At 50.2% G+C, this 62,342-nt stretch overlaps 3 non-coding genes across 3 annotated transcripts; 2 read left to right on the top strand and 1 right to left on the bottom strand.

Annotated features, from left to right (window-relative positions):
• Positions 1–5,458: 5,458 nt before the first annotated feature.
• Trnag-gcc (transfer RNA glycine (anticodon GCC)) lies at positions 5,459–5,535 on the bottom strand. The gene has a single exon. It is a non-coding gene; the product is annotated as a tRNA-Gly (tRNA).
• A 15,116-nt stretch (positions 5,536–20,651) lies between these two features.
• On the top strand, positions 20,652–20,723 carry Trnat-cgu (transfer RNA threonine (anticodon CGU)). The gene has a single exon. It is a non-coding gene; the product is annotated as a tRNA-Thr (tRNA).
• A 4,648-nt stretch (positions 20,724–25,371) lies between these two features.
• Positions 25,372–25,443, top strand: Trnat-cgu (transfer RNA threonine (anticodon CGU)). Its single transcript has one exon. It is a non-coding gene; the product is annotated as a tRNA-Thr (tRNA).
• Positions 25,444–62,342: the final 36,899 nt, after the last annotated feature.

The following is a 62,342-nucleotide window of genomic DNA, read 5'->3' as shown; positions in this document are numbered from 1 at the left end:
CGATCTAGATATGAGCATGACTTTCACCCTGGAAGTGAGTGAACTGCGTAGGTTTATATTTCGCTACTAGGAGCGCCACGTTTTCCAAACTGCGTTCATTAACAATTTTTGTTTAGTAGAAGCGCACTTGCGTCACGCTCAGATATTTTCCAACCCTATCGCAAGGACAACATACGCAATTAAAGTCGCCTAACATAACAGCATGTCTCTCACTGTTGAGGTACCGGTCAAGGCGATCAAAAAAAGGGCAGCATCTCCACTCCGTGGATGATGGCGAGGGTGCGGAGTACGGGGACTCGAAGTGACATCCAAGTTGCGCCCCGACCGTCATTCGACGTGAGCCGTGAGTTGCACCTTGATTATTCCCTAAATGAAACTGCAACTCACGGCTCAAATCGAATTTCGCTTGATGAGGTGTGCGCAAGGATGGACGCCGACGGACATTGTGCGGTCCTGAGGTACTCCGAACCTAAAACGTTTTAGATGCGACTGCATCTCATTCACTCGCCTTGACCCTCCATACGGCGTTGTTGTTGTCCGTCCACACCCCTCCCCATTCTCCTCGCCGCGCGAGCTGCGCTCTCCGCCGCTCACCCCATCTCCTCTCCGATAGCGAACACTCTCTCGCGAGGGGCATTGGATTGGATTCGATTGGTTGGCTTGGCTCGGCTTGGCTTGGCTTGGATTGGATTGGATTAAAGTGGATTGTGTTGCGTCATAGCCGCGCCACGTTGCGTCATAGCCGCGGCAGGGGGTTCACGGCACGTTTTACGCGATGGGAGTATCAACCTAACGGAAACAACAACGGAACCCCCTATGCGTCGCATTTACACAGGGGTTCCCGCGAGGGGAGGTGGGAGAAATGTTTCGTTCACTTTGCTTGTTAGGCGCATAAACACAGATAACATGCCATTCAGTACCTGAAAAGTAAAAGTCACGTAGAAGCATGCGCCCAGTTTCACCGTAATCACTTCATCAACAAAAATGCCGATACTATTCCGCAGAAAAAGTACACATCCCACCGATGTACTTAAAGAATGGGAGACACAAACACTATAACGCTCCCGGAAAGGTTGCACCGTGCGATTCATTCGTTCCTCACTTTCTATTTTTGTCTCCTGAACAGCAATGATATCCTGGTTCTTTCCCATGAATAGGCGCGAAAGCTGGTACTGTTTTTTCTTCGAGGCCAGCTGTCATACGCTAATCGTGCTTAGGCGTAAGTTTGCTGTTAAATTTAGCGCCATCAGGAAGAAATGAATAACATGATGCTTACACTTTGTATCAACGGGTCAACGAGAGTCTCACAGTTTCTTGGGGCCAAGGGCGCCGTTTCAACCAGAGGCATCTTTGTAAACATGGACGACACGACCACTCGGTACTGTCCGCACGATCCACGTATCTACGGCGGTGATTTGTCACTAGCTTTCCGATCCTTCTGATTGTTAGGCTTTAGCTTCAAGGTTGCTCGGTGTAACACGGCTGTCTTTGGCGGCGGTAACCTTAGCGGCGGTTCACCCGTTGCAATTGCCTCCACTTCCTCTTCATTGCCGTCGCCGCTTTGTCGTGGCCGTTTTGCAAGCACAGCACCGGAGGAGTTGTCTTCAACAGCTTCTGACACCTCCATCTCCCCGGCAATGCCATCAGATACCTTGCTGACTTCCTCATTTGCAGCAGAAGATACAGCAGAGGGTAACCCTTCGTCATCCGGTGCGGTCGCGTCACTTTGTGCGATATCTTCTTTAGCCTCAGAGGGAGCAGTTGGCTCAGGTTCTAACGAGGGCCCAGCAGCTCCGCTCGCGGCCTCCTCTGCGTCAGCCTCATCCATGAGGTGTCCGGACTTGTCCGCGACCCCAGTAGGACCAGCAACTGGGGCGTACGTCTTGACGCATTCGTTGTCTGGATGTCCGAAGCGCCGACAATGTGAGCAACGCGGGACGCGGCAATCGCGCCTGTGGCAACGCAGGCAAAGCGGCGCCCTGCCCGGAACCACCACAAGCGTCAATTCCCCGCCCACACGTAGCTGGTGCGGTAAATCGTCCGGCATGACGCCAGCCTTTAGTAGAATAGTCGCATGCCACGTCAATGAGCCCTTTTCAACGCAACGTGGCCCCCGCCAACGCTCTCTAGAGACGTCGGTCATCCTTTAATACCGAGCAAACGCCGAACGCACTTCGTCATCCGGGACGCCGTGCAGAAACCAGTGCAGCTTCAGACGAAGGTCCTTATTATTCGGATCAATGACGAGGCACTTTCTCTCCTTCACCTTCACGTCTCCGACGGCCGGCATCTTCTTCACAGCGTCCGCGCTGCTGAAGGTGACGTGACGGCCCACACGTGATTCATTTGGTACGCCCCCCGAGCAATAACTTCTGGGAGCAGCGGCAAACGCGTGAGCGCGTCTCGAAAATCTTCTACACGGTAGGGCCTGGCACGCATATCACCGTGTAAAAAGGCTCTGTTAGTCACATATTTTCCTGATGGCAGTTGTGGAAGACTCACTTGATAATCTTGGGGCCCAATTCTCTAAAACGACGGGGCGTCGCTTTGAAACGACGGGGTAGCGCCATGCAAATGCATGTGTTCTGGGGTTGGGGCCGTCGCTTTAACAAAGCAGCGCAAGGAGCGTGGGCCGCAGAACAGCACTGTGGCAAGGGCGCGAAGCGACACCCACTGCCCCCCATAGTTTCACTTCCCGGTTTCACTTCACTTCACTTCATAGTTTCACTTCCCCATAGTTTCACTTCATAGTCCCGGCTGCGTACTTTGCCGGTCATTACAGTTGCGAGCCCGCAAGAGTCGCTTGACTGTCCTTTTACCCTAGCAGGACTACAGATCGCCATCATGCAAGGAAAACCCCGCTCGGCACCAGGACATGATGGGGTTACATGGAAAGAGCTCCGGAACCTACCCACCATTGGTCACGAAGCCCTTCTTTCGCTCATCAATCAATCCTGGACAACCGGTATCGTTTCGGACCTTCTGAAGACAACTATTCTACACCCAATTCCTAAGCCAGGTAAAGATTCCAGCAAGATTGAAAACCTCAGACCAATATCCCTTACACCAACAATCTGCAAGTTGACTGAACGTATGATTCACAACCGGCTGCAATTCCACCTTGAAAATACTTCTTGGTTTCATCCTGCCCAAACGGGATTTCGACCCAACCTCGGCACCCAAGATTATCTTTGGCTTCTCCGACGCGTGCTGAATCGCAAATCCCGCAAGCATTGTCCGGACTACTTGTTAGCCCTGGACATGCGCAAGGCATTTGATAATGTAAATCAAGAAGGTATTCTACGCGAACTAGCGCTTGCCTTCCCCAGCCAGAAAGCACAGAACTGGATTAGGAATTTCCTCGAACACAGGCCGATTCGCCTCAACCACAAAGGCTATCAAACCTGGTCACCCTCAACATTCTATTTGGATAGAGGAGTCCCCCAAGGATCTATTCTCGGACCTATCCTCTTCAACCTCGCCATGAATCGAATCGCAAGAACACTTGAACAAGACACATCCGCACGTTTCGCGATCTACGCGGACGACATTGTTGTCTGGACGGAAGCTGCCGATTATCCTGACCACATGATCATGCAAGCGGAGCTTCAATCGGCTGTACTCAGCCTAGAAAAATCCCTTTCTGACTTCAGTCTTCACCTATCTGCACAAAAGACTGAATTTCTCAGTGTGGATGGCCGTACCGCAACAAATCCAGCATTCCAGATACCATTGCAGATAGGTGACTCCACCATTCAGTCCAAAAATGGGACAATCCGTTTACTCGGAATACAAGTAGGTAGCTGCAATAGTCCAAACGCGTGGATACGGCAACTTCGTTCCACATGGCGCCCTACACTCCACCTCATTACTCGGATGTCCAACAAATACGGAGGAGTGACCCAACGGACCTGCCTCACACTCGGCAGAGCAATAGGCCTCGGTAGACTGACGTACGGGTTCCCTGCATATGAATTTAGCACTCGTCACGTCAAGGATATCCAGATACTGTACAGGTCTCTCGTTCGGGCTGTTACGGGCCTTCCTCGTCACACCCCAATAACTACCCTTGAACAAGCCCTGCCTTTACCTCCGCTTAATATATTGATCGAAGAAACGCAAGCACGGCACCGACATAGTCTTGAACTCACTCATCAGGGCTATAAGCTACAGAAATGGGACCAACTCGATAGCAAGTCGGATTTGGACACGCTTCCGTCTCTGCTTCCCCCCTGGGAAAGGCCAGCGGTTGGAATTATAAGAAAGCGGCCGATTCCACGCATTCGACATGAGGCCCGTGAACAGCTTATCAGCAAACTGAGCGCAGAACGCTTGCAAGATGAGTTGGACATCTTCACAGATGCTGCCGTAATGGGTAATGAGGCGGGAGTAGCATGGCGATGCCCAGACCTTCCGCTTCTCAATGGATCAAATCGTGTATTTAATCATTTCGGGCTAGTGGAAGAAGCGGAATTGCTTGGTATCTTCGGCGCCCTTCGAAGACTTCAGGAGCAGGAACCCCAACTCACTGCTCATAGTACCACTCGCTTTAGGATCATCACCGACTCCCACGTGGCCCTTCAAGAACTGAACAAGTCGTACAGTCGCAATGGCGTTGCTAATCAGATTCTTTCACTAATTAAAACGCTACAGAAGAAAAACTTGGAAATTAGATTGGCTTGGACACCTGGCCATTCCACCAGTGCTGTTGGGAATCAGGAGGCACACGACGCTGCCCGGGAGAGTCTTCAGTCTCTTTCACCTCCCACTGACCCACACTCGCACGAAGAGCAACCCTCCAATACCTGGCACCAACAGCGTCGCCAACTGCACACTGAGAGCCGTAGGCGACTACACGATGCGTCTCCGCCTGGCTTCTTATCCCTCATAAGCGGACTGTCAAGATCGGCTGAAATTTTCGCAAACAAAGCCCACGCGAACGTGGCCTACACACCGGACATTCTTAGGAAATGGCACTTTCCAAACGTCACTTGGTCGGCCTTCTGCCCGTTTTGTGACACGGACACCATTCCGAACTTGTGTCACCTAATCTGGAGGTGTCCTGCCTTCCCCAAAGGACGTGATACACTGATCCAGAAATTCACCCCGCCATCTTCAGAGCAAGATCACCTCGACCTACTTAGATCGGACCCTCCGCGCTTGAGTGTGTGGCGAACTACGCGATTGTGAGTGGCCTGTTCAAGGGAGTGTGATGCGGGTTTCTAATCTGTGTTCCCGGACACAGATGTGAAAGGAGCTAGGGCTATAGCCATGACTTGAACATTGATCTTTTAACTGTAAACTTTTTTTTTCTCCTGACCCAATCCCCAACCAGGGCCTACGGCCTCCTGCTCAATAAAGCCATTCATTCATTCACTTCCCCTTCCCCTCTGCAGTGATGTAGTTAAGGCACCCTATACTTGGGTATTACGAATATTTGAACAAAAAAAAAGCGCACTTCGTCGGCCGTGAATCGAACCCGGGCCACCCGCGTGGCAGGCGAGTATTCTACCACTGAACCACCGACCCCGACGATAGAGCGGCGAAAACCGGTGCCTCGCATTGCCCGTTCCACAACTTCCGTCTGTAACTAGGTCACCGGTCTTCTCAGCACCGTTGAAACGCTCTTACACGGAAGATGTTCAGTCGGCACGCTGCACAGGAAAGTTTTTAGAAACTCAGGTCTGCTAACGCGCTTTGAATGTGAAATCAGCGATCAGCAAATACTTCCTTACAGCTACATCATGTTTGGGTAGCCGGAAAGCAGTGACCTTTTACTAAAGAAACAAAAAAAATCAAGCAATCGCCATTACGCAGCTCTAGGTACGCTTACAATCCAGTAATGCTGCGGGCGTCTAGTTTGGCCGGTAGTGTTAATTTCTTGATTTAGAGGGCAGCGTCAGCTTGACTCACACAATTGCGTCTCAATTTCGGGATGCACCTTGCATGGCATCATTCTTAGTACTTGCCACTAAAGCAATGCTTTCCTGCTTCTGGCTTACCTGAGTACGCGGAATGATGAGAAAGGTCAAAATAACACCAATGAGGGCTTACTGCAGCCATTCCGTTGCCCATGACAAATTGCAAGATATCAGTAAGAATTTTACAACAGGGACATATCGGTACACTTCTTGAACAGAGGAATGAACACACCTCTTTCAAGAGAGGCGATACCGTGCCATCCAGAGCGGGAAGAGAATGCGCGTGTGCGAGCGCGTGCTTGCGCTTTCAAGTTTAGGAAGGCTCCTGGCTACATTCGGTGTTGACACGAATTATTCCGAAACCTTTGTCACTGCGAACGCTTAGATACTTCTTTCTGCTCTCTTGTAAATTTAAAATGCAAGTTGCCAACTAAAGTTCTGTTAATTAGGCGCTGCGGTAAGGACATGTTCTTCATATACGCCTCGAGCTTCGCGATCGCTGTGCCGCCTGCCGCCACTTCTCCGCGGCGTTGGCGGGATTTGCGCTGTGTGACTGATAGGGGCTCGTGCAGTGTTTTGGTTCTATTTCGCTTCTTTTCGCCTTTCCGCGCCCCAAAAACTTGTTATGGTGACGGCTATAGGCAAAGAGTACGTTTAGGTCACTTAAAAAGCAGCTGCGTCTTCGTAGAGTACGCGATCGCCTGCAAGAGCTACCCGGGGACGCGGTTCTGCGCGCTTCGTCGCCGCTCTTCCGGGCGTCGGCGACGGCAGCAACATATCACCCATGTCACCCATGTCACCTCCAAAACATCAGGCACAAATGAATTCTACTGACGCCTCGTTTAGACCTAGTGGCACAATGAGAGGTTGGCTTCATTTTGCAGCGTGGACAATGAAGCGGCTTCGTTTCGCATATATACGCCGCAGAAAAATATGTTTCGGGGATGTGATTACCCAACCCCGGACAATAACTTATGCCTTTTATAGGAATATAAATCATGCGAAAATGTAAAGTATATTCCAAGCCTGTGCGTCGTTAAATATGTGCCCTCACATGCCATATAGCAAGAACCAAGGAAATGAAATAACAGAAAAATAAATGCTGTGCCAATGCGGAATTTAGAAACATAATAGCTCTAACGGAAATGAAAAAAAAAAAAACAGTGCAGCTTCTGGCATGCTAAAGACGTTCGTCTAAACTTAAGCCCGGTAGGTCTCACTAGACCAACTATACGCGAAATGCACTGCTATTTCGCGAGAAATCGGTGGAAGGGGGGGGGGGGGGGGACGCCGTGTACAAATGCGGAGCGGAATCAAGCAGTGAACGTTTTAGTAATCCCACAAATAAATCTCGCGTTCACTTTTCTTTTGTTTTTCTACTTCAACGAAGAGCTGATCGTACGGCGCACGCATTTTTGGGAGTATACAGGGTAGGCTGTTCAACAAGTGATGAAATGTATCATTGGAAGAGTGTGGTATGTGATAAGGCCCTCTGATTTCAGTTTCTGGTTTATTCTGCAGGCTCCCTCTGCCATATGACGATATTTCGAAGAAGCATTTAGTCGCGGACGCGGATTATATTGTAAGCCCGTCTCCACGCTGCTCGCATAGGATATATGCAGCAGATGAAGGTCTGCGGGCGCGCACCTCACGAGAAGACGACTCTGTCGTGTGCTGATCCCCGAGTATAATTATGCATTGTCCATCGTACTTTTGTTGAATATTCCCGAAATTAACACAGACTGGCTTGTAAATGGTGGTGATCAATATCTGAGGTATAATATTGGTAAACGTAACTGGTGTGCTGTCAGGTATGAGTGCTCCGCTGATTATGTAAGCGCGAAAAACCGATTGAAATCGTAGTGTATAGCCGTAGCATGAACATCTGAGGAACCGATGGTTACGGAGACACGGCTAGTAAATTCAGGTCAGTGTAACCACAATCGGCTCCATCAAACGCCGGTTCCGCGACGCTGGCCTGTGGCACACACCTGGCGCTTATACAGACCGAAAATACCACACTAAGATCGCGTCGAAAACAGTTACACTCTCGTAAACACACCCCATTTGCGAACAGAGTGACTGCTCCACACAAACATGAATTTCAAACGCCCACAAACGGTAAATATCAGTCGTGAACGCGCCGCAAAAGCAGCGGCGGCACTGGGGAGCGGGGCGCGGACTCCCGCGCCTGCTTTCGAAACGGGCCGCTAGGGGGATTTCAGTGGCGCCCCTACAGGCCGCGCTCGGGGCGTATACTACAAAAGGCGAAAGCATGGAGAACAGTGCTTTCCACATACCTCTCGTCCACTTCGACTACATTGTTTGGGTCTTATCTGATCGCTTGCGCGTTGTTCGCCTAAAACCAGCCCCCCATCGATATACTGTGTGGTTTCATTACCACTGTAAGTTGGGAAAGCTGAAAAAAAAATTCTTCAGAACTGCATTCTATAGCCCTATCACAGGATACCTCTAGGATAACAATTTTTTTCACAAACACATGGCATCGGAGTGACAGCAATTCCCTACCCTCACCCCTAACCCCAACCCTATGTATGAGCAGTGGGTGGAGCTGCTGACCAGCTCCGACCTCTCACACTAGCGACGATTGGTGGAGAGGGCAGGATGGCCAGCATAGTCCAAGGCATCCCGGACTAAGGAAGCCTCCCACCGGGCGGGTGCCCTTACATCAGCACCTGGACTCAAATAAAGTTTATTCATCATCATCATCATCACAAACGAGCGACTGCCCAAGATCTATAACCTTGACGCCGAGTGTCTCGTAAATATTAAATCGCGTCATGGCTCGAGCACAGCCGTTGAAGAGAGGCAGCCGGTGCGTGCCATCCAATGTCTGAGGGGCCGGTCAATTTTTTAAGGGGGTCTGTAAACTTTTACTAAAGTCTAATTCCCCAGGAAACACTTGAAAAACAGTTATGATCAATAGAGCAACCAAATGACACCTTTGCATACGGCTACTGGAATTGTGTCTTTATGGATGTTATCGAAACGCATTGAAGCCCTCATCTTTAAAAATGGCGGCGGAAAGAGCTCCATCTACGCAAACAACAGTGTTGGAGTCTCCCAAGGAAGTGCATGGGAATTGACGCGGCAGTCAGCAGTGACTGATCGTTACTTATTCGTTGCTAACGGTCGCTAAAAAAAGCAGAAAGTAGTTCAAGGAGTATGCAACGGCGACCGAGCTACACCAATAGCCTACACCGTTTCAAGCAAAGTCATCCAAAACTGCACTTCTGTGTTCTCCCACGAGGAAAGTGGATACAAAGATATGGCCGAACAGTTAATGCAAAAACAGATTCGCAGATGTACAGATATGTATTGCCACCACAGCCTATTGAAAAAATAAGGCCTCGGCCAACCCACAATGAAGAACGAACAGTAACGGCTAGTCTGACATATTGTGTCCAAGGTTCAGTTCAAGTATTGTATTAGGCGTATATAATCTTTGGGGAGCTTTTGAAGGCGATGCAGTTCGGACTGGTCGGAGGAGGAACAAATGTTTCTTTGTCGAGAGTTGGTGGTGCTGTTTGGGCACCCGCTCGGTGGAGGCGTCCTTCGTCCGGGTGATCGCCACAAGGAGCAAGAAGGGTTAGTTTGTATCCGGCACGTAAAGCTTAGGTGGCGCTTTTTCATTACGAATACTAGTAAAGCCCGTTCTACATGGTGCGTTTTTGGCCTGCGAATTCGGTGGAACTAACTTTCGCGCTTGCGAATTTCGCAATGCCTGGAAATGTCGTCTACATGGCGTGGCGTGCAAACGTCGCAATTTTCGCATTTCAGAGGCACATTGTTTGCAGACAAAATTAAGATTGCCATGAGCAAAGTCTGTTGTGATTTTAAAAAAGTTTAATTTACCTTCTGGGCAAGTTCTTTAAGACGGTTTTCCAGTAAATATGAGTTTATTGGTGGTTTCATGTAGCAATCGTCAATTATTGATTAATATACGCACAAAGCAGAGAATGCAAACACAGCAAGCAACCCGGGGTTCACTTCGGACGGTTTCTTTTTCGGTTCTTCTGTACTTGGGTACTTCCGTACTCCATAGACCGGGCTTTTTTCCACCTTACCAATCAAACGTTCTTTGAAAACGGCACGCGGCATGGTGTTGTGAACGCACGTGTGTTTGTTTTCGTGCGCCCGCGCTAGGGTGGCTCCCGGGCTTCGTTTTGCGGCACGAGCGGCGCCGAATCTGCGAATTTGCAGGGAAAATCGCACCATGTAGAGACCAAGATGAGACCAAAAATGAGACCAAGCGCAATAAAACCAACGAAAGTGTGAACACCAAGTATGACGCTGGCTACCGCCCCTCATAACAAGAGGGCACGCTAAAATGAACCAGAGGGACAGTCGCAATAGCAGAAGGATTGTACCAAAAAACTTCAAAATCCTTCCACTTTGTGAATAAGGTTCACCAGAGGAGCGGGCCGCAGTGAAAGGAGTGCACGTAACAAAACAATTTTGTTTGTGATTTGCGATTGAGCATACTTCCTAGCCAATTAGCTGAATGAAAGTTTGAAGGTCTTGAGCTTAATCGCAGCAGACGAGCATGAAACTGCCCGTTTTCTTTCCGCGTCGTAGGCACCTTACTGTCTCGATAACACACCAACCGAAACCGCTCGACCACGGAGCACAGCAGACAGGTTGCATTGCACCGTGCTACGTCCACGTTTAAATCTCCCACCAGCACAATGGGCATGGCATTGGTGAGGACATGAAGGCCAGATGATCGTGCACGCCCCCCCCCCCCCCTCCACCTTCCCTTCACCCGTGCACGTATAAACCAGCAACCAGTGATGTGCGCATGCTTAGACGTAGTAGAAAAGTTTAAGAAGTTTAATGGAATAGTAGGATTACTGGTCACGATGGAAGAAAGGTATGTGGATGAGGGCAAGATAAAATAAACAAATGCTGGTAGTTTTTAGTTGATTGAATGAATGGGCCAGTTCTTGGAATCCGCAGTTAATGGGCCAGTTCATGGTAAGCGCAATAGAGTGACTTGTTCGTACGGGTTCGGCAGTTCGGTCGATGGAAGACCCACTCAAACAACCCGTGCTAAATGCCTTTTGATTGACTATATACTGCAATTTCATAAAAATGTTGTGCATCAATTTTGTTGTGATCTGGGTGTAGTTGGGGGATTTAAAGGGACACTAAAGGATGGGAACAAGTTGGCCTGTATCGATGTATTACGGGGCCGAGAATCTAAATACCCCGTTCTCACAACTAGCAGTTTAGTTAGGCAGAATATGCCTGAAACCTGAAAACAGCGGACGACGCTCCGCACGCATTTGTTTACTACGGTTTGTGGCGTCACAAAAGTGGTGAACGTCGAGAGCTCATTGGAGAAGCATCAATGGATGTCTTCCTGAAATAAACAGTTTCCAAGTGGTCGGGCACGTGAAATAAAAGTAAAGCTTTTCGTGAGCTTATCGCATCTAAAAAGAACACACTTCAGCTTTTATACACTGCGAGGCAGGCTGCTTCCCTTACTATTCAGTCATCCATCATGCCTTCAGTTCCGTTTTCGAAAAGCAGTGGTGCGCATTTAGCGAAGTCAATAACCTACGACGATGAGCGCCCGAGCATCTGCAAGCAATGTACTCGGCAGGGAGCAGCTAAAGTCTCTTCATTAAAACAAGATGCACTGCAGGTGGTTAGGCAAGCCGCCCGAGCTTCCAATCTCCCGTTCGCCGCGCGCGAAGAAATAGGAGTAGAAGGAGGATGTTGCTATCGGTAGGGCGCGCCCAGTTCAAATATAATCGCTCGTGAAATGAACTTATTGCGAATCGTTAGGTTACCGCTCCACCCGTTCGCCTCGAGTCGCCGTTGATAATCCGTAAAGCGTGCGTCGCTCTGCACTTGTTATGTTCAAGCCAAAGGGAGCGCCCGCAACGCCCGCGTCCTTCCGCACCCCTGCAAAAGGCATACCGCAAGGCTCCGTAATATCACCCTTGCTTTTTAACATCGCCCTACTTTAGCTCCACAGCAACCTGAATGCCATCTTCGGTATCCAGTATGCGCGTTATGCTGATGTCCTCACTATATGGACCACCAGCGGCTCCACTGGCACGCAAAAAGATGCCCTCCAGCAAGCGGCGATGACCGACACCACCGTCGCCTGCCTCCACCCCATAGGCTTAACGTACGGACCAATCAAGTCGGCCCTCCCCGTACTCCGAGCCCGCAACTCACCCCGGACCCACAAGTGACCATCCACGGCACTCCCATACTCCAAGTCATCACCCTTCGGGTAGTAGGCTCTTTTTTTCACTACGGCAGCTTCGGCGCCATTCTTCTCCCACAGCTCCACAAGACGATCACCCAGTTCACGCACCTTATTCGGCACATCCGCGGATCCACCTATACGGCCTCAAAAAATCCGACACCTGCAAACTCGTTCAAGCCCGGGCTCCTTATCAGTCGCCACACATACAGCTTCCCTTTCGTCAACTTCAAGATACAGGAAGCTGACAAGCTGGGCGCTCTGATCCACAAGACCTACAAGTAGCCTTACGCCTCCCTATGTATACACCTCGAAGATACGACTCCCCAAGCTTGGCCTCCACAACACCCTCATTGAAATCTTGGAAGCCCAACGTACTTCCCACCTCCACCGAGTCTCCCTCACAACGGCCGGTAGACGGGTACTTCAGCTCATCGGACGCACGGCCCAAGCCACCCCACACGCGCCCCTACGTATTCCCCTCTCCATACTTCAACGTATCTACGTCCCTCCCGTGCCCAAGCACATGCACCCCTTCTACAACTGGGCCGCCGCAACGCCCGCTTCCGATTCCACGACAAACGCTACAGCACGGATCACAACACCCGCTATACCGATATCGCCTAGCCCTCCACCCACCACATCACCACCATCGCAGTCCTCACCAACGAGAGCCGACTCCCACCGCGGCCTCTTACCGCCACATCCCCACGCTCACCGCCGAGTCCCTCGCCATCGCCCACGCTGCCCTGATCGGCTGCCACCAACCGACTCGCAGCAAGCCGACTTACCGACTCGCAGCAAGCCTGTCGCCTCTACTGAGCCGGACTCGCCCCGCCAGCAGCCATTCACCTCTTTCAACGCCTCCCTGAAGACAATAACCGCTCCATCGCCTCCATTCATCGTCTCCATCCAGGCCACTCCGGCCAGGCAAGGAATGAGGCGGCCCACGCCGCCGCCCCCGCACTGACTACCCAGGCACTTTCTTAGCCTCGCCTCGACCTAGCAACTACCCCACCCTCGATCCAGCAGCCCTGACACCTCTCGACCCCAGGTACAACTCCATGCCCTCCCACTACACCAACTTTCAATGGCGATACCCCCCCCCCCCGCTCTTCCCTCACCGCCCAACAAGCGTACATTCTCCGCCGACTACAGACCGAAACCTAATACAACCACATCATCCTATCTAACATTTCCCCTCCTCACTTCCCCCCCTGACTGCCCACATTGTCACATCCCTGTCAACACCTACCGCCTCGTCTTCTCCTGCCCCCAACATTCCCACCCCGTCTCATCCCCTAAGCAGTGGGAGTCCGAGAGAGAGGGAGAATAGACTTTATTAAGACAAAAATGCTGGCGCGGTTATTCGCCAGATGGAGTGGGGCCCTCTTCAGGGGTTCCATATGCTGTTCAGGCCTCCAGGCCCCTGGCGATCAGTAGAGCCTTGTGCTCCAGGGCAGGGCTTAGCATAAAAGTCTCCCATCGCTCAAGTAAGGTGGTTCTGGTGGGGGAGTGGAGGAGGGACGGTGTTGGAAAAGTCGCACTCCAATTACGTGGCGGAGTGTGCCGAGTCGTTTGCAGAAAGGGCAATCCTTGTCGTATCGCGCGGGGTAGATTTTGTTTTGAAGTAGAGGGTGTGGAAAGGGCCCGGCTTGAATTTGCCGATAGATGCATTGTTTTTCTCGAGTGAGGTAGTGGTGAGGTAAGGGGAAACGTGCCCTCCCCTTCTTGTAGTGTCTGAGTATTTCGCGATAACTAGTGGTGGATCGTTGTGCAGTCTCCTCGACCCGGAGGGCAGCTTCGCAGGCCTGTTGATGTGCAAACTCATTGCCCTCGACTTCGGAGTGCGTTGGGACCCATAGGAGCTCGGTTTTGGGATTTGGAGGGTCTGTCTTTTGGAGAATGCGAGCCACTGTGAGAGACACCCACCATTTTCTGTAGTTGCTGTGTGCTCTCTAGGAGTCGGTGATGATGGTCTTGGTGCCGGGTTGAGTAAGGGCTATCGCTATGGCCACTTCCTCAGCCTCTTCGGAGGAGGGTGTGACGAGGGAAGCGCAGCATATGAGCTTGTCAATTGTCCATGACGGCTATCGTTGCAGATGTAGAGCCGATGGGGAGTGAGGCTAGGGGTGTGTGTAGAGGCTGCCGTCGTTTTTGTCCAGGGGTTTGGCCAGGGATTTCACTCCGCCCTTTCGCCCACCTTTGTTGCGATTGGGGTTGATGTTTTGGGACATTGGTTTACTTTCAAAGATGGTGGCCCAGATAGTGGGTATGGGTCCTTTGTCTTTGTGGTAGGCTACCTGTCATGCGATTTTGGTTGGGACGGCTCGTCAAGCTGGGGTCTGGCTGAGTCAGATTCGTTGGTTGGAGAAATGGGCCTCTGTTCGTGGACGGTATTGCGGTGCGGAGCTGACCAGCTCCGGTGCCTCTTGTCCCGGCTGCACTGCAGGCACCCGGGACAAGAGGCCTCCTGGACTTAAGAGGCTAATCACACCCTTCTACCCCTTCCCTTTAATCTCAATCAACGTTTTACCATCCATCCATCCTCATGTTCCCCCGCAAAGGAGATGTAATAGCGAAAGTCTATGGGCCCCGTAGCAGAAGGGACCGTTGTAGGATATCGTTCTCGCAGTACGCTGAGAACCAGAGAACAGACGGGAAATTGTACGTGGATGCTATGAGGGTAATTTTTTAGAAACTTGTACGGTCTCTGAACACTGCCATCTGAATGAGCGGGCGTGCAGGTGTCATGTAAGTATATGGTGTACCACAAACACAAGAACGTGCAAATTGTTGCTTAGGTGTGAAGAAGGAACTGAATAAGAGCTGCAGAGAATTTTCGTTCATCCAATAAAGTGGCACTAAATTCTTGTTTTCCCTTTAGATCATTCATGAATGTGTACAGAGTAGTGAATAAACATTTCTTGTGCATACAACTACATCTAACACAAGGGCGAAATTGGCTGGTTCATTAAAGCAATCTAAGGAGTGAGATGGCCTTTGAGGTGATTGGATAAAATGCGGGCTCAGGAATTCAGTGTCTTCTTACTTTTCGTCCTACCCTCCTTCCACATTTATCCTATCATTGCTGATTTGGCCTAGCGCACGGGTTTCCTTTGAAAACCTTCCACATCAACAGCATTTTTTTTCGTAGTAGCACTTCGGTTGTGTTTTGCTTGAAGCTCGCTGGTGCTGGTGCTTTAGAGAAATCCTCTTCGGGCGTCCTTCCGATCATCACAACCTCAGCGTCTCTTCCATCTATCGCGGCCCATCCTGAGTTCGGCCAGGAGGGCCAGCAGCGCCAACCCGGCTCCGATGAGTGCCACGTAGATGAGGGCGGAGCGCACGTGACCCAAGCTCAGCGGTTGGAAGCCCTTCCGCCGCTGCGTGCAGCGCCCCCAGTCGGGAAGCATGCGCTCCGTCCACAGGCTCAGCAGCCCCGACTCGCGCATCCAGTCAAGCCTGCAAGGAAAGGAGAAAGTGGCTTTGATACAATGCTCCTATATACGCAAAGATCAAGCTTCTGCGACCTCACTAATTGATTGATTGATTGATTGATTGATTGATTGATTGATTGATTGATTGATTGATTGATTGATTGATTGATTGATTGATTGATTGATTGATTGATTGTAGGGGTTTAACGCGCCGACGCAACGCAGGCGATGAAGCACACCGTAGTGAAGGGCTACGGATAAATTTTGACCACCTGGGGATCTCTAACGTGCGCCGGAATCTCGAACACACGGGCCTTTCCGCTTTTCTCCTCCATCAGAAAAGCAGCCGCCGCGGCCGGGATTCGAACCTGCGTCCTTGGGCTCAGCAGAACAAAAATACAAGTTTGGGTCAGTAAAAGAGAGTCTGCTTTGTACCGATAACAATGCTACCAATCTTGTCTCAAACTTCGAAGATATAATCAAGATACCAAAAAAAAACATGAAACCGCTCGACGCGCTGGCTAGGCCTTGACTGAGCTTGAAGGTAGCTATGGTGTCTGCTCTCGTACCTCGAGTAAAAGAGTTTTCGCTACAAAAAAATGCCGGGTCATCACCACTAACGTTAAAACTGGGGAGGGGCGAAGCATGCAGTGTACAAGTGTATTCTTGGCGCCTTGGCGCTTTTGTCAACGTGGACGAAACCATTTGGGGATAGAGGTATATAGCTTTGCTGTAAAATTCGTGTCTTTGAAGCATGAAGCGTTCTAGCGCGAGGCGTTGGAAAACGAGTGTCCCGGTGTTTTTATAGTCGTTCTAGCGCGAGGCGTAAACGAGTGTCCCGGTATTTTAGTACCGTGACTACATGCGACGAAGGTTACGACGACGACATGAGACGCCAACATCCCGAGCCCCTAAGAGTCTTCACCCCTTAACTTAACTTTTTTGCCCCTTAACCCCTTAACAACGTAACTGCCGCCGTCATCATCGCAAACGAGTGGGCAACTAGCAGCCAGAACGATCATTTCCATTTGCCGCGTTTACATTGTTTCGGCAAAAGCGCTTCGCGGTGGGCTAGCGCAGCGGCGAGATAACGCGTCGAAGCCTGAAGCTATTACTTCGCTGCCACTTCCGAGCGCACCGTGCCGTTTACATGGCTTCGACGCGACAGAAAAGGGAGTTGCTGCGTTTCGGGTCACAGCCATGTAAACGCGGTCATTGTCGTCATTTGTTGACACAGAAGATTGGCCTATAAGCAAAAAGTAAAAACATTGCAGAGCTTTCACTAGTGCTGCAAGGCTGGAGAAACAGCAGAGCTGCAGGGGTCGATCTAGCTTCACCCCACACTGACAGCGGATCCCAAACAAGAGGGAGCGGAAAGTGCAAATCTATGCACGTTCGTGGTACGGCGAGCGGCAATCTAAGACTGTCACCCTCGACACTAACGGCCGCCCAGACGTGGTCGCCACCGACCGAGTCAAGCCCGCTTACGTCGCCTCCCACCGACCCACCCGGGGCTTTCCCGTCTCAACAACCCCGCACCGTAATCCCCAATCTCTACCGACAAAAACTTCATGTGGGCAGCACAACGGCCTCCGGCTCTACAGGGTGGGGAGCCCTGTAGCGACCGGCACGCCGCACGTCCGCCGCGCCGAAGACACGGAAGACGAAGGCGGAAGCTTTTCATGTGGCGCAAGCCCACGTACAAGCATGGATGACGCCGGGCTACTCACGAAGCGCACACTCACGTGCGCTCGGTGAGTGAGTGAAAGTCTTATTAACACAAGGAGGGTCCAGTGGCCGGAACGGGGAGAATGGAAAAGAGGATGGGAGAGGTGGTCACGAGGTGATGTTCATTTGAAGATCCTGGAGAAGAATAGTCAGTTCTTGGATGCACAGATAGGGGCGGTAGATACCGGCTAAACTACTTTTGCGAGGCCACCCTCGAGAGCAAAGCGCCCAAGAGCAACAAGGAAATCGGGGCCGCTGAGTGTCGGTGGGGGGGGGGGGGGTATCTCGGTTGGATTGTGCAGTTCATTCAGAAGGATGGGGCGGAAGGATTGGTAAGAGGAGCAGTGCCAAATAAGGTGGGTCAGATTTGCTATTGTAGCCGTGTTTCAATATGGGCAGTAGGGCGGAGTGAGAGAGAGTGATAAGTTCTTTATTAAAGAAGGAAATGCAAAGAGGTTTGCCAACATGCGTACGTCGACATGCTATAGCGTGTCGCCGTACGCATGTTGACGAATGCATGTCGACGTACGCAGGAAGGGTAACGGGGAAAAGATAGATGAGTAGAGGAAAGGAGGAGAAAAAAAAGAGGTAGGGTCATGTAGAGAGACATGCGATGTGGCGAAGACTATCCGCATAAGGGGGGTTACAAAGTCTCAGCGACGCCAATATCGTCGATGATCGCCCGTCGGGTTATGCAATCGCGTGTAATGTGGGGAGTCAATGCAGCGTTCGCGCGAAATCGGTATTAAAAACTTCGGCAGGACGAAGTGATGGGGTGTTATGCAGGAAACCTACAGGAGTGGGAGCGGCGAGACGGTTGTGCTTAGCCTGGCGAGCGTGATCCAGCTGTTGCCTGAGGGAGAGCGGGCGATCAGGGCTGCCAACCAGTGGAGGGGTTACTTGAAGACTCTCCTGCGCTGCGCCATGCGGAGCCTGGTTGCCGGAACCTTGAGCCATGTGTCCCGGTACCCACGCAACACGTACAGCGGTACCATTGCGAGCAAGCAGACTAATCATATGTTGAATCTGATGACCCAGAGGGTGATTGGAGAACGGTTTCCGGAGCTCACGTTGCGCCATTTGGGAATCAGTCAGAAACCGAATTCTGGTTGGTAATGAGGCAGACGTCTCGTAGGTCAAGTGGTTGAGAGCTGCGAGGATGGCATGTATCTCAGCGACCACTATAGAAGCAGTGGATGCTTGTCGAGCGCATGCGCCGTCTAAACTAGGTAAACCTGGACATCGCCAAGCCAATGTCATGCTGCTAGCAGGCACACTCGCGCCTGTGTAAATGTCTTCTTCGTCAAGGAGTTTAGCCACCAGAGTGCGAGAAACAGCATGATGACGAACTCTGGATCGGGATCTTGGGGCGCTTATGCATTGCCGATTGTCAACCACTAAGCGGCGTTCCCATGGAGGAGGGGGAGGCTGCGGTAGAGCTGGGGGAGCGCCATTTGCGAGTCCCAGGCTGTAAGAGCCTGGGAACGGCGATGTTCGTGCAGTTGTCGAGTTTCCTCGAGGGGCAGTTCGAGTGGGGGTACCGGGGCTGCTTGATTCAGGGCTTCCTTGCGGGTATGGCGCGGAAGCCCGGTAATGGTGCGAAGAACAGCCCGATAAAGAACGTGAAGGTCTCATGTGTACTTTGTAGAGCTTATAGAAAGGAGCCACTGCGCGAAGGTCATGACGGGCGCCTCTAACGCCAACGAACCAAGCTCAAGCTTAAAAAGCTCTGCTGATAAAAATAACATAACTGACGCCGTCTTCGACGCGTGAACAGTAAACCGCGTCGCATTGCTTTCGCTCCATTCCCTATACGCTAATAGTTAATGGCCTGTCAATTTTCATTTCACTCGGATTGAATTTTTTACAGCATGCAATGCGTCTACGTTCTCCCGCGGTGCCTCACCGCTGGCGTGTTTTGTTGAACATGGAGCAAACCTCGTCTACACCTTTTCGAAATCGGCGCCCTCCTGCTTCGAGGCTGACCGCAAACCTCACTGAGAGTGGCTGGAATAGTATCTAGCTTGGTTACCCAGGTACCTTCGCCGATACCTTGGTTACGGTCCGTCCCGTTACCATGACGGTAGTGTCCCGCCATGACAGGGAAAAGCAAGACTCAGGAAAGACAAGACAGATGGCATACACACGTCGTCTTTACGCTCCGTGTGTACGGCTGCGAAGCTGCTGAAACAAAAAGCGTGCGGCTTCCTCCGCAGGAAGCGAAATAGGAACTCCCGGTTACCCGAGATGCCAAAGCGGGGAAGCGCCGACTGCCTCAAGAAGCGAAGCCAGGCTAACGAACGCTGCTGGGTAGTCTGTCCGCACCCTCTTAGCCTCCTTCTGGAAAAAAGAGAGGGCTGCCAATTTTTCGTTAGCTTTTAGGTATCTTCAGCGAGCGATGTTTCGGACCTGACTTGGAAGATGTATTTGCACTGTCACCTCCTTGTTACCGCCATCGTCGTGAACATCGGTTTCGGGAGGTGGTGCGGCCGGAGAAACGCCTGATTAATCCGAAATAGATCCAGCTGAAGGACTCGTTCCTGAAACCAACGCTGCCTTTTCCTTCAGTTGCTTTTGCGGAATCTGAACCGGCGAGCAGTCCCGACGGAAGCAGCGCGTTGGATTAGTCCTCGTGATGTTAGTTCACAAAAGTGAAAACAACGAAACAGCGGCTTCTGCAAATTCCACGCCAATTCCACGCAATATTACCGTAAACTATCGTAAAAAGATCACGCGACCATATAGCCCAAAACCAAAGTCTCTGACGTCTGTCGTATTGTCGCATTACCCGTGATGAATTTCAAGCAGTACAGCCTTTATACGTGGACCTCACGATATATTTGCTGGAGAGTCAGCAAATATTTGTAAATATAATTTTGCTGGAGAGTCACCGGAGTCCTTGGTACCTTTCGTGCTTCGCCTATTCCGTATCACCAGCCCTGAATATCACGCAAGAAGCAACTAGTCACTGGAATAGTTCAGCGCATGTCCACAAAAAAACCGGTGCCGTTCTAAGTCGCGAATGCAGAACGGCGAATGCGCACATATCGGGTTTGTGACGCCAAGTGTGTTGTCAGTAGCGAACGCCAATGAAAAAAAGCTCCCGGTTGAGATGGCAAATGTACGAAACAAATTCCAGAAGCAAGGAATAGAGGCCTAAGTCGTAATCAGGGGGCCATTGCTGCCTTTATTAACATGTTCTGTCACCCATCAGTAAGGCATTAAAAAATAATACTTAACAAATTTTTTGCTGTCTTTCTTTTTTTTTTCAGAAATATCACAGACAAAACCAAAGCTTAGGCGACGCTTCACTGTCCCGCCGTCATAGCTCAGTGGCAGAGCACTGGTCTCGTAAACCAGGGGTCGTGAGTTCGATTCTCACTGGCGGCAACTTTTTTTTTTTTTTTCAGTTTTTTTCTTCGGCAGCTTTGCTGCAGCAGGAAACGGCATGTCAATATTTCAAGATGTGTACGCAGCTACGGCGTTTTATGCGCCCATTCCGTGTCGATATGTTTTCTTTACGTGTGTACCCACTGTACGCGGGTTTTGTCAGCTCCGATTTACGATATACCACATTCCAGTATGCACGTCCTAACTGCGTAGATTTGTAGAGGTGACAATTCTCTGGGTATTTTGGAGTTCACTCAGACAAATTCAACATGACTTTCAGGAACGCTCAAGGTTACACACGAGTTCGCTGGAAGTTTAGTTCTGTCTGCAATGCAAACTTTAACCCTTGTGTTCTATAATATGACGGTTTAGCGGAAGCACAGAGCCTCAGGTCGTCTGTAATCAGCCTCAGAAGAGGAGACAAAAGGCATTGTTCGCGGCCACGGTACGAGTACCGTCGGTGCCGCGCCTGCTGATGCGGCGTTGCTGCAGCTTGACTGACTTCGACAAGGAGTTCGACTGGGTCGCACAAGGTACTTGGTTTCGCATAAATCACGTAAATGTTGTGTCAGCGTTCTGAGAGGGAGCAGCTATGCCGTACAAGAATAGCACTACGCATTCGATCCCAAACAAGTCACTGGTAGCTTCATAAGAATGCGACGATCTGAGAGACAGCGCTAACCTCCCAGCTGCCTGTTTTATGCATATACGTAGGGGAGGGGGGGGGGGGGGAATTGCTGTATGTAGTTTAAACTTTGTGACTCAGAAATCCGACTTCTAGCCTGTGCAGATGACGTTACGAATTCGTTTTTTTGTGAGCGTTATACAGGTTCTTTAAACTACCGAACGTTTATGAACGGCCATCGGGAGTTTGGTTAACTGGGGAAAGAGTCTGAGAACGTGGCACGGGGGATGGCGATCGGCGTCTGACGTTTTTGCCAACATAAGCTGGGTCAGTGCCTCCTATAGAGACACGAATGAGTATGGCAGGGACCGCAAGCTTTACTGGCGCAGTCAAGCAGTAGAGTGGGGGACTCGGGGGAGACTGCCGATACGTGGGGCGGGGCCGATGTTTGGATGTTTGATTCATTGATCAACTCATTGATTGATTGATTGATTGATTGATTGATTGATTGATTGATTGATTGATTTTTATTTGCCCAGATTTCTCGCTTAGCCTTCTTTCAGGAGCGCTTGGTCCCTGGCAGCGGTCGTGGCCATCTGGACGCGTCGTCTGTATACCCGAGTCGGAGCTTAGTAGCTCCGTCTCCCACTGCATAGTTATGTAGAGTAGAGGCTGTCCTGTCTTGCAGTTCCGCCGTGTGTAAATTTCGTTTGTTGGTAAGAATTGTTATACAGGTACTGCGTTGCTCGCACATAAATCTCCCCGGGGCTACACCATGTGTTTTTTGTCTTTATACGGTCATCAAGATAAGAAAGGCGTAGCCGTAGAAACTTGTTCCGGGTGAGTTCATGATGGACTTGGTCTGGCCCACATTTTCGTGCGCCGGCTTATGAGCAGGCTTTGGTTTATACGCAAGACTAGAATGCCATCTTTACCTACAGTGCTCCAAGTTTGGCTCGGTCGTGCGCTTCCGGAGTTCGTTGTGTCAGGTGTCCACAAACTGTATGCAGGGTTATATGAAAGAGTCCTTTTAAATGCATAGCATTTTAGTAACTCACAATGTCACGCGGCGTTCGGCCTAGTCCGCAGCCAGGCCACTACACTATAAAAGAAACAACAGTTTCCGGCGCCCGGATTCGAACCCATGACGCCGCGGGCGGAACGGCAAGTGCCGGGCGCACTACCGATTGAGCCACGCAACCAACACGGATTTCGATGCACCGATAGCGCCTTATATCCTTCACTCATTTATGGTTTGTTTCGAAAGCGCCATAAGTTGTCACGCGCCTCCGCAAGATGGCGACACAGGTTCCGCGATCGAGACTATGATCGAGAGACCCGCCATAAGTTGTCACGCGCCTCCGCAAGATGGCGACACAGGTCCCGCGATCGAGACTATGATCGAGAGACCAGCAGCGCTGGTCGCGTCTCGTGCTGCCGGGACGCCCCGCTGTAGCCCACCGCAAATTTGATGACGTGCAGCGTGTAACAAGAAAACCAACAACCAATACGTAATCCATACGACTTGCCGGCGCACCCCCTCGGAAATGCTGTGCATTTGATCGTGCCCCTCGCGAGGGGGATGTATTTGCGTTCATCGAACAGCAGTGTCGCATGCTGCGGCTCAGTGTTCCTTTGTCGGGATTTGCTGCGGGTTTTATATAACGGCGCTGATATATGTTTGACTCCTGACAAAACCGTCTCATTGGTGAGCAGTAGATGGTGGGCGTCGGCAGAAATGGGGCGTCAGGGAACAACAGAGAACGACAGAGCGTGTGCGGAGACAGGTGACGTCAAGCCGAGCCGGCAGCGGTGGCACAGCGTTCGCGCAGCCGACAGTTGCTCAGGAAGCGGACGTTTTTTCCTTGTTCCTTTCTCTACAGAGCGCCTGCAGTAACGTGCCGCGCAGTTGTCTGCAGAGAGACTTCGGTCTTTGACACGGTGTTAGTGGCGCCAAGTTTAAAAATTAACCTTAGATCCTGCGGGACCCAGTACAAGATGTCATAAAGAACATTAATGGAATTACAGACGGGTTGGCTGCACCACACGCGGAATATCGTACAATAGATAGCATACAATATAGTCCAATACCCACAACGGGCATGTGCTACTATTTGTGTGTGCCACACTTTGCTAGGCAGCAGAGTACACAGACAGGATTCAGAGTACGGACACATTTTTGGGGGGAGCGATTCCTCCAGTGCTTGTTCTCAAAGGAATTCATTTGATTCATCCATTACACGCGTTCCCCGTCCTCAGTAAGGCTTATAATACAGTATCCAGTACACCTGTGTCCAGTACACAGAGGCTACTCTGTGGGTATGCGCTGACAGAAGCAACTGTTGGGTATTGACTGGCTTAGGCCTAACCTTCTGCTCTCAACTTTTTCTGCGTCAACCTTACCTGCATCTTTGCCTATACTGTATACCGACTACTTTTGTCATGCCCGCTAGCGTCGCGTGTTGGTTCCGGTGAGGAAACACTCGTGGGTTCCAGGGCTAACTTGTTTAATTTATTGGCAATGATGTTGCTTACATTTCAAGGCATACGATTTAAAAGTTGCCTACCCTAGTCCGGTTCGGTTGATTGACTCTCGCCTCTAGCGTATCCAACAAACCAAACACTTCAGTTTCACGGCAAAAAAGCACGTCTCCCATAGGGACATCTAACCGAGTGCGGAGGACCCACTAGGCCGCTGGTTTGCCACAACTACAAACAATCGTATGTTTGTAAACAAAAGTCATGTGACCCAACTCTCTTCTCTCAGGAGGGTACTCAATGACCTTTTCTTTGACACTGACACAAGTTTACCAAAACACACCGACGAACAAAAATGAGACAACATAACTCAACGCTCAACAATTGGGTGGTATACGTTGCACCTGTACAAAAGAGAACGCGGGATAATCGTTTCTCCTTGTTAGCGCCTTTTCCCGTTACAAGAACTGACGTCGGAGCATTACAAAGCCCGTTGACGTATTACACACACAGTGGCGGCACACCCTGACGCGGAGCTAATCCAACTTGTCCAGTGTATCTTTGCGCAGCACATCTCCAGACACACTAGCGTGTTTCCATGGTTCATACTTTGATCACTATAGAATGACCTCGCAGCTAGCGTAACTCTACCTACAAGAACGCACCCGTGCCTCACGAGAGCTAATGCGGTAAGTTCCCCAGCCAACTAGAAAGAGACATTCCGACGGTACACTAAAAGAGCGCTTCGCAACAGTACAATATACGTGTTTCTTTCGACGGGTACCGCTTGACGACGATGGACCTCGACGCATGTGCCCTGTGTTAGACATCGCCTCCTGTATTTTACAATGCCAAACGCATCGCCCGCTTCCCAATGGTACTGAGTGGTACACCTGCAGTGCCCATATATCGCAAAGTGGGGTACCGAGCTTAACCGGGATCACCCGACCGTAACTGAACTCGGGAGCGGCTTGTGCCTGGTTGCCACGGCAACGGATGTTTGAGATTGCCGAAGTAACGGCGCTCTTGCTAGCGTTACAAAACTCAGAACCGCGGCGGAGCACGTTTTGCCAACGTTGCCGCTTTCCACCACGCGTCGCCCTAAGAGGAACCGGTCACGTGACTAAAGCACTGGGAAGGCTAGCAATTGAGGGAAAGTGGCCGGGGTAAAAGAAAAGGGCTTGGTTGGCGGCTCGAGGCTCATGCGTTTGGCATTGAAAAAACACATGAGGCGATGGGTTAGACACCTTCATCACCTTCAAGTCGAGTGTTAAGACATGCCAAGCCATGACATACTCATTGCATGTCGGGTTGCGGGTACCGGTTGGCCACGTTAGACATAAAAGCGCGACCTTAGGCCTAACTTCGGGCCTAATCCGCGTTCGCAAAATCCCTTTGCAGCGCATCCACCTTAGGGTATGCGAGTTTGAAATAGACAACATGGGAGGCTTCATGAAATAAGCTTCACAAAACAAATTTCACGAATTTCCCGGGAAACCCGCAAAGACAGACTCAAGTTGAGGAATAATGCGAGTAAGGTATATCGCCGTCATAGCTCAGTGGCAGAGCACTGGTCTCGTAAACCAGGGGTCGTGAGTTCGATTCTCACTGGCCGCATTTTTTTTTTGCATGTCCAGCCTTCTAGCGCTATCTTTTATTGCAGCACCGAACCACACATAACGTAAAAAGCGACGTCAGTAACGTAAGCAGCGTGTTGGATTTCCCGCGTTTACATCATGGCGATACCTTACTTTTGCGTGTGCGCAGGATGGCAGGTGGATATTTATCATCTCAGCTGTAGGATATACCACGTTCGTGTAATCAAGTCCTGGATATATGGAATAGTTGTAATACCAAATCTGGCGATCTCTCAGTGAACTGCACCAGTAAAAATCAGAACGACTTTCATGAAAAGTGCACTTGATGGGAGCACGTTGAAAGCTCACTGTCTTCATAACCCATGAAGTCTATGGTAACGTGTTGAGGCAAAAACCTTAAATGGCCCATTGAGAAAAAAAAAAGAGCGCCGTCCGGCGTCCGTAATAGGAATGCGGCTCCTTTGGATGAGTACGATTGCATGAGGCGTTCTACATCACGAGGTGCTCCACAGCGCGAGTTGGAGAGAAAAACGGGTTGTCTGGCATCGGCGTCCTGAATAGAAAAATGGCCCCTTCATGAGGACTTTCGCAGCGCGAGTTTAACTCGGAAATAGCGAGGGGTGGTCGTCCGCGCCAGTATACCGCAGTAGAAGGGAGGGGAAGAAGAAGCGGCGAAATTCACAATTGTCGTCAACACTCCCATTACACGGCGGCATGAACGAGGAGCAGCGCAACGCGTAGACGACAGATCGAAGCCATTCGAACACGTTAAGGGTAGCAAAGCAAAGCGTCCGCCCGACGAAGATGCCACCAGATTCAAGCGCAGAGACCTTCTTCTTTATTAAACGGGCTCATGAACTGAAACCCTTCCCGTTCCATCGAGGTATAACGGGTAAATTAAATAAATTGAAAATGGATGTTTGGATTTAAAATTTTTAAAAATGTAAAAAGGTAATTAAACAAGATAATTACGTAGAAAATGACTCACTGCAGAGCAAAGATAAATACAAAAGATCTCCAAGTTATTATCGCGTTATTTGCCGCTGACTTTGTTTCTGCGTGTGTGTCATGAAATTGTGACAAAATATTTGAGGGGTTAGTATTGTAGAATATTAGCGTTAATTAGTATTGTCATTTCTTTTAAAATTTTTAATGTTTTTGTATGTTTTATTACCTCTGGTTTCCTTCTTACGAGATAATTTCTATGCATATCAAGAAGTTGTTCTCTGTGTTTGTTTGCTATTGGGCAGTCCTGTAGGTGCTGCCCGCATAAACTGGGGCTTACCGTCCCCCGCCACCAGTCACGTCCTGGATCCGACCGCTCCAGCGCGGTACGGATAGGCCAGCGCTACCTCGTGCAACTTACCCGATATCCAACGGGGAAGTTGTCCCGTTATCCCGAATACAACGCTATCTGGTGTGAGATAAAACGCAGCGAAAGCAGCAGTAGTAGCAACCCCCCCCCCCCCCCCTTCTAAAGTCTGGGAAAGAGCCATAGAAAGGTTCTCCTTAGAAATAGGATATAGGTGAGCACCTTTGGTCGTACGCGCGCCGAAAGCCCACTTGCAGTCGCTCGTTGGTGTAAAAGCCGAAGGAGAGCGTGTTGATGGGTTCGCGGGCCACGTAGAACTCGGCTTCGGGGAAGCGCAGGCAGCTCCGTCCCACCGCGTAGCGGAAGCTGGTGCGGTCCGAGATCATCACGGAGCTGCCGCGAGCCACCTCCGACAGGTGCCGGGCATTGTACAGCTCGTCCAGGGGCACCTGCCCCGAGTGGCTCTCCACCATGCGCCAGACCCGACGCCAAACCGGGTGCTCCGAGTTCTGGAACAGAATCATGTCAGTGATGTCTGTCTACCCTTTCAAAATACGCCCTGAGTGTCTCCTGCGGGAATACTAATTTAAGGGGCACTGCAGTGAATTTGTCAAGCTCCTGTCCTTGCTTGGACTGCGTAGAAGCTCAAATAAACACACTTTTAAATGCAGAGCATTTCGGTAACTCACGATGTCACCCGCGTTGACGTCCGTAGTCGTAGTCCGCACCCCCCCCCCCCCCTACACTATATATAAAAAATACTATCCGGCGCCTGGTTTCGATCCCTCGACCCTGCGGGCGGAACGCAATGTACATGGTGCTCTGCCCACTGCGCCACAAAGCCGACACAGAATGGGAGGCTACGAACGCGCCTTATATTCTTGACTCATTCAAACTACGTCAAGAAGCTGCTGATACAACGCATTCACTACCACCAACTCCCCAAACACTAAACGTTAACGCAATACACCCACCCTCTATGCGACGCATTTACTCGAGTCCCCCTCGCGGGGAGATGGGCCCAATTTTTGTCGTTTAACCGGTCAATGAGGCGGTATTTATTTTATAAAGCCCGAAAGAAGAAAAACTACCATGCCCGCTCTTCGGCGGCCGCATCAACTAAAGCAGTGACACGTCAATACCAGGTGCCACGTGATTGGACGAGTTCAGAATTAAAATTCAAACAGTTCCGGTTTCGGTTCTCTGAAACAACACGCTTGGAACCCGACGTTACCGTTGGTTTGACATTCTCGATATCTCAGTAATCGACATGCCGCGCTTCTGCCATGTCGGCTGTAAAATGCGTCAGATAAGCCTACCAGCCCGGCTTGGAATCGTAACAATCACTAGCTGAGGCGTACGCAGGAAATAAACGCCCTCCACGTCACCGGAGACGCTGAATGGCGATGCGATTTTCCCCACACCTTTGGAGCCTGTCTGGCTCGTGCTTGCATCGTAAGATGCGTTTTCGCACCAGGCCAACGGTCGGATGATTCAGGACTGTACCCGCTAGAAGTCGGTGCTTATATATGGCCACGACGCCAACGAGGACTCGCTAATGCGTCAGTGTAAGTTTGCACGCGTTCTGCGAACTCGCTCGTGGATCAATGAACATTACAGCGCAAAAATGGTGAATTCAGCATGAAAAAATATTGCCCCCAAACAAAGAAATCAACTAAAGAAAAACACCGCGCTATCGGGTATTTGAACTTGCTAATTGCGAACATACCCATAGTGCTCCAAACCACTCAGCCACAAGCCAGGTCTGCCAGGGGCGGAAATATAAAGTATATAATGTATAGCCTGTTTACATTTTTATTTAGTCTGAGCACTCCAAGCAGCTTAGATGACTATTTGTTGAATAGCGCTCATGCAGTAAGCGTCCCCCAAATTTCCACACATATCTCAGACCGCTGTGCTATAGTTCTCCCAGCGCAAAAAGTTCCTCCGTACCTTGGTTTTACATGACGATACACGCTTCGGTTGATTTTAATTCCTTGGTACCTATATTAACTTCGCTGACTCTTCTCCCTCCTTCTGGCCTTTGATTTTTCTACTCGCGTACCAGTCAACGAAGCGTCGGTTCCTCCCAGCAAAGTAACCGCACGAGGCGTTGGCTTAACTTTGGCTGAGCGTAAAGGTCACATTGACGCTACGAGGGGCGAGCTGTTTTCTTGGTTTGACAGCTGTGGTAATAGGCTTCGCTAGATGTTCGACAGGTAGTGTCTGAGCTCTCACACTGAACATGGCGATCAGGATGCTGTTGGCGAACATAAGCGGCCTCACGCTGGGCTTGTGTGACAGCTGTTCGAGGCTGTCGATGCGCGCACCCTCGGAGCGCACCGACAGGCAGGCCTTCATCTGTCCCGCCAGCGCGTAGGCCAGCACCAGGGCCGAGAGCCACCATACCACACGTAGCGCCCGCGTCGCCAGGTAGCGCTGCCCGCGCACGTCTTCGCCAGCAGAGCCACCTGCGAGAGACGCCGTCACAGAGGACACAAAGGACGATAGTGCTTGTTTGGGCTACAGGTAGACGCTGAAATATCGGTCTGTCTGTCTGTCTGTCTGTGATCGGATTTCAGAATCACCAGAAAAAAAGACAAATTCAACAGCCAAAAACCAAATTTCAGCAGAGCCATTGGCTGGAATCGAACCCACGTCTTATGCGTGGAAATCGGGGAAGTACCGTTCACACTAGAGATTCAGAGGAATGGCAGGTGCAGAGGAATGTCATCGTGCCGCAGTGGCTGGCGTGACGCTAAGACTGTAGTACTCCGATCCGTGTACGACTCGGAGTACTACAGTCTACCCCGGCGCGACTACAAAATGCATTTACCACGCCAGGTAATCTGCGAAAACCTTGTCATGCCAGCCGCACCGCACAGCGAGACGGGCGTCGCAGTTCACTAGGGCAACGAAATTCGAATTCTTTAAACTGATATATACGAAATGGAGTTTATTTCATAAACTGCGTGCAGCACGGCGGATGCTGCACTGTTCTCAATAATCAGGTCACTGATCCCGTCTGACTTACCGTGACGATCTACGGCGTCTGGCTGAAGAAAAGCGGCAGCAGGCATTAGGGCCTTGCGGTTCCACGTGGCCACCGGGGGATAAGAAATGCCCTGCCAAGGCTCTAGCTGTTTTTCTTCAGCTGGCCAATGCCGAATGTCACGGTGAGTAAGACGTGATCAGTAGAGAAAATGGTCTTGTCCTTTCATTGAGGTTCAAAACGGGCGAGTGCACTTGAGCTGCACTCCAATACACGGGTTACGCTTCACGGGAACATAAAAGGAGGCTTATAAAAGCGGGTGTGCCTGAGCCGCACTCCAATACATGGGCTACATTTCAGGGAAATAACGGGAGGATCATAAAGGTGAGTGCACTTGAGTTGCACCCCAATAACGTACGGGTCAAGTTTACGGGAACATAAGGGGAGGCTTTTAAAAGGCGCAGGCGCCTCGGGCGGGGGAGACTCTCCTCCTGCGCCTGTGCACTTGGTGCCTCACTCTACTACAAAGTGAGCGGGCTCGCAAATGTAAGCCGCTTACTTGCGTTTTTACGGGTGTAAGCCATGTGGTGCGGATGTAAACCGCGTGATTGTGTTGCTACTGCCAAAGGCAGTTCCAATTGCATTATGTAAACAAAGGTCATGTTCAGAGTATCCAATAAGTTTTGTGGCCCCAAATGGGAAGGTGGGCCAAATAAGTGTATGCGGTACAGTCAACAAACCAATGGTCGGTTTCTTTTGTATTTGTTTTTGCATTTGAATGTTTTGAAGTTGCGTATGTAGCAAGGAAGACCCGAGTAAATGAAACGTCTTGTGTAAAGGGAGCTGGTGCTTGGGGTGGGGGAGTAGTTCCCCCCCTCCCGGGACACAGGCTGTCCTCTCAGTGCACAATTTATGTACCAAGAAGTGTATGTCATTTGCATTCGTGTTCATGCAATGTTAGTTTTTCACTCATTTCGTATCTGCTTTGTTAACAGCAAGGAGAGATGTCGTCCTGCAATGTAACGGACGGACCGAGTATGTAAACGTGGAAAAGCGTAACCACGAGTGTTTTGTACTTCCTTTTGTTACAAGAGAAAATAAAAATTCCTTTCGCAACTTACAGCCACTAAATAAGCAAGGCGGGCTGTTCAATATGGTGCAGCATCCGCTGTAAGGCGTGCAGCTTGTGAAATTTACAATATTTATGGAACGAGGGCGTTACCCGGAAGCGGCAGAAGGTCTTCGTTGTGCTACGGCGTTTCCGTCGAAGCAAGCACATATTTTTATAATAAGGCCTAGTCGATCAGAGAGAGAGAAAAAAAAACTTTATTTGCTAAGAGCCATGGTCGGGCCCTCTAATCCGGGGCTGCTGGTGGTTGACGAGTAGCTCTCTCAGCCCGGTCCGCAAGCCATTTCTGGCAAGCTGGATGCGGGTTGAGCAGGGTGGCCTCCCATTGTGTTGTGGATCTGTTGTTCGGTGTGATGTTCTTCAAGTTGGGGTTTTGTGTGCAGTGCCACATGTGTGGAGTAAATCTCCCGTCTGGTCGCAGTGCGGGCACTGTAGTGTTGGGTAGATGTCCGGGTAGTATTTGTGTAGGGTTGCGGGAATTTGAAGTGTGTTCGTGTGAAGTTGTCGGAGTAACACCTCCTCCATTCTTGTGAGCGAGGGATGAGGGGCTGGAAATCTCCTCCTGCCGAGCCTCTGCTCAAGCAGTATCTCCCTGTAGGCGGTACGCAGTGAAGGGGGTGAAGGTGATCAGCTGGCTCCCTTGCCTGGGGGAAAACCAGCGGGGGTAAACGCCCGGAATAAGGAATCGCGCGCTAACGCGTGCGCGGCGACATTCCCCCCGGTCTGTCCCTGATGACCCGGGAACCATATGATCTGTGCCCCTTCAGTCGGCTGATTCGCAATTATGCGAAGGGCCTGGCGACATATCCTGCCTCTGAGGAAATTTCGGCAAGCCTCTTGGGAATCGGTTAGTATAATGGCGCGAGGATGGGCAGAGATGGCCAGGGCGATGGCGACCTCTTCCGCGCGGGTCGAATCCGTCGTTTTGATGGATGCCATTGCAATGGGGTTACCACTGGACGAGCAGGCTGCTGCTGTGGTCACCCCATTGGTGGGGCCGGCACCGTCCACGTAGATTGTAGCAGGGTGGGAGTCCCACGTTTTGGAGAGGTATTGGGCCCGGAGTGTTCTGCGGACTTGATCGTGTTCCGGGTGCATGTGTCTGGGGAGGGGATGGATGTGAATGCGTTCTCTTATTTCTCGAGGGATGTCGAATCGATCCTCCACCGTGGTCGGAGGGGTTATGTCCAGTCTATTTAGGATGGCTCTGCCTGTTTTTGTCCTCGTGAGGCGCCCCTGTTGCGTTATTCTCTGAGCAACTATGAGCTCATTTGTGGTGTTATGGACCCCCAGAGCCATCAGGCGCTCATTGGACGTACATACTGGGAGGCCCAAAGATAGTTTGACGCACTTACGAAGAGCCCGGTCTAGTCTGTCCTCTCTGGGTTTGAGGTTCAGAAAAGGAGCGACGTATGTGTATCTAGAGACCACAAAGGCTTGTACCAGCTTAGTGGTTTCAGTCTCCTTCATTCCGTGGTTTTTGGAGGTCACTCGCTTGATCATTCTGGCTACCTGGTTGGCCGCCGCTATCAGGCGACTCACCGCTGTGGTGTTGTGTGCCATGTTGTAAAAGTGCACGCCGAGGACACGGATCTCCTGCCTCGCGGGGATAGGCATGAAATCCACGTGCAGCTTGATGGGGTCTTGTTTCGGGTATTTGGGCTTCTTGGGCTGGACCACCAGTAGTTCCGACTTATCCGGTGCACACTCCAGGCCACGAGGCTGGGCAAAGGTCTGCACGATTTCTATCGCTCGTTGGAAGCTGTCCTCTATGTCGGCCCTAGTTCCTTAATTTGACGATATGGTGACGTCGTCCGCGTACAGTGCGTGACAAATGCCTGGCACCCGGTTCAGTCTGGGCGGCAGATCCTTCATCGCCAAGTTGAAGAGCAAAGGGGAGCGAACTGCACCCTGAGGTGTACCCCGCGATCCCAGCTCAATTAGATCTGACTCGAGTCCCCCTATACGCCTCGAGATTCGCGATCGCTGCGCCGCCTGCCGCCGCTTCTCCGCGGCGTTTGCGGGATTAGCGCTGCGTGGCTGATAGGTTGTCATGCAGTGTTTTGGTCCTCTTTCGCTTCTCTTTGCCTTTCCGCGCACTAAACAACTCGTTATGATGACGTCTGTAAGCTAACTGCACGTTTAGGGCACTTAAAAAAAACAGCTGCGTCTTGGTAGAGCGCTCTAACGCCAACAAGAGCTACCCGGGGAGGCGGTTCTGCGCGCTTCTTGGCCGCTCTTGCGGGCGTCGGCGACGGCAGCAGCATATCACCGAGGTCACCTTCGAACACGTCAGCACAAGTGAATTCTATTTATTGTCGCCTCGTTTAGACCTGATATTGGCACTGTAAGAGGTTGGTTCGTCTTGCAGCGCAGACAACAAATGCGGCTTTGCTTCGAATATGTACGTCGTAGGAAAATATGTTTCGGGGATGTGATAACCCAATAGCTGAAAAAACTTGTGCTTTTTATGGGAATATAAGCCACGCGAAAATGTTAAGTACACTCAAAGGCTATTCATTGTCCGATATGTGCCCACTCATGCCTTATAGTAAGAACCAAGGTATATATGTTAATGAAACCACGGGAAAATGAATGGTCTGCAAGTCAGGAACAAATAGAATAGTCGTACGGGAATGAAAAAAAAACCTAGTGCAGCTTCTGAAATGCTAAAGACGTTTGTTTGAGCAAGGTAGTATTCACCAGACCAACTGGATGCGAAATGCACCATTTCGCTAGACATGGGGGGGGGGGGGGTGAGGAGGAGGACGCTCAACTTTAGTTGTTTACAAATGCGGAGCGAAATCAACGAATGAACGTTTTAGTAATAACACACACAAGCTACGTGTTCACTTTTCGTTTGTTTTTCGTCTTCAACGAACGGCTGATCACTCGGCGGACGCATTTTTTGAAGAATACAGGGTAGGCAGTTCACAAGCGATACGAGGTGTCGTTGGAAGAGTTGATTGATTGATTGCAGGGTTTAACGCACCGACGCAACGGAGACGATGAGGCACGCCGTAGTTGAGGGCGCCGGATTGATTTTGACCACCTGGAGATCCTTAACGTGCGCCGAAATCTCGTACACACGGGCTCTTTGGAAGAGTGTCGTATCTGATAAGGGTCTCTGATTTCGGTTTATGCTATATTCTGCAGTCTCCCTGTGTCATATGACGATGTTTCGAAGAAGAGTTTGGTCACGGACGCGGATTACTCTATACGCCCATCTGCACGCTTCTCGCGGAGGATAAATGTAACAGATGAATCTTTGCGAGCGCTCACCTCGGGACAAGACGACCCAGCATTAAATTTGTCGTCGTGTGCTGACTCCGGAGTGTAATTTTGCATTGTCCATCGTACTTCTTTGGTACAATGTTTGTGAAATTTATGCCCCATTGGCTTGTTCATGGTACTGATCAATATCTGATATGTGATATTGGCAGGCGTAACTTGCGTGCTGTCGGAGTATGAGTGCTCCGCTGGATTTTGTAAGTGCACAAAGTCGATTTACATCATAGTGTGTATGGCCGCAACATGACCATCAGAGGAAACACTGCTTACGGAGACACTGCCACTAAATTTCAGGGCAGCGGAATTGCAATCAGCTGCATGCAAATGCTGGCTTCGGGACGCCGGCCTGTGACACACGCCCAGCGCTCATATAGATCTCACTAAGATCGCGTCATAAACGTTTATACTCTCGTGAACACACCACGCTTGCAAACAGAGTGCCTGCTCCACGTTATTCGGTATTTCGAACGCAAACAAACGGTAAATTGCTGTCTTGAACGAGCCCCAAAAGCAACGGCGACAGGGCGGAGCGGGTCGTGGACTCCCGCGCCTGCTTTTGAAACGGGCCGCTAGGGGGATTTCAGTGGCGCCCCTACAGGCCGCGCTCGAGGCGTGTAGAGAGCTTGGCCTTCCGATCTTGTAAGAAGGCCTTGATATAGTTGTGGGTTCTGGAGCCGCAATTAGTCTCCGCTAAGGTGCGTAGTATGGCCGAGTGCAGGACGTTATCGAAAGCCCCTTTTAAATCAAGGGCTAGCACCGCGCACGGTTGCATGCGGTCTGGGTGAAGGTATACGTCCCTGTAGACCTGCAAAAGCACATCGGCAGTACCTAGGTGTGGTCTGAAGCCAAACTGTGTGTGCGGAAGTTGGTCTGTTCCGTCGAGAAACCGTTGCAATCGAGTGTTGATTACTCGCTCGAAAAGTTTCCCCAGGCAGGATGTTAGCGAGATGGGCCTAAGATTCTCTACCTTCAAGTCCTTTCCCGGTTTCGGGATAAACCGAATTTCCGCTGTTTTCCACTGTTGCGGTAACGAACCAGGGATCCAGTACTCCCGATTGAAATGGTCGACCAAAGCTTGAATGTCTGCTTCACCTAGGTTGTAGAGGGCTCTCGCTGTGATTTGGTCTGGTCCCGGGGCTGTGGTCTTCTCCATGTTGGCGAGCTCAGTTTTGATTTCGTGTATAGTGACGGGTTCGTCCAAGACTTCATTGGATTCTCCTTGGTAATCTGGGTAATCAACCCGGCGGTCTGTTCGGAGATACTTGGCCTTGAGGTCGTCAATAAGTTCTTGGTCCGTCCAGGGGTATTGGTGCACCAGCTTAGCAAGTCGATTGGCATGCTCAGTCCTCGTGGCAGTCGGCTCCATCATTGCTTTAAGAACCTTCCACGTCTTCGCCACGCCCAGCTGGCCCGACATGCTGCCGTAAAACGTTCTCCAGTTTTGATTAACAAGCTTTATGGCGTAATCCTCTGCCTCCTTACTAAGCTGGGCCACTCGACGTCGTAGCTTGCGGTTGAGGGGCTGTCTCCGCCATCTCTTGGTGAGTGACTCTCCGGCATCCCAGATATGGAGAAGGTGCGAGTCGACAGCTGGCACGCCGTCTGGAGCTTCGATTTTTCGCGTGTGGTGTTCCACGTCCAATAATAGCTCTCGGGTCCACAGCTCGATGTCCACTATGTTGGGTCTCTCCTGTTCCCCAACCCGTCTTTCTCTGGCTTCTCTCCACTTGTGCCAGTCTGTTAGTCTGCAAGCTCGAAGTCTTCTGTCCCATCTGCCACAAGCGTCGTCCATGCTCGTCTGTAAAATAAAGTGGTCGCTTCCGAGACTCTGCCCTAAGTTTTCCCATTTCTCCTCCCTAACATTTCGTACGAAGGTCAGGTCCGGGAATGAGTCCCTGCTGACGCTATTTCCTGTCCTAGTAGGTTGCAGTGGGTCGGTGAGTAACGTGAGATGCTCCCGGGCTGCCAGTTCTTCCAGCTTCCTGCCTTTTGCGTCCGTTCGCTTGTAACCCCACGCCACATTGTGAGCATTGAAGTCCCCCGCCACCATCACACGGGCACCACGGCCGGCCGAAGTAAGGAAGTATTTGATTAGATAGTCCAAATTTGGGTTACGGTTGCTAGGGCTGCTGTATACGTTCAGGATGTGTAGACTACGCCCTCCCCGTTTGGCTGGGTGTATCTCCACATATTCGTGAGGGGTATCCGAGTCAAATGCGTCATGATGGCACACAGCTAGTTCCTTTTGCACGAGAATGGCGGTATTTCTGTTCGTTTGAAAAGTGTTGTATCCCATAAGCTTGATGGGCATTTTGTGCGCTTCCTGTATCAGCATGACTGCTGGGGAATGTACAGCCTTTTCTACATATAGTTGGAGGGACGACTGCTTCCGATTGTACCCGCGGCAGTTCCACTACCAAATCCTCAGTTCGCGGCTGAATGGCATGTTGAGTCCGTGTCTGACCATTGATCCTCTGCCGGTCCTCGCATTGCCATGCGCTTCCTGCGTTTTTCCTGCATCTCACGTCGAAGTGCCGTTATTGCTGTTTCAGTGTAGCGCCGGTTACCTCCAATTTGCTCGCTCATCTGTCGGAGTTGAGTTTTCACATCTTCTTGATGTTGCTTGGCTTCCTCTTTGAAAGCCTTGAACTCCTGTAAGACAAGTCTCCCAGAAGGGGGGATTGTGAGGTATTAGGGAGGTGACAAGGAGTTGACGCAGGGGCAACGGGATCTCTAGGTGGTGACTGCGTGCGGAGTGGTTGGGATTTTGATAGTACCGCCATTTGAGCCTTTAATGCTGAGAGTTCTGCTCGCAGCGCTCTGATTTCTGCCTTTTGCGATTGGTTTTCGGTCTGGAGTGTTTGTATTTCTGTGTGTACAGAGAGTGGGGGTAAGGGAGGCCAGTCCCTGCACACCTGACTGTTCTGTGCTTTGGCTTGATCCTTGGCCTGAAGAGATTGCTGGATGCCTGAGGATGTCTGCTTCTTTTTCGTGTGCTGCTGCTGCAGCTGAATGTTGCCCGGCAGAGAGCTGGCCCAGGCCCTGTCCCGGGTTTTCGCTCCGGTCACTGCAGTCGCCCACTCGTGTGTGCGGCCGCATGACGTCGTCCCTTTGCTCTCTTCACAGCAGGTGTTACTCGCTCCTGTCACCAAGGGTGTATTCTTATTTCCCCGCGTCAGTTGTTGCTGGGATCCCGGTTCTTGTACACTACCGTGATCCGGATTTTGAACTACGTTCTTGTTTTCCCCCGGTTTGTCCGGCCTGAAGAATTTCTCCTTTGCATTCACTGGAGTATGTCTTGTGCTGTCCCTTGCATAGTGCGCACGTGAGAGTGCACGAATGGTCTTCCATGGCGTTTGGTTGTCCGCAGTCTTCGCAGGCAAAGCCCTTAGGTTTCGGGCATGCGTCCGTTCTGTGTCCCGCCTCTCCACAGTTGAAACATGCGGCACGCGTCTTCCGTTAGATAAAACACCGCTTCTCCAACCATGCGTAGCGCACCGTGTAGGGAACTCGTTTGCCGGAGAAGACGATCACGGCCGAACTCGATTTTCCCAGTCGCCTGGCGCCCAAAATCTCGTATCCTGGTGCCAAAAGTTCGTGCTCGATTTCCCCGTCGGTCGCTCCGTCGTCCACCCCGTGAATGACTCCTCAGCATACTTCCTCTTGCATCGCTGAGTAAGTGCTGACTTCTAGGTCTTTTCCTTGTATGCGCAGGTGTCCTATCTTCAGGAATTCCTTCGCGTCATCGAGGTTGTTTGTGCAGATAAGGGTAATGTTTTGACTGTCATGCACTCGGATGAGCGGGCATTCTTGTAAGGGAGTTAGGCAGGCTGCTCGAACGCTGCGAGTCAACTCCCCATCCACTTCACACAGGTTTATGCTTCCTCGCGGTTTAACAACAATCCGGCATTGGAATGCCTTGAGGCTAGGAAGGTGTCTTCTCAGAGGTTTCCCACCTGTGTCAGTCGTCATGCCCAGTGTCTCCGCTTCTTTCACGGGCTCACGCAGTCGCTCTCGACGTTTGTAGTGCCGAAGATTCCAGTCTTGGGTGTCTTCCCCGTCGTCCTTGACGCCACTAGCAGTGAGTTCGTTTGTTGGTGGTATGGGCGGTGTGGTGCGTCTCACCTCACAAAAGTCCATGGCCCCAGGGTCATACCCTCGTTGAGAGGTCCCTTCTGCCATTTCGTCGCGGTGACGTGCACGTCCGGTGCGTTCAGTAGTCTTCGCCGGGCATTCCGCTGCCTGAGTGTCGTTGTGGTGCAAGCACTAGGCCTATAGGCCCAGCCCCTGCTCACAGGAGGTTGGAGTTCGAGGCCTTCTTGCCGGTAGAAAACGACGTCTTCTCTGACAAGACGGGTAGCCGACGAATTCGTACACTTTGGTTCGTTAAAGCAGCAGAGGGACACGCTGAAAAGGCATTTTAACCAGAACAAAGCGCAGAAAAACGGCGGAGCCCATCCGAAGTGCGACCTCTCGCTCGAGCCCGATTATAAAACCGTCCCTTTCACGATCAGACTTTCGCCGTCGCCAGAAATTTAACCTCAATTGGACCGCGCGTTGCGCCGTAGCCTTGGCAGCACATCACGTGGCTTCCCGCGCCGAGCTGCACTGCCGCCGCGTGCGCTAGCCGCCGCCGTCGGCTTGGCGCATGCGCTCTCCGCACTGGGTCGCCGCCTGACCCATAGACTTTCATACTAATATACATTAGTATGAAACTCTATGGCCTGACCCCGTGACTTGCCGCGCGCCTCGCTAAGCTAGAGGAGCGGCGCGGTCAACTCTCTGTGGAAATAGAGAGAAGGATACGAGGAGGGGGAGCGCAATGGCTGACTGAGTCATGCCATTTCGCTGTGGAGTTGGAAATAGTTTTAGAAAAATAGTTTTGAGGCTATTACCTATGCGCAATTCAAATATATATATATATATATATATATATATATATATATATATATATATATATATATATATATATATATATATATATATATATATATATATATATGTGTGTGTGTGTGTGTGTGTGTAGCGAATCAGAATAGGAAATGAGGGGCTCGTTGAAAATAAGACAGAATAAGAATTGGCAGTCAAGAAGACCTCGGAAAGCAAAGGGGAGGATGTAGTAGCTCAAGATAAAGAATTTGGAAAATAAGAAAGTGGAGAAAAAATGCCCGCCAGGTGGGATCCGAACCAGACCGGTATTCTGGAGGTCGTGGGTTCGGATCCCACCTGGCGGGCATTTTTTCTCCACTTTCTTATTTTCCAAATTCTTTATCTTGAGCTACTACATCCTCCCCTTTGCTTTCCGAGGTCTTCTTGACTGCCAATTTTTATTTATATATATATATATATATATATATATATATATATATATATATATATATATATATATATATATATATATATATATATATATATATATATATATATAGCAGAACAGAGAGATACGGGACGAGGGACTCGGTAAAGATACATATCAAGGTTGCAGTCGTCATTGCCAGTGCTATTCGGCTTTTTTCGAAATATATATAATAGGGCCGAATGACGTGTGCTTGTCACGTTTCTTTGATTCATTGATAAATAAGCGAAAATATAAGTCGAGAAAAAATCCGCCGTTTTCCGGGAGCGGGACTCGAACCCACATCTCCGCATAACCGGTGCGGTGCGTTCGCCATTACGCTATCCCCACAGCGGCTTCTCTCTCGTCTTTAAAGCGGGGGTTTATATTTACAAGAGCTCTGAGGCCGGTCAACTAGCGCCGCCCCTCGACTACCGCGGGAGACGTAGAACGTCTTCTTTCCCAGCGGCCGCCATATATATATATATATATATATATATATATATATATATATATATATATATATATATATATATATATATATATATATATATATAATTTTTTAGCCTTGGTTTGATAATTCCATATATGATTGACCAGAATATGTGAAACAGAGAGCATTATTTTTTAGATCTTAGGTTTTTTTTTGGTCGTGGCATTCGCCACTGTCGTCGCATAGGTTCTCTCCAGAAAAAAAAAACGTGGTGTCCTCGTCGACAACTTCTTTTCCGTTCGGTAGCCCGCTACTTCATTCACCGCATAGGATTTTAAAGAAGCTTCAGAACCAAAAGTTGTCGAAGCAAACCAAGCAAGTGGTCTGCAAGGTGTACGCCCAAAAGTGAGGCTGACGCAACCAGGACTATTTCCGCACTTCGCTAGGTTAGCCAGCTCACCGGCCTAAGCGAGCGTACTGTCGCACGGGTCAAGGCGGAGGTTCTTACTGGTACCGTGAAGCCCCCAAAGCGCAAAAGGCTTCGACCGGAAGACCACCTGTAGTTACGGGAAAGGGAAGAGTGCAGCGTCACGATAGTTTCACCCTTGCTGCTCTCCGACAGAAAGAACATCAGTAGTTCATTCGCTACGAGGCACCAACTGCAGAAAAGATAGTCAGCGACGTAACCAGCGACCCTGAGATGCGGCTGCCAAAGCTGAGTGTCAGAATAATTCATAGGCTTCTGAGTGACAGTGGATTTGCTTTTCGGAAGCGAAAACGTAACTCTGCGCTTCTGGAAAGGGAGGACATCACGCGTAGAGGTGGAACTATTTGCGGTCCATTAGAGAAAGGCGAAAGCAGAGATGGTACGTACAGTTACTGTTTCGATTTGGGGGACAGATAGGTAAATGTCAACGGCGGCGATTAAAACACAAATTTCGCATGAAAAAATAGTTCACAGTTGAAATGTAGGGAGAGAAAGAGAGAGAGAACAAACTTTTATTTTCCGCAGGACCTAAGTCCAGGTCCTAATTTGAAAGTTCAATTCACCGGATCCTCGTAGTACTCCAGAATGCCCGTGCGGATCCGGTGCACGTGTTTGTAGAGAGCTAGGCAGCCTGGATGTTTACTGTCGGCGGGGGAGACAGCTAGAGCTCCCAGGAGGTGATGGAGGCGAGGGATGGTGCAAGAGATGGCGGGGTGCAGTCCCAATAAGAATGAGGGATGGATGGGTAGGAAGAACAGGTGGGACAGGAAGGATGCCCAGGGCGCCGATAGATGTGGTGAAGAATGTGATGGGAGGGGAGTGAAGAGGTTTGAGCCTGCCGAATGAGGCACGCAGCCTCACGAGTTAGACAGGAACTGGGGTGTGGGTACAGGGTGCGTGATAGGCCTTGAGCGTGTAATTGGTAACGGCGGGGTGTTGAGTACGAACCGTCGGCGGGTGGTACAAGGTTGGCCACGACATGGGCGGACACGGGAAAGGTACTCGGGTGAGCGCGTTTGCTAAGGCGTTTCCGCACATGCCAGCGTGGCCAGGAACCCAAACCAGTGTGAAGCGTGGCCAAGGGTTCAATGCAAGTATCGGAGTGACGAAGTCAGTGGTGTGTGGGTGAGTCTCATGGTTAGCGAGATTACGAAGGGCTGACTGACAGTCGAAGATATATACTGGCGTGGTGGTAGGAACAGCAAGAGTAGCGTGCTCTATTGCAAGGGCAATGGCGTATTCTTCGAGGGAGGTCGAATCCGGTGGAGAAAGAAAGGAAAGCATGGCAGTGTCTCAAGAAGGGAGTTAGAGAAATGAATCCGTGCCCGTTGAGTTTGAGGGGATGCCGCTGGCGTCAGTGAAGTAAACGATGGAACCATGGGGGAGTAGAAAATTCGTTTGGAGAGTGCCTGAACGCGCAGTGCACGACGAGCAGGGTGTCGATCAGGGTTCATGTTGCGGGCCAAAGACTCAACCCGTAAATTAGCGAAAGTGGCCCAAGGAGGGAGTTCCGGTGGATGGGGGGGTTGCGAAGTGGGGTAGTTAAGTGTATTGAGAATAGCACGACCTTGGGCAGGCGTTCGAGTTGGGCCTGGTGATGGCACGCGATGCGTTCTTCAAGAGTATTGAATATTCCGAATTCCAGAAGGGTGGCGCTGGGGACATAGGAGGGTACTCCCACAGCGATGCGGTAAAGTGTTCGGAGGGAGGCCTCGAGGGACGAGAGTTGAGATGGCGAGGGTTGCAAATACGGAATTGTGTAATAGAATACGGGACACAACAAAGCATCGATGATGCGGAGCAGGTTATGTTCGTGCAGTCCAGCTCTTCTGTTGGCGACCCGGCGGAGATGGGAAAGATGAGTGATCTGATTGTGAAGTGTCCGCAGAGTCGGTACAGAGCTGCCCGCTTAATGAAAGTTGAGCCCGAGGATCCGAAGGGCGTCAACATGCGGTATACGGCTTCCAAAAATGTGTACCTGAGGAAGAAAGCGGTCCGATGCCACCCCACGCTTGTTACTGACTACGAATAGAGCGGATTTTGAAGGCGAAATCGAGAGGCCGACAGACGTGACGTAGCCTTGGATGACGTCACACGCTTGCTGAAAGAGTGTCCTCCAGTTGGCCGGGACTGCCCTTGGTTGACCAGAGCGTGATGTCATCCGCGTATATAGAGTAGGACAGAAGGGGGATGGCATCTAATAGTGAAGGAAGTGAAGCTAAAACGATGTTAAAAAGGGTGGGTGACAAGATGGAACCTTTAGGGGTACCAGCTGATAGATAGAATGGGGGGAAGGCAGAGCCCTGGATAGAAAAAGAAGCGGTTCGGTCAGACAGGAAGGATCGGATGTAGGTATACATGCGAGATCCGCAGTTAGTTTTGGATAAGTTATCGAGAATGGCAGTGTGCTGAACATGATCGACGACGGCCTTATGAATGTCGACAGCAAGGATGCCACGGAGCTGAGAGGAGCTACGAAAGCCGTAGACGTCATGGGAAATACGGAGGATGGTATCCTGAGTGGATATGTAATGGCGGAATCCAGTTTGGGTAAAAGGGAGGGCAGAGGTGTGAGAAAGATGTCATTCAAGGCGCGTCAATGCCACACGCTCAAGCAATTTACCAACACAAGACGTAAGCGAGATAAGGCGAAAATTTGGGAGAGTGTGTGGTTTGCCTGGTTTCGGGATCAAAATAATCTTTGGAATGTTCCCAAGACGCCAGCAGTTCGCCACGGAGCAAGACATGATTAAAGAGAGCCAGGATTTCTGAAAGTGCGCTATCGGGAAGGTTGCGGAGTAGTGCATAAGTTATTCGATCTTCCCCTGGCGTCGTATTGCGACGAAGGGTGTTGAGCGCCCGGTGCAGTTCTGTTACTGTAAAAGGCTGGTCGAGGGGGGACGGCGGGAAGTCGGCATGGAAGCCCAGAAGTAGGAATGTGTGTGCTATTGGGGTACATGAGTAAGCGCAGGTCCTCTGCTAGTGTGTTTGGATGTTGCTTTGTCGAAAGGATGATGCGGGAACAGGGTGGACCGGTGAAGAAGGCTGATGAGCGAGCGGAGGAGGGACCAAACCCGTTTGGTGTTCATTGCTGGATTGAGAGAGTTACAGAAATTCCACCAGTTCGAGCGAGCTAACTGATCCGCGTAGGTCTGGGCTTCTTGTGTGAGGATGTTTATTCGACGGCGCAGGCGATGGTTGGCTTTGTTCCGGCGCCAGCGGCGAATGAGTGAGCGGCGCGCGTCCTAAAGGTGCACGAGATGGGGGTCTATGAAAGGGGCATCGGCTGTCGGGGCAACATATTTAGTGTGTCGATCATGATTGCGTATGCACGAGGCCAAGCGTCGGGATTAGTTGGGTCAATGATGGGCAGATCCGACAGGTGGAAACGGTGCCAGTCGGTGAGAGCCACGCGGGATCCCGAACTAGGTTGGGCCCGCATGAATGGTAAACGGATTTCAGTAGTGGAATGGTCGCTTCCGAGGCTTTCGTGTAGGTGCGACCACGAAGGGTTGCCTGTGCCCTATAAGAACGACAAGTCTGGGGAGATGTCCCGTTCGATCGAGTTGCCGAGGCGGGTTGGGTATACGGGATCGTTCAGGAGACAAAAACGACCCTGACTGATTGCAGTGGCCAAGGTTTGGCCGGTTGGGCTGGCCTTAGTGTACCCCCAAAGGGGGTGGGGGCAATTGAAGTCCCCCAAACCCAGCGTAACCTGATCCTTGGGAGGAGAGTGGGTAAAATAGGGTGAAAGAGAGGGTAGTGGTTTGTTTGGGCGGTGATAGAAGTTGATTATTTTGATGGTATGAGCCGAATTTGGATCTGGTTTAATGAGGATGCCATGGGCATGGAAATGTGGGGTAGTGTAGGAAGTGAGGTCTACGGGGGTTTAGATGAGGCGTTTTGCAATAAGGGTGATGAAATTGAGGGTGGTGGGATCATCAGCAACGCCTGTGCGATAGGTATCGTAGCCACGAATTTTGAGGAGGTAGAAAGCTCCTTGAAGAAGAATCAAGTCCGGCTGAGGCGTTTGTGATGAAAGGAGAGTTTTGATAGAGCAAAGTTTGCGACGGAGACCTCGACAATTCCACTGCCATATAATTGGAGGATGAGACAGCATTATAATTGATATTCGGTGTCCGAGGTGAAACTAACGTCTCGTGAGCAAGGTGGAGGGGGGCTGTTCTTGCTGGGTGGGGCGCGTTTACGGCGGGGCCGATTTTTTATTTTTAAAACATACTGCAAGCCCACTGAAGGGCCCAAACAGGAGGGGCATCACAAGGGAAAAAAACATTTAGGCACAATACACATAGTGCACTGATCAAAATAGTTCGAACAAATACAGGAATGCACGAATGGACAAGGAATGGTTAAGGGCCTCCTCGATGGTGGCGAGGCGGCGATCCAAATGGGAGAAAAGATTGACCATGAGGGCATAAAGCTCAGGGATTGTCTGTGGAGCGGTTAGTGGGAGCGGTAGGGTAGGAGAGGTGGAAGGACCAGGTGGGGCGAGAGCGTTACGATAGGTGAGGGATGACGTAATTGGCGTGGCAGGAGGATGTGCAGGGTTGGTAGGTGCCCCGATGGAAGGCTGCTGGCTCACCTTCCCCTGTTGTGTTTGAGAATCGCCTGGCAGGCGAACTCGAACATGCTGGGATGAAGTGACGCGGCGATGAGATAATGAAGACCGGTTGTGGCGGTGGAACCAGGAGCCGTGTCACTGCTGGAACTGGGGCCGTTGTCGATGTCGAGATTGGGAGCGTTGTCGTTTTCGGGGCGAGTATCGGTGACGCCGGTCTTGAGGATCTGAGCTGGTCATGTCGAGGGCAGGTCTCTGGGAGCGGCGGTTAGCCAAGCGACGTTGGTAGGCGCGACGTGCCGATTGTGCGTCGGCATCCATGCGTGTAGGGCACTTTGGCGAAGTGCTGGCGTGAGCTCCCTGGCAGAGGCGGCACTTTGGAACGCAGTCGTGTTCCTGATCCGCTGCCAGGCCGGTGATATCCCGGGAGCAGGTAGGGCAGAGCACGGTTGATGGAGGCAAGGGACAGACGTCCACTCGGTGGCCGATGTTGTGGCTGCGGGAGCAGAACTGGACTTTTGCTTTGTGAGGGTAGCACTTGAATTCAATGTGACGGCAAATCACGTATCGTGGGATAATGGAGGCCGCGAATGTATTGCGGGCAGTTTCAGTGCGGTCCATCATGCCTGCTGAGATGATGGAAGCACCTGTGCTGATCAGGTTAGCTGCGAGTTCTTCAGGCGGGGTGTTGGCTTTCACGCCATGGATCACTCCGCGGCAAAAGTCTGTGGGAGCAGCAAGGTACGCGCGGAGGGGATTGTCGGTGTCTTGAATGCGTAGGTATTCGAGTCCACGAAGCTTGGTGAGCGCTGACATTTTAAATGTGGAGACAGATATGTTTTTGTCCGGTTGCGGTTAGGTGGGTGGCCGCTGCAATGGGTTGGCTTATTGCGATTGGCTTGCATGCTTTAAGGGATAGATTGGATGGTGAAATAACGATTTAAATTTTCCTACAGCCAAATGTTTCATTGCTAAGAGTTACTTATTAACACCGCTCCTAATACATGCTGGCGTTCATTTTTATTTGCATTTTTTGGCATGCATCTCAATCCGTGCCTGTTGTTTGTATTTTGCATGCTATTCTGGTTCAGCAAATGAATGGACAAGCAGCTATCGAAATGTTAAAATGATGAATGGATAGCACCCAATGACGGGATTTCGTTAGTCACGGGGGTGGTGTACCTTCTGAGAACTTTTTGATTCTTTTGGTATTTTGGGTGCCACCAAAAGCAATAATACCTGCCTGCATGGTACAATTATGTTAGGTGCAAGCCATAAATGCATTTTCTGTCTTAACTGACCCCACTTCCAAAAGAAAAGTCATAGGTGAATTTTGCATTAAGTCGCGCAAGGCTTGAACCACAGTGAAGCTGGAGGAGTTCTTTCTATGTAAGCACTGAAGGACACACCACCACGTATTGCATACGGTTTGAAATTAGTTATTTACATGTTCCATCGTCGCTAAATCTTCACTGTGGTAGCAGTAGTAGTCATCGACATATCCATATATATCTTCGTGACTGGCGGCATGACTGGCGGGCCCGGATCGTTTTGTCCGCAGACTTTCACATTTCTCCCAAAGTGGAACGCGTCAGCAAGCACTAGAACCGGCGGCAACCGGCTTCGCGAACTGGGTGCTGTAGCGCGAGCTGTCTTGTACTCCGCCTATGAGGCGCGGATGCACGTGAACTGTTTTCTTGGGATTTTAGAGAGCGCCAAGCGCAAGCCTGGACAATGCCGGACGCTGCTCGTGATGCGTGTGCTCACGTGCGCGGTAAACGGCGGGAGCAAATATGACTAGGTGTTTATTAAAGACTATAGTCTTTCTTGGGCTACTTAAACCCATATATTTTGGTCTGTCTGTATGTCTGTCTGTCTGTCTGTCTGTCTGTCTGTGACTCGATTCAGCCACCCGGCCGAAGTAAAACAATGCCTGCGCAATAGTCTTATATATTCACAGCTAAATCTACCCGTATAAGTCCGGTGTAATGTTCATACTTGTCAACATTGTTGAAGAAGAACAAGACATTACGCAAATATAAGACAACAAATTAATACAGAAGGGATATTTGCAGTGTTCCTTTAGAAAAAATCATACATGCTTGACTTTTGCGAAATTAAATACTTCATCAACTGCAAAAAAAAAAAAATTCCCTCCGCCGTCGCCTGCTGTCGCCCGCGCCACTATAGCTTCTGGCGCCATTTTAAGAAATCAACCGGCAACAGTTACGAAAGGTTCCACTAGATAGGTTCTACGTTCTGCTTGCAACGCACGTGGAGTAGGGAAACGCGGTTCTATAAACAATGAAGTGGGCCGCCTCGATTCACGCGTGTCTTCGCCGTACGGCAGCGTTGACATCGAGACACCCGGTTTTGAGCAGTGGAACGCGGGAAATTTAAAATGATTTAAGCAAACCTGTGGCGTCTTTACCTTGGGAGGAGCGCGACGCAAGAGGAACAACATGAGAGGTGAGCGGGAAAGCTAAGGGAGGCATTTATTTGGCAAAAGTCGATAAAGACTATCGTCTTTTGACGACAGTTGCAACGAAAGGAGCAGATACGCGGCCAATTTTTTGATGACGCCGCACACTTTACGGCTAGTAACAACAGTTCCACTGTTTAAAAATACTTACACATATTTCTCTCGTTTTCGCAGGGCTATATACTACCTCGACGAGACTTGGGCGAATGCTGGACATACAGAGGGGAAGGTGTGACAGGACACCTCTGTGTCATCACGGGAGGACACCTTTCGCAAGGTTCTCACAATTGGGCTTCGTGCACCGAGCGGCAAAGGTGGTCGGCTCATCCTCTTTCATGCAGGAAGGGAACATGGCTTTGTGGACGGGGCACGTCTCGTTATCCGTGCGACAAAGAGTGCTGCCACTGACTATCACAGTGAAATGGATGGCCCACGCTTTGAGAAGTGGTTCATAGAACAAATTCTACCAAACATAGAACCACGGAGCGTTACTGTCGTGGACAATGCTCCGTACCATAGCGTTCAGTTCGAAACGTTGCCGTTGATGTGTTCGCGCAAAGCCGACATTCAGGTTGAGTGCGAAAAACATTCCGTGGTCTAATTACTAGTTGAAGCTCTAGCTCCTTCGACTGGCTAACGAGAACAAAAAGAAGTTCCTGTTTGTCTACGAAGCTGTCACATCTTCTCCGTGCGCGGCGTTTCGCCATCTTACTCCGTGGTGCAAAGCATTCATTAGTGTTAAAGTCTTGTATCGTCTGGTGCGTGACCATGGCGGCAGGCACACTCATCAGTTGACTCTCACTCAAACAGGAGTGAGCATCAACCAGCTTCGTGGCCGTTAATAAGGAGTGAGCACGAATTGCGATGTCGCATTAGCCCACTGAGAGCAAGAGCGTGAGCATCAAATTCGACAAAATTATGGTCAGTGAGTCTGTGTTAGCCATATGGTGTTTGTCAGCCGATGATTCCGAGTCTAAGCAACCGTAGGTTTTAACAAAAATAATTCTGTTCTAGTCGAAACGAACCCCTTTGTGATCATGTAGAGCCAGGGGCGTCACCGGGGGAGGGGGTTCAGTGTCAGGACACCCCCCAAAATTTTCGCAGCCCCGCGTCCCCCCCTGCCTCTTCCTTTCGCCTTTTCTTTCGCCTACGATATTCGCGCACCAAATCGATGTACTACAATTTAAAAGCGAAAAATAAGAAGGGCGTCGGTTTATTAGTGCCAAAAAATGACGAAAACTTCGTTTGGAAACATAATCTTTTTCCCTTTTTTTTACCGGCGGCGTGTAACGCCGCTCGAAAAATATTTCTGGCTACGCCATTGTGCACAGCCATGCGCAGTTGACCGGCACTATCATGTATTTTCGATGGCACGACGTCAAACAGTGACAAGAAAGCAAAACAGCAAAACAAACGCCCGCAAGCTCCTAAGTCTCCTTTTTGTTGCTGTTTTTTTATGTTTACGAATTATGATGTCTTTTTAAAAATACATGTAAAAATTGCAGAAGGCCGTCACTGAGCACAGAACTACGCCGTTCTTTCTCTCACGGAGGCTTCACGATGAAATGTTTTTGGTTTAGCGCGGTAACACACACCTTGTTGCAAGAGGTTTCCCAGTAGGCACCACAGGTGATGCGCTACACGGCGAAGGAAGCCACCAGCCCGTCGCCTGCTGTCGGCAACAGCGGAGAATACGCAGCACATGGAGAGAGACACGAGCAGGCACAGCCACACCTGCAGTGATTGTGATTGGTGAGCTATATACCAGGAACATCAGAGCAATCAGAGCATAATTGCATTATGGGGGGCCGGGAGAATAAACGTTTATTGCACAAATACAAAACAGGGAGGGGGGAAGGGGAGCAAACCCCTCCCGAAGCCCGCACCCACGTTCTTACGGTATCATCAAAAAACTGTGTTTGCTAATCTTCGTTATTGGGACGTAAATCGTTCAGAACAGTTGATCTCTCTCTCTCTCTCTGTCACAGGACACGTGTGGCTGAATTTGCAGCAGTAGATTTCCCACGTTACAACAAGACAGGTTAGCCAAAGTGGGCATTCGGACGCTGTGTTTTGTTTGGTTTAATTCAATCTCCTCGTACATACATAGTGTGTCAGTATTCACCCAGAAAAAGGCCCCAAAATAAAACTCTCGGGAGGACCTCCGTATTAAAGAAAACATGTCTATAGGGCAACTACGAAATTGTCGGCGAAAATAAGCGGAATGCCTGCAAACCAAAGGCACAAATATGTTTTCCACGGAAACCAACGCAATTTTGGCAGCTGAAAACGTTACATTACTCGAGACACGTTAACAATTTATTCAAAGTTTTGACGTTTAGATTATTAACGGAAGCCTGCTGCCACTTCTACATAGACATGGAAACCACTTGTTTCCTTCACACCCGCCTGACCCAATCGTAGAAATGACGCGAGCCGTCGTGCTGAGCTATAATAAGACTTTAGAGCTACTATACTCGTTGACAACTTAATAAGAACGGCACCGGAAGCTGCCGCTGTGACTTATCACCGTAGCCGGATGTTTCTCCGCGCGGCGCAAGTAGGGCGTTACTGGGAATATTTGGACATGGCGTGAGCCGTTCCCGTGATTTTTTGGACTTAATATGCTTATAAACGACTACAGTGACGACAAACAAACTGCGTGAGACAAGGCAGACGATATCACGCAGTCATAGCAAACCCCTTTCTAAACGCGCGCGCACTGACGTCACGGGTCCGGCGCTTTGGCGGAGTGATACACTACATGAGGTGGTGCCGTTCTTGAGTTGTAACCGAGTATAGTCATTTGAACCTAATGGCTTTCCTTCAAATGCAATTAAACTGGGGTGTTGCAACGCCAGGGCTATGAGGAGCACCGTAGGGCAAGTGTAAGCTCTAGTCGACCAGATTACGGGAAGCCCACAAGGCGGATACTTAGGGTGTCCGTTTTCGGATTTCATATTTTTTTGAAGTCGGGGGGTAAAAATCCGGTGCTATTTTTGATCTGATAATCGGGGAGGAATCGGGGTTGTTTTGCAAAACCATTCGGAAATTCTGTGTTTTTTTTTTGCAGGTTAAATCTACAGATGTACTAAGTAATACACACAGTTCATTTTTGACGGTATAACGATCTTCTTAACTCTAACGCGTAAAAATTTGTGTTTGTTTCGATATGGTAATCGGGGGACATCTAGAAAGTTTTCTAGAAAAGGCTCTCCGAAATTTTGCATTAGTTTAAAAATGCATCAGTGATGATGACAATAAAGAAAAGCGACAACTTTAAAGAAATGAATCATTTTATTCACTTGAAGCTGGTCTTGATTTTTCACTCATCCTTGTTTACAAACATTATCATCTGCTTGCGCAACATGTCGGTCTTCATTCGAGCCCTGTCTGATCGCTGAACGTATCTCAGCTGGGAGGATGTTCCCTAGACAACACAGTTTCCATTAGCTAGGCACAGCAATGTCAGCGCAGCATATGCCAGCCTGAGGTAGTGAACGGTAGAGTCATGTCAATACTCAGTGGGCTCGGAAGCTGTGGTTTTGGGGCTTGCTTCCATCAAGTACTGGTTGACAAGGGCGGACCGTCAGCGCACGATTGTGCGAATCGCCGCTTTGAAAGGGTAAATTAGGGGAGAAATCAAGTTTAAACCAAATCTCCTAAAACATGTTCGGGGTGTAAGAATCGGGAAAAATCGGGTTTTGCCCGAAAACGAACAACCCTAAGTATATTTCTGCAGATGGAAAATTTGGCATCTACCTGAAATGCAGCCACACGGTTACTATACGGTAAGCTGCACAATTTTCTAAGACGTTTTGCAGTTAAAAAGTTTGTCCTGTTCGAGGTAGCAGCCATGTGGCTGCATTTCATGGTTGATGACTTCTTTTTGCAAGACTACGGACTAACCAGCAGCAACCTCGTGCGTCGAAGTATCGGCCACGGGTGTCTACGTTTTGGTGGCCATTAGAAAAACTTCTGCCGAGGCCTGGATCTTACAGGTAAACCATGATGAGCAGCAAAAAGGGGACCGCGGAGCCCGTTGAGCCCACTGGTGAAGTTGCTGAGCCACGGCGCCATCACTTAATGGAGTAAGTAAAAATAGCATGACGATGAGCTCTACGGACGAAACAACGTTACCCGGCTTTTTACGGTTCGGGGAGAGGGCGCTACTAGGCGCTTGTCTGGATGGCTGCGACATGCACTCCGTCTTTTAAAGTGTTTATCGACGTTCCTACCGGGTGTATTGGACTTTTGAGGTGACCACGTTCTTCGTGAACATCGTCGGAACTGGTGCGTACCTTCTGATACCTGATTTACCCCCCAGGAGGACATTCACAGACGTTTTTCCTGGCACGCCGCGTTAAGCCTAACGCTCACCGAGCCGGGTTCCAGCGGCGTCGTCGCCGCCGGGGAACGCGGCACGAGCGACTGGAGCGCGTCGGCTGCCTCAGCATGGCGTCCGGACTTCAACCGGGCTCCCTACAGCTCAGGAACGCCTTTGAATTGCTCGCCGAGAGTGCCCACACAGCAGTCGCTCACACTCCGCACGATACGCAAGCTGGCCAACCCAATCAAGATGCTCAACTGGAGGCGCAAGACATGGAAGGAGATGAAGTTGACCAAGCCGCTGGCCCCTGGACCCCGTGGCAACGGCGTCGCCCAACCCGCAAGACGGCCATCACAAGACTGGACAGGGTGAGTAGACCCCGCTCCCTACTTTTGCTCAGGCCACTCACGAAAATCAGCGTACGAGACATTCCCAAAACTGCCCTTGCTACACTTATAGGGACTACAGCTCCTTCTGAGGAGCATGCAGAGTTATCTACTCATAGGTATGACGTAGCCGGCAACTGCATTCAGATAACCGTTTATGACGTTGAGCATGCAACGAGACTGAGCAATGCCACCAGACTCAGCTACACGTACAACGCCGGAAACGTTAGTGTTCCTATAGAGGTCAAAATGTCCCCCCATCGCCCCAACACGTCCAGAGGCGTCATCACGGTTGAACCGGACGACGACAATGCCACGATACTCCAATGGCTCCGCTGTGAGCAAGCTGAGGTCCTCGCTGCCCAGCGCATTGGCAAAACCAATCGGGCCGTAATCACTTTCGATTCGCCAACCCTTCCCCGTGTGGTCAAATACTACATGGCTATCGTACCAGTGTCGCCGTATGCACCCAAACGCATGGTTTGCTTCAACTGCCACAGCATTGGGCATATGGCTAAATATTGCCCCAAGCAGCCAGTCTGCCGTAAATGTGGCCACATGCATGCCGATGATGACGCATGTGAGCGCACACTCTTCTGTGTTGCGTGCCAGGAAAATGGGCACCTTGCGGTCAACCCCACATGTCCTAGCAGAGTGGTTTCAGAGAAATCTAAGCAGGAACGCAAAGCAAACTCACGGCAGGACAACAAAGAACCGGGTGTATCTTGGTCCGACATAATACGTGGGCACGGCTACACTTCGAACACATCCAGTCAACCCACCAAGGAGCCTCTACCTGTGTCGTCCTTAACAAACAGTGCTGTCAATCAAGCGATTCTAGCTCAGTTGGAAAGCTTACGTAATGAAATGCAACAGCTACGGGCGGAAAACCGCCGCCTCAAAGAGGAGTTGGCGGCACTTCGGCAGGGTCCGCCATCTTCGCAGACAACGCAATTGGCGTCCTCAGCAGACACCCTCAAACAGTCTACTGCCCAGAAGTCCCGCCCAAAAAGTTCCTCGCGTCCGAGCCGCAGCAAGAGCGTTAAGCGCACACCTTCTTCCCAGATGGCGCGAAAACAAAACGTAGACACATGTGAGGTGATGCAAGTCTTGGCACTCATTCGAGGTGACCTTCAACGGGAGCGCCTCTCTCGGCAGGAAGCAATTGAAAAAATACGCATTCGGTCGGAACAACACATCAAACAAGCCACAGCTATGATTCAGTACCTTACTGGCCGGATATCTGAGTCGGAATCTTGTGAGGAACCGCCACGAAAGGTTGCGCATCCCAAAACTGGTCCGCAATGAAGCACGCGTTGCAAATCTTACAATGGAACTGTCGGAGTTTCAATCAGTCCGCCCCTATTCTCAGCAGTCGCGTCGCTCAAATTTCACCCCTCGTTATACTCCTCCAGGAAACCCGATGCATCCCTCGCCTATCGGGGTACACCGCCTATAGCGACCCCAGTATTACCCATTCCAGCCGTGGTGCTTCGTCGACTCCTGTAGGACAGGCAGCGGTTCTTATCCGCTCGGATGTCGCCGGCCGTCAACTCAAAGTTTCAGGGCAATGTACAGAAAACCATGAAGCAGTCATTGTGCACATTAGATTACCAGATGGCAAGCCCCTCGTAGTCGCTTCAGTCTATTACCGCCCCGTCTCAGGCTCCCAGAGAGGCATCACGTATGACTGGCTGCGCCACCTCGTCTCGCAGTTTCCCCGAACCCAAATCATCGTGGGTGGGGACTTTAATGCTAAGAGCACAACGTGGGGCTATGCTTATTCTGATTTGCGTGGCACACATCTCGAGTCCACTATTGAGGAATGCGGACTTACTCTGTTAAACGATCCTGGCTCATTCACCCGCATAGGCCTACATCCTCGTCAAAATAACACAACACCAGACCTCACCTTCGCTACCCCTGGCATTTCCCGTGACTGGAACCCATATAACACTACGTGGGGCAGCGACCACTTTCCAATACTTATCACCCTCCGCGGAAAGTGACTCCGAGCAAAGAAAAATATTCCTCATATAAACTGGCAAACCTTCCGAGCAATAAGCTCCCTATCCACCCCAACGACGCTGGAATAGTTCATTGCCACCTTGCAAGACGCCAAGGCTCAGTCTGGTGAAGTTATAGAATGTGACGCAACAACGGCTTCTCTTGACGCGCATCTAGCCAACTTGTGGAAGGGTGCCCATACCCTCACTACTCGGTACCTTAAAAATGGTAAAAGGCACAAAGATCTCCTCAAAATCCGGCACCAATACAAGCTCATACGCGAGTATCAACGCTCTCTCGCTAATGAAAGCTGGCATAATCTCTGTTCCGACCTCGGCCGGGACCGTGGCCTCAGCAAACTATGGAGGGTTTACCGAGGTCTCTCCGGTAAAGGCAAACGTCGCTCTACGCTCTTCGCCACACTCACCCTACAAAATCCGCCTGACATCGTGGAACATAACCTCATCTCCACATTCTTCCCACATGCCTCCTTGAATCCGCACCCCCCCCCCCTTCCTGCTAATATAATTCCATCCCCTGATGAGGGCCTAGACAGCCCTTTCACTCTTCCTGAACTTCAGGCCTCTCTTCACCAAGGCAAACTCCATTCTGCGCCTGGCCATGATGGTCTAACATGGCAGCACCTCCGTAACCTGGACGAGAACACCCAGCTGGTACTCCTTGAGATCATTAATGACCACTGGGCCGCAGGGACGGTTCCCGACACGCTCAAGTTGACCTTGGTTAACCCTATTCCCAAACCCAACAAGGATCCGGCTCAGCTCTCTAACCTGCGCCCCATCTCCCTCACCCCAACTCTGTGTAAACTCACCGAAAGACTAATCAACAACAGAATGCAACACTATCTCGAGTACGTACAGCCCTGGTTTCATCCATCCCAAACTGGGTTTCGTCCGAATCTCAGCACCCACGACTGCCTTTGGCTCCTTCGCAGAGTCATTAACCGTAAATCGCGTGCCGGTAACCCGGACTATGTTCTAGCCATCGACATGCGAAAGGCATTCGATAATGTGAGTCAAGCCGCCATCCTTACCGAATTGGCTGCTGCATATCCAAGCCAACGGGCTCAAAATTGGATAAAATCCTTTCTGGAAAATCGGCCTATTCAGCTTAGTGGCACGCACCCGGGATGGCGCCCCAGAACCTATTTCTTGGCTAGGGGGGTACCCCAGGGTTCTATCCTCGGGCCCGTGCTTTTTAATTTGGCAATGACGCGAATCGCTCGTCAGCTAGAGACCGATACCACATCACGTTTTGCAATCTACGCTGATGACCTCACGGTGTGGACTGAGGCAGCTGACTATCCGGACGTCGAAAGTATGATTGTTGAACTACAAGCAGCGGCTTCTAGTCTAGCCCACAGCCTCCCTTCACTTGGGTTAGAGTTGGCTGCTGATAAGACAGAGTTTCTACTCGTTCATGGGCTACATAACCCACCATCTCACTTCCATCATGTTATTTATCTGGCCGGAACGCCAATCCAAACCAAATGCGACCAGGTTCGCATCTTGGGAATCCCATTGGGCAGCCACAACAGTGCCAGTCGTTGGATCACTCAACTTAGACGCAACTGGAAACCAATGCTGCATTTGATTTCCAGGATGTCTAATAAGTATGGTGGAGCTAGTCAGGCTGCTTGCCTCGCGCTCACTCGAGCAGTTGCCCTTGGTCGAATTCTGTACGGCGCCCCTGCATATGACCTCCGTCCAGCTCACATGAAGCAACTACAAATTCTTCATCGTGCGTCCCTGCGGACGATCACAGGCCTCCCACGGCACACTAGGGTCTGCGCCTTAGAGAAAGCTGCTCCTCTGCCTCCCCTGCCAGAAATTCTTGAAGAGACCCGGAAACACCATCAACTCCGGCGCACGCTCACTATCCAGGGTGCTGCTATTACTGCATGGGACTCTCAAACGCACCCAATCGGACCCATGCCATCTCCTCCCCCACCCCCTTGGGCTCGAAATACCGTGGTTTCTTCGCAACGGTCGGCTATCCCTCGAGCTAGCGTCGTTCCGCGTCTGCGCGCTCTCCGCCGATGCATGGCACAGAGGCTACCAAACGAGGTGGACATATTTACAGACGCCAGCCTACAAGACAACTCTATCGGTTTGGCTTGGCACTGCGAAGAACGCCCTGATCTTAGCGGCGCCACTACTATGGCTACCATCGCCCCGTCACCTCTTCAAGCCGAGCTCCATGGTCTCCTAGGAGCCCTGGATCACATGACCTACATGGCTCGTGCACCACCACCACCCAGGGTTCGTCTCCTCACTAATTCCCACGCCGCCATCAGAGAATTCAATAGGGCTTACTCTGATCACCCTACCGTTCATCACATCCAGGCCATGGTTAACCTACTGGCCCGAAACGGAACGCAAGTCCGCGTAGCCTGGATTCCGGGGCATGTGACCCAGGGGGTCGGCAATCACGCTGCTCATAATGCAGCGCGGGAGAGCCTTCAGTCAACACCTCCCTTGATTGCTCCCGATCTTGCACCAGATCCAGGTCTACATCCGCGCCCCCAACTGGATCATGCTAAATATTCTCGCCGAAAGCGGCTCGCTGAGAAGACTCCGCAGGGCTACCTGCATGGTGTCCCCACCCTACCCCGTTCCGCAGAAATCTTTGTTAATAAGACAATCGCTAATGCGGCCCTCACACCCTCCACACTTCGGAAATGGTTCCATTTGGACTCCTCAGGCTCTCCGTACTGTCCTCATTGCCAGCAGAATGTTTTTTCAGACCTCAAGCACCTCACTTGGCACTGTGCAGCTTTCGCATCTTCTCGCGATTCTTTGCTCAGTGCTCTGCCCCCCAACTCGTCCCCTGATGATCCCCCGTACGAAGACCCCAATTTTCTGCATGCTCTAGGTGTATTTTCTATTAAGAGTGGCCTGGCAAGGGTAGTGTGAGATGGGGTCTACAATCCCCCTCACAAAGAAATAACTGATCATCGATCTCCAACAAGTCATCTCTAACGATTAAGTGATCACCTCCCCCTCCTCCCTTCTTCCCCTTCCCCAACTACGGCCATGTGGCCTCCCCCATCTTAATAAATGTCATTCATTCATTCATTTACGGTTCAGCGCGCAGCTACCCTCTGCGCGCGTACTGCAAGCTTCGTGTAAAGCTCCTGTGCTGTGCAGAAAAGCCCACCTTCCTCAGACGTGCTGCAACATGCCGGAGAACGTTCGCCGCACGGGAACCTCACTGGCTGTTATTAAAGCCGTTGCAGCTACGAAATACAAAACCAAACTGTTCATGCAAAGTCATGCATCTGCCAGTAGAAGCCGCAGCCGAGATCTCCTCTCCCCCTGTCAGACTCGACACGCGCCACAACGAACTCGGGAAAGAGTGTTTGTGTGTGTCTACTATTTTCGTGCCGCGTGGAAAGCAATATGAAAGTTGTTTGACCGTTAGCGCTTTGGGGATCAATACGAGGTTCCTCCGAGCGCACAAGACATACGATTGACAACAACGGATCATGCTGTCGCTATGTTCGAGACAGGCTCTAAGCTCGTCCGGAAGGATGATGTTCCTCTATGCTCGCTGATCATCTCTCGCCATGCAGTAAAACATTAAAGTTTTGTCTTCGGCTCCTTGTCGTCATCACCAAGGGAGCAACTTTCGCTGGCCGCTCGACCACCACACTACCCTACATTGACGGAGGCGATGGAGCAAGGTTCGGGGACGCCTTCACGACTGTGGCAGGCTACAGAGGACTCACCGGCAGGTCGAAGGCGAGCAGGAAGCCGAAAGAACTCGCCGCGTGTTCGGCCGAGGGCCTCGCCGCCAGGATGGCGATCTCGTCCCAGTAGACGGGTGCCGTGTTGCGAGCCACACTGTTCCGCTCGTTCGAAGGAATCATCATGGTCATGGCGACATCCGCCTCCTGTGACGCGTTGTCCGTGCGTCTTGAATGAATTTACCCGCCGCAAATGGTATGACGTAGTAAAAATACTTAGCCGATTTTTATCTCTCGACATAGCCTTTGTGGAAAGGTGCCTCATAGTTTCCCATATGCTCATGTATATCCAAGCACGCATGTACCATTAAGTCTTACTTCCTCTGAAAGATAACTGCAGTAAAAACTCGTTACAAAGATGTCATCGAGAGAGGAAACTGGATCCGTTATAAACGATAATTCGTTAAAAACGTGTACGATTCTGTTTTTATACACTGCGGCGGGGAACAATTAACGGTTCAAATTAAAGCAGGTTTCGAATACAGAACTTTGTAATAACAAGCGTTTACTGCATTTGCATTTTATGTTACGAGCTTGGACAAACACATTAACAGCGTAAAATAATAACAGCACCTAGCTATAAAGATTTAAACCCGTACCAAGTTCGAGTTTAGCGCATGTCCTGTCCACGCCTCGTGTTGTTTGTTTTTTACAGCGCTTGTGTTTTGTGTGGCCAAGTTCGAGTTCGCTGCACTTATATACTCGATGAATCTGAAATAATATTTAGCCAGTGTTTCTCCAACAGTAGCATTCGTCACAATAATGTCAACATACACGCAATGTATACCGTGGAAGGCTCACGCCCAACATGAATAATCACCACATTTTTTGAAAGATGCTAGTTTCAGAGGAAGAACATTTACACGCCATCTGCTCTCAATGGTATGTTATATTGGACATAATTATAGTGGACGTAACTACGTGGACGTAATTTGGAGTCAAACCACCCCGGTTCCTCCTAGTCGTGTTCTTGATCGAACGGCAGGACACATGAAGTTTCGATCGTTTTAAAGCAGGGTGTCGAACCGGAATTTTTTCGGGTTCGGTTTGGGTTCGGGTTCAAGCCTTTCGGGTTCGGTTCGAGTTCGGTTCCGGAGCACCATTCCGTTCCGGTTCGAACCGGTTCGAACTGGTTTAAACGGGTTCGAACGGGTTCGGAGAAAAAAAAAAAGCAGGCGTGTTTTTTTCTGTTAATTTTTCTTGTGTTCGGTTTGCGTTTCCTTCTCAGGTTCCCTTGTCAAAAACGAAGCCATAATGTAGGTTTCTTTGTGCAAACGTTTTGTTTTGGCCAAATTAAAGCAACCCTGCAACACTTTTTTCAACTTTGTTTGAAATCTTGAATGCTTGCAGAAAGTAGTCCCCTAACACATCCAGTACCTAGATCAGGGAGTCAAAAAGTCCCTCAGACAAAAGGTACTGCTCTGTCCCCATCAGATAACTTACAAACTTGCTTGAAATATTTTTCTCGTTTCCCCAGTCTTGGCGTTCTTCTACCGCTGGAATGACGTCATTACAGCGATGTAGCGGCTATTTTCCAGCTTTCCTTAAGTTGCGACATTAAAATGAAATCCGCGAAAGCGAAGCAGAAACGGAAGGCGTATCTGCTGGGACGAGCAAATCACGCACTGCTTCTCTGTGCTGGCAATAGCTATAACTTTTGCAGTGCTTTCAGATGCGAAGATAAGAGTGAAAGCGTTATTCTAAAGTGCCGAAGAGTTCCTTTAACTCTCAAATGTACTGCAAAATGTTTTCTATAGCAGGTCCACGATTACAACATAAACTGAAGCGAAATGAAAAATTCGCTCGGCCACATAAGACTGCGTATTTGTATGAATTTGAAAGCCCTGCTCTTTATGGCCGCAAGTTTATTTTATTGATTTAGTTTCTTTCAAGTTTATAATTTTATTTAATTTATTCTTGGATCATAACACTGCAGTTTTATACCCCGCAGTTGTTTTCTTGAGGAAGAAAATGGCGGACGATTACGACACTCACTAATGCGAAATTTGAGTGCAGCGCGAACTGTAGTCTTTTCGGCGACGGCGCATAGATGCTGTGTCTCAGGAAGTGATCGCGTCATCAGCTAATGCACGACGGCACGCGGTATACTCTGTCGTTATCTCGTTAGGCGTCGCCACTGTGAAGCACGTCTCGCGCGGTCACGGAATTACGCCCGCTCCCTTACACTTTCGTCATACTTTACACCTCCGTTTTCCTGCTAGCTCTATCTTCGGTGGCGTCTTCGTTCTCTCGGTTACAACGAGTCCAACGCTGAGGGACTACGCGAAACCACAGGAGCGGGTACTTAAGGGCTGCGCTTCGGGGGTTGAGATGCTACACCGGTGGAAGGCTGCAGAACGGTAGTACAAAGAAAGAGAAGGTATTGGCTATCAGGTGTCTGTCGCAACAAACCAGTTGATCGTTCCTCTTTTTTTTTCAGTTTAGTTGCTGCCTAGACTTACCTCACATATATACACATTTTGAGAACCTTTTGATGAATATAAGACATGCATTAGACAATTAGTTTTTAACTTCAGTGCGAGATGTAAATCTTTGAGGGAAACAACATAAGAGCGTAATACCTGCATAAAAAAGGCCTTTTATAGCATTCAGGTGGTCGACACATAACTTTCCGGCTATTTTGTGCGTAACTACATTTCCTGATTGGTCGAGAAAGAGAACGCTACGAACTTTACAAATACCAAGGACCCCAATGCTATCATGTTTGGTCCGACCCTCTAATCCGCCTTAACTGACTCGCTAATTCCTCTAATTAATATTAATCAACACCGCAGTCCCACTAATTCACGTTAGTCCATTCACTCATCTCACTAAACCACCCCAGTCTACCCGCTAATCCGCGTTAATCAACTTAAATTCATGCATCAAAATGCTATCGCATCTACTCTAAAAGTGCAAATGAGAAGGCCCCAATTTTTTTTTCAGTTCTCATGTTCTCCTAGGGCAGTAACCAAAGGACACAACGGCACTGTACAAGAAAAAGTGATGATGACGTAGAGAACTGTGAGTGTTTGTGTCTCAGTGCTGTTTTTATATAAGTGCCCACTCAAACTAAAATAAGTGGAAGATGTGTATCTATTGTTGATGGTGTCCCTGAAGGCCTTCACAAGCGGACACGGATGCATTTGAATTAACAACATGAAAACTTCACATGATTTTAAACACACTGCAGATAGAAACCGTAAAGAATACACCATGATATGTTGCCACGAAATATGCGTTCTAACTTAAGTTATTTTAAATGTAAAAAGATAATGGGAGGAGATGGGCAATACCTAAAGCAAACTAATAGTGTATACGGACTTTACATTATATTTACATTATATTTACATTATATTATGCACGGTAATAATAAGATGAGAACCAACGTTACTAGAATCATTGATGAGAACCTTACGGGCATTGGGAACTGCAGACTATGCAAAATATTTCGTGGTGCCGTCTGGCGAATGGTAAAAATATCCTCAAGCGCAAGGTAGGGTACCGAAATGGAAAACTAGAAATCACAGTTTTGAGGCCCCGGAACCGGTTCGGAACGGTTCCTTTGATTCGTTCCGGTTCGGGTTCAGTTCCAAAATGGCGGAAAAAATACGGTTCCGGTTCAGTTCGGGTTCCAGTCAAAAATTCGGGTTCGGTTCCGGTTTTCGGTTCGGTTACGGTTCCGGTTCGACACCCTGTTTTAAAGCAGGGATTCAGCATGCGTTTCAGTTCGTTTGAAGCAATAATGAAAGATATTCAAGCCAATTGCATTGCAGCTTGTCAACGCGGTTGACTTCAGAAAGTCTGTGTGCAAGTCTATGGCTCCGTAACATACAGGGTCATGTTGGTTGCGAATACGCCGAGTTGGACCCGTATCATTTGAACCAGCGGAAGTTGTTAGTTTTAATGTTGGCTTTTCCACAAAACCTCTTCGTTCTCACCAAGAGTGCGTTTTAAACAGTTCTCCGCCTTCGCGTCGCGTAAAGTTGTCCAATGTTTCTCACTTTCCGTTTTATATCCTATGCCCTGTGGCCTGGCAGTAAACCGGTTAGCAACACCATGATGACAAAGGTTACACTGATTACCATTCCGCTGCTTTACCAGTGACTACACTAAGATTAATAGAGATTCGACTAATTTTACAAGGCTTGCTGTACACATCTACAAAAGGACGCCAATAAGTAGAATTCTATTCTTTGCGTCACGAATATAGAGGAATACCCAATCCGCCCCTTTAAACCGCTGAGCCTCTTATTTACGTGAGCGGAGATGCACGCGGTTATGAAAAACCGGAAAACAAACACCAGCTTGGAATGTGTCGAATTAACAAGAAATCACTCCGCAACCAGTACGACTCTAGATAATCAACGAGAGCCGGGAATCAGG

This window comes from Haemaphysalis longicornis, unplaced genomic scaffold, assembly GCF_048455015.1.
Source record: "Haemaphysalis longicornis isolate Haplotype H1 unplaced genomic scaffold, Haemaphysalis longicornis Haplotype H1 scaffold_3, whole genome shotgun sequence".
NCBI classification, from domain to species: domain Eukaryota; kingdom Metazoa; phylum Arthropoda; class Arachnida; order Ixodida; family Ixodidae; genus Haemaphysalis; species Haemaphysalis longicornis.
Note: the sequence above shows the minus strand (reverse complement) of the source record. Positions and strands in the feature narration are given on the sequence as shown.